Here is a 72,089-nt window from a genome sequence, read left to right as displayed (position 1 = left end):
TCATCTTCATACCAGCATATACCCTGTACAAAAACAACAAATAAAACACTCCAAAAAAGACCAGCAAAGCCCTGCTCAAAACAATCCAAACCTTGCATCAATATAGTCATAACACATACCTGCAATCAAAAAGGCTAATAACAGTTATCCTGAATTGTTTGAAATGGATCCAAATTTCCCCCCAAAACATCCCTCATTTCACTTTATAAAGAGGCTGCTATCACTGTAGAAAAGGGGGAGAGCCACCAAAGATAATATACAAAAACCTCTGCAGAATTCATCCCTCAATCTTACCCAACGCTCATGTAACAATCCCTCAAAACCAACCAAATTCCTTCAACGTTCTTCAAAACAAACCCCTGTTCAAAACCCTTCCACTCAACAAAATCCTCATTCAACTTACGACATAACCTTCAAACGCAACAACAAGCCACACACACAGAGACGACATACTCTCACGCTGAACGCACACGCAACAACAGCCACGCACAAATCCAAACAACAATCAACACAACGCACAGCAACAAGAACAACAACTTGCACTAAGCATCAGAGAAGAAGAAAGAGACAGAGGTATACCTGGATCGCTGCTTCCATTTTCGTTTCCATATTGTTGTTTTTCTTATTTGTCTACATCTTGCTGTAATATTTGTAATCATGAGAATATATGAAATTGGGGCTTAGGGTCATGTTGGGATTTAGGGTTGTTATTGTCTGTGTATGAACATACTGAATCATGATGATTGAGAGTGACACCGAGAGAGCCATAGCGAAAGCCGAGATCGAGTGAGGGAGAGAGTTTCGTTCTTTTGTTGTTGTTATTAGAGATCGAGTCTGCGAGAGACGAAAATGATTGCAAGACCGAAATCGGAGAGATGAGATTCGTTGTTCCATCGAGAGATAACTGAGTGAGAGCGTTATTGTTGATGTTTTCACAGCGATTGAGAGGTAACCGAGAGTTTCTGGAAATATAAGAGAGTGAGGGAATCGTGAGTTTTGTGAGGGAAGAGGAGAAGGTTCCACGTTTTCAGAAGAAAAAGGGGCTGGTCGTTTGATTGGTTTCTCTTAGGGTTTTCTAACTCATTTGGTTCAGGTGGATAGGGATCCGGGTCAAATTTGACCCAGTTCGGCCCACTCTTCATGTTTTTACTGGGCTATACCCTCTCCAGTTTATACACCACCCCTAGGCCCATTAAATTTCTTTTATATAAAAAAAACATGCATATTCTTCTTTTGTTAATTAGTTAATTAATTGTTTTTATTAGTTAATCATTTTAATTAAACTTTGACTATATTGTTAATTAATTAATGATGTTAGTTAATTTTTAATTAATTTAATTAATAAATTAAATAAATTTTAATTGATTAATTAAACTCTATTATGATAAAAATCAATTCATTTTCATAAAATAATTTTCACTCAATAAAACTTCTCGATCCAATGTAGAGCCCATTTCATATTCCCACAAAAAAAAAAGCTTTAAAAAACTCTTTATTTTATTATTCGCCAAAGCGCGAAGTCCTTTCATTGCCCAAGTGCAAATTTCACCCAAGTGTGATTCTCATTTCAAAAATGTCTTTTCCGCCCAAGTGCGATTAGACCCATTTCATAAACCCTAAAACGCTTGATCCAACGTCAAGTTGTTAACACAAAAGTTTCTTCATTAATAAAACCAAAGTGATCAAGTGACAAGAAGTGCACACCTCTTGAATACCTTGATCCTTTGAATCAAAACACATTAATAAAACCAAAGTGATCAAGTGACAAGAAGTGCACACCTCTTGAATACCTTGATCCTTTGAATCAAAACACATTAATAAAATCAAAGTGATCAAGTGACAAGAAGTGCACACCTCTTGAATACCTTGATCCTTTGAATCAAAACACATTAATAAAATCAAAGTGATCAAGTGACAAGAAGTGCACATCTCTTGAATACCTTGATCCTTTGAATCAAAACACATTAATAAAATCAAAGTGATCGAGATCCTTTGAATCAAAACACATTAATAAAATCAAAGTGATCAAGTGACAAGAAGTGCACACCTCTTGAATACCTTGATCCTTTGAATCAAAACACATTAATAAAATCAAAGTGATCAAGTGACAAGAAGTGCACACCTCTTGAATACCTTGATCCTTTGAATCAAAACACATTAATAAAATCAAAGTGATCAAGTGACAAGAAGTGCACACCTCTTGAATACCTTGATCCTTTGAATCAAAACACATTAATAAAATCAAAGTGATCAAGTGACAAGAAGTGCACACCTCATGAATACCTTGATCTTTTGAATCAAAACACTTTAACCAAACCAAGAGGTTAAGTGACAAGGGGTGGACACCTCTTGAATACCTTGATCTTTTGAATCAAAACACTTTAACCAAACCAAGAGGTTAAGTGACAAGGGGTGGACACCTCTTGAATACCTTGATCTTTTGAATTAAAATACATTAATAAACTTGGACAACAAGTGACAATGGGACTCGCTCTTGTTGAATACCTTGGGTAAAGGACGCGCTGGGTGAACACCTTGCTCAAATACTTTACTAAACGTCCGCAAACATCCATCCTAAAATAAATCAACAAACTCGTAGTTCTTCCGAACTACATTCGCTCTGATTCTTCCATTGAAGATATGTAGGCACAAGACTCAATTGTCTTGGCGAGCACACTAAATAAAAAATATAATTTCATAGCCCCGAACTACGATTGCTCTGACTTTCCCCATTGGGAATACGTAGGCACAAGACACAAACGTCTTGGCGAGCATAATAATAAAAAATCTTTTCTTTTTTCTCAATAATAAGAACCTAAAAAACATGTTCTTTCTCTTAATGAAATAAACGTAGACTTAAGCTAACACTCGATTACAAAACAACTAAATGGGTCCCATCGAGTACGATGGAGGTAAGGGGTGCTAATACCTTCCCCTTGCTTAACCGACTCCCGAACCCAAATTTGGTTACAAAGACCATCTTTATCCATTTCATATCATTTGTGGGTTTTATCAATATTTCCCCATTCCCATTGGAATAAATAAAATTTGGTGGCGACTCTGTTTGTTACAATTTCGTGGCGATCATTTTTTGACCCGCGACACAATTCACAACACTGCAGAAAGGGAATCAACGATAAGCTCTTGGAGGATACTTGATCTGGCTCAAGATCAAAGGGAAGAAGATACAAAGAATCAACATATTCGATTTATCGTTATTGCTTTGTTATCTTCTTTGTATAAACTCTTTTCAATCATAATGAAAGACATCCCAATTCCCGTTTGGAATTGGGGGCAGATGTAGTCGTAGCGAGGACGGTCGAAGAACTGCCGGAACAAATATCGTGTTCGTTATCGCTTTTATCTTTTCGTTACGTTGTGCTTAATTCTGGTTATAATCGCAAATTGATTAACGTATCAAAGTGTTAAACTTGTGTGATAAGATTCTGCATAAACATCACAAGTCACCACACATTGATTCATAACTCAATTTAGTCATTATACACCAAGTGTTTGATATATTGCTTTCTTCATTGATCAAGTCATTGAAAACAAGTTTATCCAAGTAAACACTTAAACGATTTACCACATTATAACTTGTTGGTTCTCTAATAGTTTTCATCATCACATCATAATCAGTTTGTGGTTTAAAACATATATGATCCTTCCCGTAGCGGTTCGGAATAGACGCGAGTCGATCCCTAAACGCTCTCGCCATATTTTTTAAGGAAATCCGAATAAATTCTAAAGTATCTATTCACCCCCCCCCCTCTTTAGATACGTAAGCCTAGCGTCTAACAAGTGGCATCAAGAGCTCGGTTTATTCCTTGCTTCGAGAAACACTTATTGGACAAATGGCTTCTGGACCTAAAGGGGCTCACAATAGAGCTTCAGTTTTCAACGGTGAAAACTATGGCAATTGGAAGGATTGTATGTGTGTTCATATCAACTCCATTGATAGGAACATTTGGACAGCCATCGTTAATGGTCCTTTTGAATTTACTATGACCAATGCGGCAGGTGCTGTCATTCCTAAACCAGAAACTAGTTGGAATGTTGATGATGAAAAGAAGTACGGATACGGTTGGAAAGAGAGAAATATTCTTATCTCAGCTCTAGGAGTTGATGAATACTATCACGTTTCCCATTGTAAAACTGCTAAGGCCATGTGGGACACATTGAAAGTTGCACATGAGGGCACGGATGATGTCAAACTAGCTAGAATCAACACGTTAACTCAAAAGTTTGAACTCTTTCATATGGAAAGTGGTGAATCCATTGGAAATATGCAAAAGAGATTCGTACATCTTATAAATCGTTTAAATTCCCTTGATAGACCTGTTTCCAATGCAAATGCTACTAACAAAGTTTTAAGATGTTTGAATAGGGAATGGCAACCCAAGGTTACAGCTATAAAGGAAGCAAATGATTTAAATACCTTAGACATCACCACTCTCTTTGGTAAACTTGAAGAACATGAGCAACACCTTAAATGCCTTGACATGCATGAGAAAAAAGGTAAAGAAAGATAAGAACATGGAGAAAGAGGTAGAGAAAAAGTCAATAGCTCTAAAGGCTTCAAGCTCCAAGACCTCAAAGCAAGAGCAAGAGGATAGTGATACAAGTGATGAGGAAGACTCGGATGATGAGGAAATGGGACTGTTTGTGCGAAGGTACAACAAATACATAAGGAAAAATGGAGCAAAACACTCCGACAAAAGTTTGATTAACTATAGGAAGCAATTCAACAAGTCCAAACAAGATGATAACAACAAAGGAAAATCCAAAGGTCCTTGTTTCAATTGCGGCAAAGTTGGTCATTACAAACCGGATTGTCCATATCTCAAGAAGGAGAAAGACAAGAATCAAAGCAAAGGTCACAACAAGCCTAGAAGAGCTTATATAGCATGGGAAAGTGATTCCTCAAGTGAAGACTCATCAAGCGTTGAAGAAGAATCTGCAAACTTATGTCTTATGGCTCATCAACACAAGAAAAAGAAACGTGTAAGTCATCTTAAACCTGAACTTGTAGATAAGGTATCTCATGCTCAATTAAAATTAGCTTTTGAAGAACTACATAGAGATGCAATTGAGGCTTTCAAACTTTTGGCCTCAAATAAGAAAAAAAATTCATATCTTGAATCGAAAGTTGAGAAGACCGAAAAGAATATGGAAGCCTTAAAACAATCTATGTTAGATATTCAAAAGAATAAAATTGAGGAAGATCCTCCATCATGGTTTGATTGTGAGACATGTCACATTTGGAAAAAATAAGTAAGAGATCTAAAGGCCAAATTAGATAAGGCTCTACAACCAAAAGTGACTTTTGCGGTTGATCCTAATAAGTTCAAAAGATCGTATACTCCTTTATATAACAAATACACTTTTGTACCAAAAGTATCAACTAGCAAAACAGCATATTCTCATCATATTACTTGTCACTATTGTTGCAAAAGAGCACACACCCTTGAAAAATGCAAATTTAGGAGGATTCTAGTTCCTAAAGGAGTATTTCAATGGTTGCCTAAGTGCAACAATTTATGTACTCACTACCAAGGACCCAATGAAAATTGGGGACCTTCCACTCTAAATTAATTTTGCAGGAAAAGTGTCTTGACATTGCCGAAAGGTTGAGGTTCTTTGATAGCGGATGTTCAAGACACATGACGGGAGACATATCACTTTTTGTTGAGTTTCATGCAAAGAAAAAGGGGTATGTCACCTATGGGGACAACAATCGGGGAGCTATACTTGGTAAAGGAAGTGTAGGTAACCCATCTACCACAACTATATCTGATGTTTTACTAGTAGAAGGTCTTAAACATAATCTCTTAAGTATTAGTCAATTGTGCGACAAAGATTTCAAAGTAACTTTCACAAATTATGGTTGTACAATTGAACATATTAAGAAAAGAGACATTGTGTTTAATGGCACAAGAGTAAACAACATCTATATGCTAAACTTGGATGAAGTGTCTAAGTTAAATGCCAAGTGTCTTATTGCTATAGGAGAAGACTCATGGCTTTGGCATAGACGCCTTGCTCACATAAACTTTGACTTACTAAATAAGGTTGTCACAAAGGATTTAGTAATCGGCTTATCAAAAATAAAGTTTTCAAAAGATCATCTATGTGATGCATGTCAAAAGGGGAAAAAAACAAAAGTGTCTTTTAAATTAAAAAATGTGGTTTCAACATCACGACCCCTTGAACTTTTTCACATGGATCTCTTTGGCCCTTCAAGGACTAAAAGCATAGGTGGAAACATCTATGGTTTTGTCATTGTCGATGATTACTCTAGATTTTGTTGGACAATCTTCCTACCTAGTAAGGATCAAACATTTCCAGCATTTACTCAATTTGCAAGGTTATGTCAAAACAAAATGAACACTAAAATAATTGCAATCCGTAGTGACCACGGTGGAGAATTTGAAAATTATCATTTTGAAAAATAATGTGATAAACATGGAACGTAAAAATGGGATGGTCGAACGTAAAAATCGTGTTCTAGAAGAGTTGGCAAGAACAATGCTCAATGAAGGAAATCTACCCAAATATTTATGGGCGGATGCTATTAGCACCGCATGTTATGTTTTGAATAGGATACTAATTCGTCCTATACTAAACAAAACACCATATGAACTATTAAAGGGTAGAAAACCAAATGTGTCACACCTCCACGTATTCGGTTGCAAATGTTTTGTGTTAAACAACGGTAAAGATAACCTTGGTAAATTTGATGCTAAAGCGGACGAAGGCATATTTCTTGGTTACTCTCAATCTAGTAAAGCATATAGGATTTACAACAAAAGACTACTTATAGTTGAAGAGTCAGTTCATGTGTCCTTTGATGAATCTTACACAAAATGTGTCGAGAAAGGTATCTCTTTTGATAGTACAGGCCCATCTACTGAAGATATTGTCAAAGAAAAGGAAGAAGAAAGTGATATTATCAAAGAGGAAGATGCTAAGGAAGAGAAAGATGAATCTCATGATAGCGTCGAAAAAGAAAACATCTCAAGCAACGAAGAACTTCCAAAGGCCTGGACAAACGTAAAAGATCATCCAATTGACAACATATTAGGTGACATCTCAAAGGGCGTTACAACACGCTCCAAGATAAGTAACTTTTGTCATCATTTTGCTTTTGTTTCACAAGTTGAGCCGAAAAACGCAAAAGACGCATTACTTGATGAGCATTGGCTAATGGCCATGCAAGAAGAATTAAACCAGTTTAAAAGGAATGATGTATGGGACCTTGTCCGTCATCCGGGAGAACATCAAGTAATTGGCACTAGGTGGGTTTTTCGTAACAAACTTGATGAAAACGGAGTTATTACTAGAAACAAAGCTAGGTTGGTAGCTCAAGGCTACAATCAAGAGGAAGGTATTGATTATGAGGAGACGTATGCTCCCGTAGCACGTCTTGAGGCAATTCGCCTCTTACTTGCTTATGCTTGCTCAAAAGACTTTAAGCTTTTCCAAATGGATGTTAAAAGTGCTTTTCTAAATGGTTACATTAATGAAGAGGTCTAGGTAGCTCAACCACCCGGTTTTGAAAATTACAAGTATCCAACATATGTTTACAAGTTGAAACGTGCTTTATACGGTCTCAAACAAGCCCCTAGGGCTTGGTATGAGCGTTTAAGCAAATTTCTACTTAGTCAAGGATACTCTAGGGGTAAAGTTGATATTACTCTCTTCATTAAGAAAAAAGAAAAGGATATACTTCTGGTTCAAGTTTATGTAGATGATATAATATTTGGGTCAACTAATGCAAAACTTGTCAAAGAATTTTCTAAGCTTATGCAGAATGAATTTTAGATGAGCCTCATGGGGGAATTGAATTTCTTCCTTGGTCTACAAATCAAGCAGCTTAGTCATGGAACTTTCGTTAGCCAAACTAAATATTGCATAGAGTTGCTAAAGAGATTTGGAATGAGTGAGGCAAAGGAGATTGACACACCTATGGAAACAAATGGTAACCTAGACAAGGATGAAAATGGTAAAGAGGTTGATGTGAAATTGTACCGAGGCATGATAGGCTCACTATTGTATCTCACAGCCTCAAGATCGGACTTATGTTTAGTGTATGTATGTGTGGAAGATACCAATCATGCCCAAAGGAATCATATCTAAAGGCCGTAAAAAGAATTCTACAATATCTCCGTGGAACTACCACATATGGTATATGATATCCTAAGGGAAATGAATGCTACTTGGTGGGATTCTCCGACTCCGACTTTGCTGGATGCAAATCTGACAGAAAAAGCACCAGTGGCACATGTCATCTATTCTCAAATTCATTGATAAGTTGGCACAGCAAGAAACAAGTATCAGTCGCGTTATCTACAGCTGAAGCAGAATACGTACCTGCAGGAAGTTGCTGTGCACAGATATTATGCTCAAACAGCAGCTTATTGATTTTGGCATCAAGCTTAACCGAATACCTATCATGTGTGACAACAGAAGCGCCATCAACTTAAGCAAGAATCTTGTTCTACATTCACGAACCAAGCATATCGAAATAAGGCGTCACTTCTTAAGAGATCATGTAGAAAAAGGGGAAGTTGTGTTTGAACATGTTGAGAGCAAGAAACAATTAGCGGACATCTTTACTAAACCTCTTGCAACCGAGCCTTTTGTCAACATTCACAGAGAATTAGGGATATTGGATATCTCTAATTTGAGCTAAATGTGGTTATGACTATCTAATTATTTTCTAGTCTATCTATTGTTTATGATTATTTTAACATTCCTTTTTAGTGTGAAGGTAGTACGCAACCGTTCAAGGATCGTGCTACAAGGATCAAAGGAACATACTATCTCTCATATCATGATGACAAGTTATCTGAAAATCGAAAAAGCGGTAACATGTTTGTTGTTCACTTCCAAAAATATTATTGATTCTGTAATATGCAATCAATTAACATGATTATATTGATTATCATGAGCATAATGTGTCAAGTTTAAGAATCAAAATAATCAACATTACATATGATAGATTCAGCATACATACTCAATTCCTGACAAATTGTTGCAAATTCATGCATTTTGAAACATTTTGAGTCGACCCAAACTACCTTTACGTCGACCTATTGATGAAGTTTTTTTAAAAAGAAGAAAATACTGCCAGTTACATCGACCTACCAACCTATAGGTCGACCTAATTTGCCTTAAATCAAAAAATGAAGCCACTGCTCCATTTAGGTCGACGCAGAATCCTCTTTGGGTCGATGTACTGACATTTTATTTCCCAAATTGGGCTTTTTGAGTCGACCCGGCCCATGCATTACATATCATCATTCTCTCATATTACATGTTCCTCTTCCTCAAATCTCTCTCACCATACGGCAACCCTAAATCCCTCTTCCACCAAATCTCTCAAATTCATCTCAAACTCTCAATTTCTTCACCAAATTCATCTCAACAATGCCTCCCAAGTCAAGAAAAGGAAAAGAAGTCGCGTCCGAATCCGCATCTCGACCGGTAAGTGCTCTCGCTCTTGTTCATCCAGATTGTAAGGCTGATTTTGAGAAATGGCATATGAAAAGGAAAATTATTAAGCAGTATGTGTACAACCCTAAGGTAGCCGACTGTATGAACATTCCTGAAATTACTAGTCTAGTTCAACATCAAAATATTCATCCACTGTTGGAGTGTGATACCCCATATAATGAGGATATTGTTCGTGCTTTCAATACGGGTTTACAAAAGGGTGATGGATGTTACTTTTGGTTTAAGATGGGCTCCCGCTCACACTATGTTAATGAACAAGTGTGGGTGAGTATTTTTGGTCTTACCTTAACAGGTGATGAGTTTCGTATAGAGGATGGTGATTTTCCCTCAAATTATGATCATATGGCTTACATGCGATCAATTCTCAAGGACCCAATTGTTCTTCACAAGCCAAACGAAACCATAACTGCAGGGCATCTAAAGAGAAATCCTAATCTTCTAAACTGGATTATCTCCCGTATCATTCGACCACGGCCGGGTGGATACTCTAGGATTGAAAGGAGTGAGATAGTGTTGATGTATTTGCTGGAAAATAAGACTCGTGTTCACTGGCCATACTTTCTAGCCACCAAATTCTATGAGGTCAAGCAGAAAACCACTGCTCTATGCTATGGATCTATAATTCAGAAAATTGTGAACCACTTCGGTATGACAATTGATGGGATGACATACACCAGGATCAAACATCCTCAAGAATTCTCTCAAACCACTTTGACTCTTATGGGCTATCATTGGGATCCAAATAGGAAAGCATACTACCTCATACAAAAGGGGACTGTAAAAATCATCTACAACTATGATGATCCTACTGAATTTGGTCCACAAGGAGGAAATGAAGAGGAAGAACATGAATTTGACATGCCTATTGATGATGATCATGTCATGGAAGATGTTCCTCAAGATGTCGACTCAAATTGGCAATATGTACCACCTCAAGAAGAGGAAATTCCTTGGGGGTATACAGCTCCGCCGCAACCGGATCAATCTAATATCATCTCCATGCTAGAAAATATGCAGCTTCTTCAACAACAACACTTTGATGCACAACAGCTACAGTTTCAGAATATGCAACAAGTTCAACAAGAGCGCTACAATGAGCAACAACTTCAGTATGAAAATCTGCATCGCTTAGCTCAAGAGCACAAAAGTGACTTTGAAACCTTTGCCTCAAATCTCACTGAAAGACAAAATAGGTTTGAGGAATCGGCGAACAATCAGCATGCCAACCTGAGCCAAAACTTCAACATCCTCAACAGAATTGTCCTTGAACTGCTTGAGCAAGTTGAAGAGGATCGTCCGCAAGGTTTTCAAAGAGGAAGAGGTGGTTGTTATCACGGGAGAGGAAGACGTTAGGAGAGCATTGCATTCCATTAGTTCATAGCACTGCATATCATATCATATTAATATCTTATGCTTATCTTATCTTGACTTTTTCGGTGTTTTTGTAATTGTGACAAACTTTCACTTTGACCGTTATTATTACTCTGCTTTCTTAGTATATTCTTGTTATCCTGTTATTATTATTCCGTGTGCTTGCTCCTATTACCTTCCTTGTTTCATTTTTGATGTTGTCAAAGGGGGAGTATATGAGAGTATGAGAGTACGGGGGAGCTTACGCATTAAAGTACGGCGGAGCTTATGTCAGATTACATCATTTCAACCAATGTTTGCCATCATCAAAAAGGGGGAGTATGTAAGTGCAAGCATATACTCATCAAGAGTTTTTTATTCATGGAAAACAACGTCATTGAACAAATATCAAGCTACAAGTGAATGATATAAGGAAAAGCAAGATTTTGGCACTCTAAGACATATTAGGTCAACTCAACACAAGTCTAGGTCGACCTAGAATGCTTCAACATGATGTGGAAGAAAAATGTTCCAGTTAGGTCGACCCACCATGCCCTTAGGTCGACGCAAACTGAAGTAAATAAAAAGGCTTCATTTCTGCTCACTTTAGGTCGACTCAACCAATTGCCTAGGTCGACCTAAATTGAAGAAAAGTCACAAGAACCAAAATCAGATGTTGTTAGGTCGACCCAGTGTCTCAATAGGTCGACTCAATTGAAGAGAAGGGTTAATTTGCTAAATATGTTCCATTTAGGTCGACCCAAGTAACTGAGTAGGTCGACCTATCACCCCAAAACTTCCCAAATTTTTGTGTTTGCCTCAACCAACTTTGCTAGCACCTATATATATCTTTATCCGCTAATTATTCAAGTCAACACCATTAACTGAAAGATACACAAAGTCTTCTCATCTTCTATATTATTCTCAACTCCAACACAATTACACACAACAATTCTTGTGGTGAGGGTTTGTGATCAAGATTGATAACGTCCATGGAAAGGAATTGAAGATTCCTAGTGGGTGAAGATTTGTGGGGTTTTTGGTGAATAAAATCTGCGGATTTTGTCCTCCAAGATTGGTGAATTTTTGGGGTTTTTGTCAAGAGGCTTCATCAACGATTCAACTGAGTGTGGAAGTTGAAGAACAAGGTTTCGAGCAATTCACAACACTGCAGAAAGGGATCAACGATAAGCTCTTGAAGGATACTTGATCTGGCTCAAGATCAAGGGGAAGAAGATACAAAGAATCAACATATTCGGTTTATCGTTATTGCTTTGTTATCTTCTTTGTATAAACTATTTTCAATCATAATGAAATACATCCCAATTCCCGTTTGGAATTGGGGGCAGATGTAGTCGTAGCGAGGACGGTCGAAGAAATGCCTTAACAAATATCGTGTTCGTTATCGCTTTTATCTTTTTGTTACGTTGTGCTTAATTCTGGTTATAATCGCAAATTGATTAACGTATCAAAGTGTTAAAATTGTGTGATAAGATTCCGCATAAACATCACAAGTCACCACACATTAATTCATAACTCAATTTAGTCATTATACACCAAGTGTTTGATATATTGCTTTCTTCGTTAATCAAGTCATTGAAAACAAGTTTATCCAAGTAAACACTTAAACGATTTATCACATTATAACTTGTTAATTCTCTAATAGTTTTCATCATCACATCATAATCAGTTTGTGGTTTAAAACATATCTGATCCTTCCCGTAGCGGTTCGGAATAGACGCGAGTCGATCCCTAAACGCTCTCGCCATATTTTTTAAGAAAATCCAAATAAATTCTGAAGTATCTATTCACCCCCCGCCCCCTCTAGATACGTAAGCCTAGCGTTTAACATCTCTTGGGACATTTTTTCGCAAGGGGTGACCCCTGAAACACTTTTAGCATCATAAGAATCTGAGGGTTCATAGATATTAAACTTTGATTCTATTGGGAACAAGAAACATAAACTAGAGACTTTTTAATTCATATTAAAATTAACATCTTAAATTAGATATGATTCAAAATATTAACTCACCTTAAATATTATATTGGTTATTTGCAAAGGACTGACAAAGGATAACGTGATAGGGGAATGACGTAACACGTTGCCCTAAAATCTTCTTGATCACCTGTTTACTAGATTGAATGCCCATCATTTAAATATCATACTCATTTCTTAAATACATCGCCCACTCCTTAGATAAATCCTGGTACATGAGAACGTGGGAAGTGACATACCTCATTCCACAATAGTGCAAAGAAGGAATTATAGGGGAATTAATCATGTTTTCCTGAATAATATGGAATTAATAGTACATTTTTCACCCTCTTAGAAGTGGTTACTACTTTGAGGTCTAGGCTCAAGGATTTGTATAAATATCTCAACCATGCAATTCAGATGACCAACCTCATTTAGCAGATACCACACATGGAGCTTCTCACCTCCATGTATGAGTTAGATCTAAGCCTCAAAAAAATACTAAAAGCCTCTAAAAACCCTTAATTACTATGGGTTGTCTGTTGCTTGAAATAATATTGTGTCACATGCAAGTATACATGTATATATTTGATTGCAGCAAGTGATAAAATAAGAGTATCGTACCCACAGGGAAAGATATAATTACTTAGATTGATTTTGTAGTTAAATATATTTGAGTTCTCAAGCATGAGCAGAGAGAAATAATTAGTGATTTGTAATGCTTAGTGTATTCCTAAAGTAAAGCAGATAATGTGAACAGAGAGGTGAAAATATATCAAGAGTTAATGAGTTAAGCTATGATCCATTAATATTGTAGAAGTAATTATGTGAGCTGATGTGCAGTGTCGTGACATGTGAGGTCAATGTGATCATGTGGTGTATTTCTACAACATCAAAGTATGCATATGAAGGGCAAGGGAACAAATCTCTAAGCTTTACTTGTAACCCAAGTATACGTCTGTTTGTTTTCTGATAATCCCTAATGATTGTATCTCCTTATATCTAAGAAAACTAAGAAAGTGAATATCTCTATCCTACTCATTCAACCATTTTTATTAAGGAAACAACTTGTTGTTGGATCTCTCACAACAACAAGATGTAATCTACTCCTAAGTTGATCAGGCAAAGAATTAAACTTAAAACAGGTTAACATATAATAAAACAAGACACTCAACCACACATCATATCACATAAAAAACAACTTAATAATAATTTCTCATAACTCAACTACAAAAGGTTTAGCTCATACTGAGCTGAGTACAAACTACAAAAAATGGTTCTCAAGAGGAACATCTTTAAACACATTATGGAAAAGATATGTAAACCTAAGAGAGACTTGAGAACTTCTTGAGACGGATAATCTTCAAGAGATAACTCCAGTCGCTCCAGGATTCAGCAATTGGTACATGATTGGGTGAGAATAAAAAAATCTTTATACTTTCCACTATTCCTTACAATTATAACTTTTGTATTTGTCTTGGAATTGCTGAACTCTTTCTCATTTTCATCAAGGTCCTATATATAGACTTGAGCTATGTTTTGTGTTGCATCTTATCTGACACATGGCTTAGAGTTGGCTGTTGTTGTGTTTGTGTTGAAACTTTGGAGGCATTATTTGTTTGGATCGAGATTTGATGTGTTCAGTGATCACAAGAGTTTGAAGTATTTGTTTGATCTGAAAGAGTTCAATATGAGGCGTTGAGTAAGAAATCTTTGCATATGTCGATGTTGATTGTACGAGAGTTGGATTTGCTTGAGCAATTTAAAGATTTAAGTTTATTTTGTGAAGAGACTTCTTCTGGAGTTAAGCTTGGTATGTTGAAGCTTACTAGTGGCATACTTGATGAGATTCGAGAAGGTCAGAAATCTGATTTTTGTGTTTGGTTGATCGATTCACGTTGTTTATCAAGATAGAGGTGGTGATTTCGGATTGAAGAGAACAGTATCATGAGATGTCATGATAGAGTTTGTGTTCCTGATGTATCATATTTGAAGAAGAGGATTCTTGAGGAAGGACATCATAATGGATTGAGTATTCATCCTGGAGCTACTAAGATGTATCAAGATTTGAGAAAATTGTTTTGGTGGCAAGGTATAAAGAAAGAGATTGTGGAATTTGTGTATTCCTGTTTGATATGTCAAAAGTTGAAGATTGAACATCAGAAACCGTCTGGTTTGGTGCAACCGTTATCCATTCCTGAGTGGAAATGGGATAGCATTTCTATGAATTTTGTGTCTAGTTTTCCGAAGACACCGAGTAACTGTGATGTTGTTTGGGTTATTATGGATAAATTGATGAAATATACTCACTTTATTCCGATGATAATGGATTATCCGATGGAGAGGCTTGCAAAGTTGTACATTGAGAGGATTGTCAATTTGCATGGTATTCCGTCTAGCATTGTATATGATAGAGATCCGAGGTTTACTCGAGATTTTGGGAAGATTTGAAAAGTGCTTTGGGTACTAAGTTACGTTTGAGTTCGGCTTATCATCCCCAAACAGATGGTCAGATTATGAGGACGATTCAGCCGCTTGAGGATCTTTTGAGAGCTTGTGTTTTGGAACAAGGAGGTGTTCAGGAAAGTTATTTGCTTTTGATTAAGTTTACTTATAATAACAGTTTTCATTCAAGTATTGGAATAACACCGTTTAAGGCTTTGTATGGTAGAAGGTGTATGACGCCTTTGTGTTGGTACGAGTCGGGAGAAAGTGTTTTGATTGGACCTGAGATAGTTCAGCAGACTACGGATAAGATTAAGATGATTCAAGAGAAGATGAAGGATTTTTAGAGTCGTCAGAAGAGTTAGCATGATAAGAGGAGGAAAGCACTTGAGTTTGAGGTTGGAGATCATGTGTTTCTTAGAGTTACTCTGATAATGGGTGTTGGTCGAGCATTGAAGTCGCGTAAGTTGACACCGCATTTTATCGGTCCTTATGAGATATTGTAGAGAGTAGGTGAAGTGGTTTATCATATTGCTATGCCACCTTCGCTTGCTAATCTCTATTATGTGTTCCATGTGTCTCAGTTGAGGAGGTACATAGTGGATCCTTCGCATGTAGTACAAGTAGATGATGTGAAAGTGAGGGATAACCTTACTGTGGAGACATTACCTATGAGGATAGAGGATCGGGAGTTGAAGCAACTTCGTGGAAAAGAGATTGCTTTGGTGAAGGTCGTTTGTGGAGGACCAGCATATGGGAATGTGACTTGGGAACTCAAGAGTAAGATGAGGAAGTCGTATCCTGATTTGTTCGTTTGAGGTATATTTTCTAGGACGAAAATATTTGAAGTGGGGGAGAGTTGTAACATCCCGTTTTAAGTATTTATTATTTTATGAGATATTTTATTATTTAATTATTTTATTAATTATTATGTGGTATGATAATTGATTAAATATGTGTTTTGTGATATTTGTGTTTTGGGTTAGTAAGTGTGAGAATAGCATTATTAATTAATTGGGTCTTGGTGATCGGTTAGTATGAAAATGAGTTAATCCCATTTATTTAATAAGAGTTAGTAAGGGTTAACTAAAACTAATGAGAATTAGAAAGATAGTAAGAAATAAGGAAAGAAAAAAAGAGAAGAAAAGAGGAAAAGGAGAGAAGAAGAGAAACCTAAAAAAGCTCTAAACTTAAGGTAAGGGTGGATTTTCCTTGAGTTATGGGTTTGTATAATGATGTATGATGGGTAGTGACATAAAATTAGAGGTTTATTCTTCTTTTCATAGATTTCACATGTTAGTTTGGTGAAATGATGAAATTGATTTTTAAAACCATGTTCTTATGTTACTATATGATGCTATATGTTAGAAACATGTTATAATGTTATAATATATTGAACCCATGAGTAAATGTTGTTTGGATGAGTTTTGGAGTGGAAAATTCGTGTGGGACAAATTGTTGTTCACAGTAGTTTTCTGGACAGAAGAAATCGCGCTTAGCGCGAAGGACTGGGCTTAGCGCGGCTTGGAACTGTTTTATTTCTTTGCATGAATTGAATGGGGGGTTTGTATGCCTATGATTTATCATTGTTTTCCATAAATTTTAAAAATTTATTTGACATAATTTGGATGGGTTTTGGATGAATTTTTGATGATTACATTTGTGTAATAGAATGTTGTGAATTGATGGTGGTTGAGAATAACATAACTTGGATCTAATTGATACATGTTATTAGGATGTATTTGTGTGATGAATGCTATGAGAATGCACTATATGTGATGAATGATATGTGATGTGTATGTTTGTGCAAAAGGTGTGGAATTCATATGTGATGAATGGTGAGATATATACTTGTATAATTAAGATTGAGAGATGGTCTTAATTGTATATGTTGGTCGATAATTGTACATGGATTCAATCCGTGAGAAAGAGGCAATGTCTGGTGGTTCTGTGGGAGCTATTGACTTGTCTCAAACCTAGAGAATTGGTTTAAAGCTTAGAAGATGTGTTTATTGGTGATTATCTGTCTGAGAGATGGACGCGGAGAATCCGCTAAGGATAACATTAGTATCACATGCATTTGCATTGAGTCGCATTTGAAATCGCATGTATCGATGAGAAGTTGTGTTGGTATGCTTAAGCGTTAATTGCGTGGATTGATATCTTGGTGATAATTGGAAATGATTTGCTAGATTATTTTGAAATCTTTCGAGTCTTGTTGTACGTGTAAACATATGTTATGTATTTATAAAGAGTGGAATACGTGTATGTTGGTAGTGTGATGATTTATTGGGTTGTATGTTGTGTTATACCTCATTTATTATTATATATTTCCTATAATTATATGAATTCTCACCCTTTTGTTGAATTGATGTTTTGTACAACATCGCTCAAATACCGAGGAAGAGAGGTGCTCGTTTGCTTACGAGAATTAGCCGAAGAGCTTTTCTTTCGCTATCATCGCTCCACAAAAGCATATAAAAAATGACTATCAAACTAGTAAGTGAACAACACGCCATCAAAATAGCATCATCCCTAACCTCACTCCCACCACCTCAACGTGTTGTGTGTTCATAAATATTTATATAGCAATCAATCCATACAATTTTTCGTCAAAGAAATTTTTGAAATTTAATTCAACAAAAATTTATATATTATAACCATGAACTTAATTCTCCAGATTGTAACTGTCTGGAAAAAAAGTATCTTTATTTCAATTATTGCCATTATAATTCTTAAAGCAAGCATTTCAAAATTTATTAACAGAGAGAATTCTATAGTTTCAATACTTGCATTAAAATCACTTGGAATAAAATATTTTATGAAAAATAACATACAAAAAATATAACAAAAAATAATTAAGCTCCAACACAATAGTGAAGTTGAACTACTCTAGAGAAAGAGGTCAATGGAGAGTTAAAAAATAACTCCATTATCAAAGAAGCCTTGTAAACTCATCACGAATGATGTACAAATTAGTTATTTGAAAGCAAAATACATCCCTTAACGACAGACGAGATGGTATAATGTGATCTTTAAAAACAATATTAAAAATCAATAGTGGAAATGAAGAGAAACTCTACAAGTATGAAGCAGCAGAGATATAACACATACCTATTATTAAAATACTTCAATTGTAAGTCTTATAAACCCATCAGAAATGGAGTACTATTAAGTAATTATAACGAAAATTACATCAGCTGCATTCAAAATTGAGTGCGAAATCCCAAAATCGAAATTAAAAAGAGAAACATTAAAAGGTATGAATGTAAAAAGAATATTGAATAGAGAAACAAGATCAATCTTTTCAAGTACGACTTGACACCATACTTCCGGAAAATGGGATATGCCCAGAAAACATATATATACTAACAAACTAGTCTTCTATTTACACAAACCTTTTTCATCACCTAAATATCCTGGCAGGAACAAAGAATTGCGATGACCGTATCCTCAAAATATATGAAATCGGGCGAGAGCAATCGCACGCTCCAAAAATGTAACAAAACATGAAATGCTGGTCATTCGTTAATATTTGTAACCCGAAGAACCTGGTGGAGCAGGCGGTAATCGGTTAGGAGTGCGACGACTACCAGAGTTTGGGCCAGAGTTCATGTCACCATTTTGCGCAGGATCACTATTATGTCGACTGTGACCATTTGATCCAGATCTCATTGAACCACTACGGCCAACAGGACCATTGCTAGCTGCATCAAAGGCAGATCTCCAATCATCACCTGGTTCGCTGCTTCTTGGGCTACTCTCTGCAAAACAAGAACGTAATCTAAGTACACAGAGTGGGGTGGAGGGAAAATAAGAGATAAAACCAAAAGGGAAACTCATCAACAATGAAAGCAAAAATAATTCCAGAATAAATTTAAGATAATCACTTTCTTGAAAAGGAAAATGATACAATAATGAAAATACTAGAGGAAAATCAATCGGGAGAACTTGAGTTCGAATCTAGACTAGAACAGCCAATTGCCATACTATATGAACCTCTTCTGAGCGAACACCGAATTATAAGGGGTCTCTTCCCCTGAGAATCAGAGAGTAAAGACCCATTGCAAAACAGATGATTAAGATAACACAATATTTACAGAAGTGCAAATGGTAACTGCTAAGCTTAATCAAAATAGAAAAGATTGAAATCTCATGCATTCTTAGATTATTATCTTTTATCTATATGCTGCGCATTTGTTTTATCCTAACATAATAATCAATGTGAATACATCAGAATATAAATATTCTACAGAAAATTGTCAGTAAGATTAAAAAAAGTGAGGATCATAATTTTAGATTTGATTCACTAATCAAAGATAATTTTGGGGACTTATATAAGCGGACCATCTAATGCATTAGAATAATGATGATAATGAATCTTCCAATGAATCAGTAAATGAGAATCAAAGCAGCTAACACGGACCTGCATTCCCATTTGACCAATTTGAGGCTGCTGCTGCACGGTTGTCATGTATACTCAGTTGGCGTGTCAGTTTGGAGAGAAGCGAGGACTGTTTCTGGTAACGCTCTCTCCGGCGCTTCACATTTTGATCTTCCAAAAGCAGCTCCTCAATCTTAGCTGTGCTATGACCACTAATAATAGAAGACATAAAAACGTTCACGATAACTTGTATCAAGAAATTTCTCATAATGGAAAAGCATAGCATACAGATGAATTAGCAGCATGCAACTTAAACATTAATACAATGAATCATCAGTATCAAATTCAAATACTATCTAAGGTTATCATTGGTGTTAAAAGCACACATGACACATGCATGGTGCTCATTGGTGTTAAAGGCAATCCATAACTTTTGCACAAGCATTTATTTGTAAATTTGCAAAGTTTAAATTTCCAAAGTTTTTCATTTTCAATTTCTTCGGCCTTTTCTCCACCATTCTTTTTCTCTCTCCTCTCACATCACATTTACATGCAAATTCAACTTGTAGTAAACAACAAAAACTCTTTGGAAAAAGGATATGTCCTGTGAAAGTATGATATAACAGAGAAAACATGGACCATACATAAATGAAGAGTCAATACTTAAAAATTAAACATATTCAAGACAATTGATATGTACACCCTCCGGTCACTATTATAACCAAATTTGAATATTTTGGTACATTTGACAATTAATGTATTTAATCCATATATGGACTAGATACATTAATTTTCAAATGTACCAAAAAAGTCAAAATTTGCTTATAATAGTGACCAGAGGGTGTAAATAACTTCTGCAAAAGAGGTTAATCAATTCAAAACAAAAATCAAGCATATTCAGAAGCTTTTAATAAAAACCCCACATTCAAAGGAAAACTCGGGATAACTGAAAAAACAAGGAAAAAAAGATATAATATAGAGAGAACTGAAATAAATGCAACTAAACAGATTTCTGAACCTGATAGAGCTATATAATTGATTCAACATGTCTTCCTTAGCTTTTTCAACTTGGCAAAGGACAACTGCCTGTCAACCAAACAACCAGTAAATGCATTAAAATAAACATTCTCAAAAAGGAAATTGTTATAACAGAATGTCAAAAACTGAAGCTTACCTTTGGTACATTAGCAGCTAAACTGTTTAATACTGCTTCAACATAGCCACGGACTTCTTGGGACATCCATCGGAGTTCTTCCTCGGGATCAGCAGGTCTTCGAGCCATTGTATCCTGAGATAGTACAAGAAAATAAAATAACCATCAGTCAATAATCATGAATTCAAGATTACCAATTATTCTTTATTATTTAAATTTATTTATCCCTACATTGCAATTCTTTAACTTATTCATACATTCCCATAAGAAACTTTAGGAATGGACCTAAAAAATTAGACTGAACTTTTGCCAATTTTTGTGAGAGCAATCAGCATCTACGACATTTATATGCATAAAAATTTATAAAATTTCACATTTACAAGGAGAGCCACAAAAAAGAACATATTGAAGTATTTCCCATGATATTAACATCTATTACAATTTCTGACACATTTATTTCATGTATTGAGCAAGTTACTGGCTGTAGTCAAAATTAAAAATTAGTCTCAAAAGTTGAGGAACATAAAAATAATTATTTACTCAGTGGCACATATATATAGCAAGAAAGCTCTTTCGCAAAGGAGTCACAAAAGTCAAATGACCAATTTTGAACCCATGATAGAAGAGATAATAATGTGTGTCAAAACTAACAATAAAAGGGGGATAAAAAACTGATACACTGCAGTCATGACTTCATTCGAGTTGTATCAACTAAACTCATACCAAAAATTATTTTTCTTTACTGAACTGGTCGAGTTAAATGACTCAGCATATTAATTACACTGATATATACATTACAATCTTCTATTTACATAATAATAAAGCTGAAAATCTTAACAAACCCCATATTTAAAAATATAAAAAAAAATGGCCCTAATAAAGACCCATAAAAAAAGTCAGTTCTAGAAATCATTACAGTGCAAAATATTTCAATAAAATTAAAATATCCTATTCATAAAAATGTGTTAATTGTGGCTTGTTTGGAGAAGTAACTTTATATATAACATATCAGCTAGGGGTGGCAAACGGGCATGCCCGCGTCCGTTTAGCCCGCCCCACAAAAGCCCGCAAATAAACGGGGCGGGGCGGGGCGGGCATAGTTGAAGATGCGGGCCTAAAACCTAGCCCCGCCCCGCAAAAAAGTGAGGGCGGGGCGGGCAAAGCCCGCGGGCATTGCACCTTTTAAGCCTAAAAACATAAAAATTTATGAAAATGCACATGCCCGCAAAAGCCCGCGTTGAAAACGGGGCGGGGCGGGGCGGTCACATTAGAGGGTGAGGGCCTAAAACCTTGGCCCGCCCCGCACTAAAGTGCGGGTAAAACGGGCATGCCCAACGGGCCGGACCCGTTTTGCCACCCCTAATATCAGCCTAACAAAACAACCATAAAAAAAGTTACGCGAGAACAATGGTTTTAAGCCAGCAACTCACCAAGGAACCATCAGAGAGGCTATGCCTCATGGAAGAGCCGCCCTCAGATAAAATCTTTATTTGCCCTCCCTTTGCTTGTATTACATTACTTATCTTTTTTATCCATTCAGTCTTTTCAGTTGCACTCTCGGCCTTTAAAACAACAGCACTGTGAGCTGCAAGAGAGAAAGATATTGTAATTAAAATATTTTCAGAAACTTCTAAAAAAATGGGCGTGTACCAAAAGGAGAACATACCTTTCAAAACAGTTTTATACGGGACTCTACTAGTAATTTTAAATACAAGGTTGACTTTGCTAGAATCTGGTCCATTAGACTTCTTGTCCTTTGAGCTTTTTGGTGCAGGCTCACCTTCATCTGGAACCTCTTCAATGTTGCATTCCTGCATAGTAATTTAAATAGTATTAATATCAAGACTGATATGCTATGTGTATCTGTCTAATTCTAATTCATTGACATGAAAAACCTAAGCCAGTCCACACTGCGACAATGTGAAACATCAGTAAATTACAAGTGAAAACTTGTAATTTTAACACCAGATTTAACAGTGAGAAATGTGAAGGAACAATAACAAATTTACATAGTAAAACATCCAAATTCAAGTATAACACAAAAGTGATTTTACAATTAGATTATACAAGCATTTTCCAAAAGAAAGGAAATTAACTTTGCCTTTTTATATTCTACAGTGAACGGAAGGTGACTCCGTCGCTAAATAATGCAATGACCTCACTTCTAACACAAACTAGGCCTTTGACTTAATTCTGGTTAGGAAAAATGAGATAAAAAGTATTTTCAATTGACCTCACTTCTAACACAAACTAGCCACAGCAAAGGATTTTTAATTTTCATAAGCAGAAAAAGGACAAGTCTATAAATCAAACTAGCCACAAGAAAGGAAAAATGACCTCACTTCTAACACAAACTAGCCACAGCAAAGGATTTTCAATTTTCACAAGCAGAAAAAGGACAAGTCTATAAATCAAACTAGCCACAGCAAAGGAAAAATGACCTCACTTCTAACACAAACTAGCCACAGCAAAGGATTTTTAATTTTCATAAGCAGAAAAAGGACAAGTCTATAAATCAACCTCCCCTCACCCTATAACTATCCTTTCAATTGGCAAGTAAGAAAATCTTCAAACTCCAGCCACAAGTATTTAAGTGTAAAGGAAAAAATAATCCCAACAAAAATTAAAAATGATAGATATGCCCATTATACACATCTTGCTGATTCAGTAGTAATTTAATGAAATCGAAATTTATGTATTTCCATGCTTCATAATCATGCATGTAAATAAAAGCTATAGAATTGTACTTATACCCAAGAAATAAAAAAAATCAAAAGACTAGGCTTTAATATTACTTACAATTGTACTTCATAATAATTAAAAATTACTATTTTCACAAATTGCCTTCAAGTAAAAAAGTAAGCATTTATGATAAAAGCCATGAGAGTTAAATAAATGTAGCCATCATTGAGTGGCAACTAACAAGCTGAGTGTAACATGTACCCATGGCATAGACCTAATCATGAAGTCACCAGTATTCAAACTTAATAAATAAAATAATACTCCCTGTGGTCTTATTTATAAGAAAAAGTTTACTTTTTTGATTCATTGAATAGCCAATGTATATGGTCTATATATGGTACAGATATATATTAGTTATTTAATGTTATCTATAAAGTAAACATTTTCTTATTAATAGGACCAAGCGGAGCAATAAATACCACTCTCCTAAAGGTTCACAAACAACATATAGTGACATTGGATTCGGTGTGTATATCAGTTAAGCCTACCAGAGTAGAGTATCAAAACTTCAAAAATTGAAGGAGAAATAGTACTTCAGTAAGTTCAACAAAATAATTGAATCTTGCCTAAATAAAAATAACAAATCTACAAGGTAACAAAGACTAATATTGCATAAGATTTTATTTCACATATTAATTAACAAAGTCACTGATTATTTTAAAAAGTTCAAATTAACAACAAAAACTACGGAAAAATTTCCAGCACTAGTCCTAGTGTATCTCAAGTGTGTAAAATTAGAAATAAAATATGTAAAAACAATGCATTAGGCAAACACGATCATAATGAAATATGCCAGCAATCACTAAGTTTTTCCAATCAAACAAGAACATTAGGAGTAAGGACACAAATTTTATGTGAGGAAGAAAAGAAAGTTGTTTGTGGTATCATGAATTCCACCATACTTTATGCCCTCAAAATTTATATGCACAAGACACGACTGAAGTTCATAAATGAGCATGCATGAGTAATGAGAGTCGTCCATACCTCTAATGTAATAACACCACGAAAATTCCTTTCCTCTTGTTTCTTTGTGTACCCAAGCTGTGAAGTGAAAGGCCAGTGTCAAAACTAAATATAGCAAATCATATTAAAAGCACATCCAAATAACAAAGATGCAATATAGGTTCAAAAATATATTCAACGGTTGGAAAGAACGGGAATTGTAATAACCCATATTAAAAACACCTATGACTATGATGTGCTTTGGAAAGAAAAAGATAGGTTGTAATCTTTAAGTTATTCTTTTATTAATCTCGTTTGGTGGCGTATGCAAGCAAAACCTTATTAATGGTACCAATTATAAGATATATTAGGGGCATATTAAAATTATCAAAGGATTCATCACAAAAAAAAAAATTTATCATAGGATGTCTTTAACAGTATAATTGGAGCTAGTACTTCCAATTAATCTCATTATACACAGATCCTTATTCTGAATAAACCCCAATAGTTACCAACCTTTCCTGTCTTTCCATTTAGCACAAACCATCGCCTGCTCCAACCATTAGTTTTTGCACTTTTCTTCAACAAAAATCCTGCAAGTAATAAAGAGCCCCGATTTACTTCATTCATAATTTTGAGATATATACTTTTTGGCTAATTACAAATGCAAAATGACACACCATTAGTGCAATACTGCAATTCAAACTATGAATTGCTCCCACACATCCGACATTTAAATAACCAGAAACTGAACAAGCAGTGCTTTAAGAGTTATAATCCTTCAAGGTCATTTAGAACCTTACTTCGGCTATGATGTTTTTAGAAAGAACAGTTAATGGTAATGCAAGTGACATAGATAAAGAACATTATTCATAATTTTCAGCAAAAAACCTACATAAACTTAAAATATATTCACATCCTCAAATGCGGTAATTATTTTACTTATATTCAAGGAGACAACAATAATTAAAGCATTCTCCGCCTAATTGATTTGGCTATATAGATCAAAAGATGCTATAGCATCCTTCATAAATCAATTTGGGGTGCCATTATGTCAAATTTTACAAAGATTTCCTACGCAAAAAATAACAGCTCGACGAAACACTGGAAGGATTGATAATGCATGAAATATCGAATAATAAATTATTGACAAACCTGCTGTAATTTCTCCTTCAGCACCGGCAGTCTTCAAACCAGAGCTTTCTGGACCTTCTTTCTCTGCCTGACCGGACTTGTCCTTTTCCTTATCCTTATCCTCCTTGAGTGATTTCATGCTTCCACCAGTTTGGGGACTAGAGGCCTAAAATAAGTTAACAAAATGCAGTTTAAATCCAACAAATGACTAAAAATAAGATATTAGCAAACAAATAAACAAATAGGTGTTATAGAAACACGGCAGAATCTTCATCACTATTTCGAAGAGAACACCTACCCGATTGAGCATAGATTGCTCTGCATCATGCCCTTTTTTCGAAGATCGACCTTTCAACTCCTCTTCTCGGCGTTGCCTTTCCATCCTAAAAGTAAATAATAGTCACCAGATAAAATAACAGCTTCACAAATATTCTTAGTGAGCATGTAAAAGAAAATAAATACAGCTTGAAAATTTTCCAACCAAGACTTCATGGAGCCAGGACAAGCTAAAAGTATGCTAAATTATTATTATCATTTACCTACACACAACAAAGCAAGACATTCTTCAAATTGACATATTTATCAGAAAATTTCAGCTTCAAGACAGTGTTGTTCCGCCACCGACAACATGCTTCAAGCATAACTTGGTCATAGTGTATTAGAGTTATATCTTAGAATATGAATAATCAGCACTATAGAATAATTAAGTCCAGCCTTAATTTAATAGAATAAGAAAAGTCTTCCTTAATTGTAGAGCTTGAATGATTCAACTCTTGAATGTTCATTTCCTCTTGTATAAATAGAGCATAATGCTCCTTTCCAATTCAACAATAACAGAATCTGTTTCTCTCTTTTCTCTTTTAGCTTTTTCTCTCTTCTCTCTCATATCTCACTCTAATATGGTATCATAGAGCTTCGGTTCTATCCATGGCAGCAATTCCAGTAACTACAGCTCCGGCCACCCCAACATCTATGTCCTTCCAACTCAAAATCACAGAAAAACTTGATGAGAAAAATTTCCTACTTTGGCGCCAACAAGTAGATCCTTTCGTTAACGCGAACAATCTTCAAAACTACCTTTACCTTCGTGACATACCGAATCGATACCTGACTGATGAAGATCGTGCCGCTGCTCGTGAGAACCCTGCGTATCGCACCTGGATTACGCAAGATCAGTGGCTTATGACGTGGCTTCAATCCACGCTTTCACCTTCGATTCTTTCACGTGTTCTTGGATGCGTTCAATCCTACGAGCTCTGGGAACGTATTCTTGCGCATTTTCAAAAGCTTACACGTGCGAAAGCAAGACAACTACGAGCGGAACTCAGATCTACAACACTTGAAGACAAATCTGTTGGTGATTATCTGGTTCGCATCAAAGCTCTTGTTGACGCGCTTGCTTCAGTAGGAGATCCAGTTCCAGATCAGCAACACATTGATGTGATTCTTGAAGGTCTTCCTCAAGACTTTGCCTCTGTTATTTCAGTTATTGAAAGCAAGTTTGATTCAGTAGAACTTGAAGAAGTTGAAGCTCTTCTTCTTGCTCATGAGATGAGATTCAACAAGTATAAGAAACACTCACAAATGGAGGTGGCTGCCTCGGTGAATCTCACTCAAGCCAATTCTCAACCTGAAACTGATAACTCGAATAACAAGAACAATGAACAAGCTGTGAATTCAACCTTTAATCCAACCTATTCAAGAGGAGGCCGTGCAGCTGGCCGTGGTGGTGGACGCGGCCGTGGGAGAGGTAGGTTCAGCAACATTCAATGTCAAGTTTGCTTCAAATATGGTCATCTTGCTGCTAACTGCTATCATAGGTTCAATCAACAATTTCAACCTAACATACCTGCTGATTTTCAAACAATGAACCTACAAAATTTCTATCCGTATCAACCAATTGGTGGACCTCAGTTTGCTCAGCCCATGGTTAACACTCGGTCACGCCCAAGCTATCAACCAAGACTTGCCCCTCTCCCTGTTCCTCAGTCACAGATCACTCCCAATGCTATGATTGCTAACACAACTTCAGTTCCAAGCAGTGCCTGGTTCCCAGACTCAGGAGCTTCTTATCATGTTACCAATGCCTCTCAAAACATACAGCAAACCACACCTTTTGAAGGTCCTGATCAGATCTTCATTGGTAACGGTCAAGGTTTGAACATTCACTCTTCAGGCTCTTCTTATTTTCCTTCTCATTCTAAACCTAACACTCCATTAGCTCTTCATAATTTACTGCTTGTTCCTTCTATTACAAAGAACCTGATAAGTGTCAGCAAATTCTGTCTTGATAATAGAGTTTTCTTTGAGTTTCATGCTGATATGTGCTATGTCAAATCTCAGGCTACCAATGAAATTCTGCTCCAAGGTCGTGTAGGAAGTGATGGCCTGTACCAATTTTCCCATCTTCAGCTTCTTAAGTCTCCTTCAACAAGTCAAGTCTCATGTCTCACCTTAGACTCTAATGCTCATGTTTCAAGATCTGATTCCAGCACTAGTGATAGGGTTTCAGTTTCTAATCAAAATGTATCAGCTAATAACTCATATAATTCTCAACATACTTGGCATTTACGCCTTGGTCATCCAAATTCTAATACTATGAGACTTGTTTTAGCTCAATGTAATATTCCTTATTCTAATAAAGCTGAATCTATCTTTTGTTCTGCCTGCCCTATGGGAAAGGCACATAGGCTGCACTCCCCTCAGTCACAAACTCAATATCACTCTCCTCTTGAATTAATTTTCAGTGACCTATGGGGTCCTGCCCCAGTCAAATCCTCCCAAAACTTTACCTACTACATCACCTTTGTTGATGCATACAGCAGATTTACTTGGATCTATTTGCTCAAAAATAAATCTGAAGCCTTAACTATCTTTAAACAATTCAAAGTCATGGCTGAATTACAATTTGGATTTCCTATTAAATCTGTCCAAACTGATTGGGGTGGTGAATTTCGCCCGTTTACAAAGTTTCTTTCTGATCTTGGCATTATTCATCGCCTAGTTTGCCCTCACACTCATCACCAAAATGGTGTAGTGGAGAGGAAGCATAGACACATTGTTGATCTTGGTTTAACCCTCTTGAGTCATGCCTCTTTACCTCTCAAATTTTGGGATCATGCCTTTTTAACCGCTGTCTACCTAATAAATAGGTTACCAACCATGTCTCTCAATCAACATATACCATATGCTGTCCTTTTCAATCAAAATCCTGACTATAAATTCCTTAAAGTCTTTGGGTGTGCTTGTTTTCCTCTCCTTCGCCCATACAACTCTCAAAAATTTGACTTTAGATCCCACGAGTGCCTTTTTCTAGGGTACTCTACAGCTCACAAAGGTTACAAATGTCTCTCTCCAAGTGGTAGAATATTCATCTCTAAAGATGTTCTTTTCAACGAGTCCAAATTTCCTTACAATGATCTTTTTTCCTCAAATGTTTCTCTCCCCTCATCAACCATTCCATCCTCCTCCTCATCTAAAGTAACCCTTAACACACAAGCTCTCCCTCATGTTTTTCCCGTCCCTACTGCTTCCACTACCTCACACTCCTCTTCTTCTTCTCAATCCAATTCCAGCCCCACACCTACTGTCTCACACTCCTCTTCTTCTTCCCAATCCAATTCCAGCCCCACACCTACTGCCTCTGGGTCAGCAACCCCTATAACACAAACAGCCAGCACTAATCCTACTCCTTCACCCTCTTCAAATGCCAACAATCAGCCTACTACTACCACTTCACTATCCTCCTCCTCTATTTATGCTCCTAGGGATCCTAACCTTCAGCCTCTCCCCACCAATACTCATCCTATGACTACTAGAACTAAATCTGGTGTACCCTTACCTCGTCTAAATCCTTCCATTTTTCTTGTCAATTCTGAGCCTAAGAGTGTTAAAACTGCTCTCCAAGATCCTAAGTGGTTTGCTGCTATGCAAGAGGAGTACGGTGCCTTGATAAGGAACAACACTTGGTCTTTGGTACCACTGCCTGCTAACAGGAAAGCAATAGGCTGCAAGTGGGTTTTTCGTGTAAAGGAAAATGCTGATGGGACAGTAAATAAGTACAAAGCTAGGCTTGTTGCTAAGGGGTTCCATCAAGTCCATGGATTTGACTTTAATGAAACTTTCTCCCCTGTTATTAAACCGGTCACAATTAGAATTATTTTGACTCTTGCTCTAACTTACAATTGGCCTTTGCAGCAGTTGGACATAAACAATGCCTTTTTGAATGGCATTCTTGAAGAGGAGGTCTATATGATGCAACCCCCTGGATTTACTGCCCCTAATTCATCTCTAGTTTGTCACTTGCACAAGGCCTTGTATGGCCTAAAACAAGCCCCGAGGCAATGGTTTGAAAGACTCAAAACCACTCTTTTATCCTTTGGCTTTCTAAACAGCAAGTGTGATACTTCACTTTTCATCTACAAGCATCACAATGCTGTCATCTATATGCTGGTTTATGTTGATGATATAATCATCACAGGAAACTCCCCTCCTCTCATCAAGCAAGTTACTCAACAATTAAATCATGTGTTTGCTCTCAAACAACTTGGTGACTTGGATTATTTTCTGGGCCTTGAGGTGAAGAAATTGTCCAATGGAAATCTCCTTCTCACTCAATCTAAGTACCTAAGGGACTTGCTAATCAAAACTGATATGGAGAATTCCAATCCAGTTGCTACTCCTATGGCATCCTCCACCAAACTCATCAAAACAGGGTCTGCTGCCTTGTCTAATGCCTCCCACTACCGGTCCATTGTAGGGGCCCTGCAGTATGCAACAATTACACGGCCAGAAATCTGCTATGCTGTTAACAAAGTATGTCAATTCATGGCACACCCCTTGGAGTCCCATTGGCTAGCTGTCAAGCGTATTCTGCGCTACCTAAAAGGAACTATCACCTCTGGTTTATTGTTCACTCCTGCCTCCACTGTTCCGTTCTCTCTGCAAGCCTATTGTGATGCTGACTGGGCTGCTGACCCAGATGATAGAAGATCCACCTCTGGGTCAGCTGTGTACTTAGGCCCTAATTTGATCTCTTGGTGGTCCAAAAAGCAAACTGTTGTTGCTCGTTCTAGTGCTGAAGCAGAGTATCGCAGCTTGGCTCACACCACAGCTGAAGTTTTATGGGTTCAAACTTTGCTGGCTGAACTAAAAATTCCCTTGACAACTCCAACCATCTATTGTGACAACCAGAGCACAGTTGCTATGGCTCATAACCCTGTTCTTCATGCAAGAACAAAGCATATGGAAATTGACCTCTTTTTTGTAAGAGAAAAGGTGATTAATAAGTCTCTCACTGTCTGCCACATTCCTGGTGTTGACCAGAAGGCTGACATCCTCACCAAGCCTCTCTCATGTTCAAGATTTATGGAGCTCAGCAGCAAGCTCAACCTGTCTGCCTCAAGTCAGCCTTTGCAGCCACCTTGAGCTTGTGGGGGAGTATTAGAGTTATATCTTAGAATATGAATAATCAGCACTATAGAATAATTAAGTCCAGCCTTAATTTAATAGAATAAGAAAAGTCTTCCTTAATTGTAGAGCTTGAATGATTCAACTCTTGAATGTTCATTTCCTCTTGTATAAATAGAGCATAATGCTCCTTTCCAATTCAACAATAACAGAATCTGTTTCTCTCTTTTCTCTTTTAGCTTTTTCTCTCTTCTCTCTCATATCTCACTCTAATATAGTGGAACAAATATGGGACCTAAGTTTAAGTATGTACTCCCTCCAATCACTATTATAAGCAAATTTGACTTTTTTTTATTCATTCAAAAGCAGATGTATCTAATCTGTATATAAACCAGATACATCAGTTATTGAACGAACCAAAAAAGTCAATTTTGCTTATAATAGTGACAGAAGGGAGTATGTTTCAAGATTAGCTTATTAAATATGCTTCAAGCATTAGGACCCTCATTGAAGACTTTTTCACATTTGTCACAAGATCCTGAATACTCCTAGGGCAGTGTGTTTTTGAAGCAACATTGCTAGACCACTATATTGAGGTATACTCTGCTATAAGTTAGACGAAGAGACAAAATAGGACACTACTAGGACCATGAAAATGACACTATATGGAATAAGCAGAGAGAGAAGCCTAGAGTGTGAAGGGTATATTCGAGAAAGAGAAAAAAAAAAACATAACAGAGAATGAGTTAGTAAAGGAGGGTAGTGCAGGATGAGTTGGTATGACACTAACATTTTGTTGAGAGGGAAATAGTCATGTGAGTTGGTATGCCATACTATTTAAAAACTTTTTGCAGTACAAACTTCTTATTTCAATCTATTTTAAAATAAAATTATTTTTTGGGTTTTTAAACCCTCCCAGCCACATACTATATTCAGTGGTGGCTTCTTTGCTGTCAGTGGTGGCTTCTTTGCTGTGTCGCTGCCATGTCTTCCCTTTTTTTTCTTTTTATTTTCGGGACACCTCCCCCGTATCTGACACGTGTCAAGTGGGTGTCTAACGCGTATCGGACACTGGGATACGCACGACACAAGCAGTGTCTGTGCTTCACAGATTATTACAATCAAAAAATACACAAATTTTACTCTATAGGAAAGAATCAACTGTAACCTTTTTCATAAGCTAACCAAAGTAGCTTCTCCAAATAAGCAAAAATCAGATTATTGTTTTCAGATTCTGAATTTTTTTCAAAAAGAAAAAATGATTTTTAAATGGATTACTAAAAAACTGATTTGGTGCATCTAAAAGTGATTAATGAAAAAATCAAAACAAGTTGAAGTGAGCTGAAAAAGTAATGGGTTTAGGTGGAGTTTCAGTGAAACAGCAACGATTTAGATATGTCCCATATTTTCTGATTTTTTAAGCTCACGTAACGTGGCGGTTATACATTTTGGTAGAAAAAATTAACTCCTATCAAAGAGACAGATAAGTAGAGAACAAATCATTGACCAAACAGGAGGGGATGGAAAATCTATAACTACTCAAAAATACAAGGAGATCCAAATTACCTCCTTTGTACCAAGCGAATGAAGTGTTGGGGTGGCACAAAAGCACGCTCCATATCAACTAGTGCAACCACCATTTTCTTTGATTCATTCTTAAACCCTTCTAGTGCAGTAGTTGCCAGAGCCACAACCTTGAAAAAAATTATAAACAAGGTTATTTGAAAGAAAGAGAAAGTCAACTTTCCCCTGGACATATTCTTTAGAAGAAGAAAACTAAAGAAACATAAGTAATTAAAACATAGACTACCATAGCATACTGGCTTAGGTAGCAAGTAGAAACTGGAAATCAACAACTAAGTACCATACCTCTCTCTTGAAAGGTGGGTATCTTCCTAAACCAGGTGTAGCATTGGCAGCAGATGATACAATATCTATCAGGACACGATGTACCTGGAGGATAGCACAATGAAATTCTTCATCAGCAACAAGAGAAATAGATGGAACAAACAAGAAAAATTGCATAAAATAATCAACTGCCAACATTAACTACATGCTATATCTATATAGGACCTTTGGTATCTGGATAAGAAGAATCTCCTTTGACTAAGGATTTAAAAATTCGAGATCATCTTGTTCTACTTTTACCTTAGTTAGCATGCAAAAAAGGCCTTTTAACTAGCAGAAAATAGAAGTTAAAGTATAGAGTTCAGCAAATGGGCAAAACCATTACCCCAAAACATCTTTTTCTCCCAATTAATGTATTACATTCACTAAACATCTTTATATCCTAGTTAATGTATTACATTCTCAAAATACTCAAGGGATCCTATGTGAAAAACCAAAAATTGTGATTTCACTAAAAATAACATGTTTACTCATAGGACCCAAACCAAAATGGAAAACTAGGGACAAAACTAAACTACTAAGGGAAAATGGAAATAGTATGGAGCTGTGTTCCGTGGAAGATGGTGATCAATGACAGCAGTAAAAGATAAAGTCAATTCTGAGAGAATCAACTCCTCTACTCAGCCCCAGACCAATTGTTAAGTCTTGCATGACTCTCCAAGTCCGTTATGCCTCCTCCGAAACTCCTTCTGATTCCTGAATCAATTCCCATCCACTCCCCATATGGCATGCGTCCCATTCTGTTATATCCTAGTCCATTTTGAGTGAATATTTTCAATTTTTCCATCTGATCCTCCTTACATGTGTGAGTCTAACATTTACACAATACTGACAATAGGGAGAATGAGTGCAGTCAAATGGTCTATGAAGCATGGACACCTCTAAGAGTAGGCGTGTCGCGGTGTCCGACACGCGTCGGTGTCCGACACTTGTATGACACCCGTACGACACGTGTCGGAAAAGTCAAACAAGTGTCGGAAAAGTCAGACAAGTGTCCCCTAAAAAATGGTTTTTTACTTTGCTTCAACACTCTTTTAATAAGTGTCGACACTCGTATGACACTCATACCACATGTCCGACAACTCGGACAAATGTTTCAAACAAAAATTTGTGTTTTTTCTTTGCTTCAACACACATTTATATATTTTTTGGACAAATTTCACACACATCTAAAAGGGTTAAAAACATGTATTGAAACAATGTTATCAATAAAGAATTAAAGACATTAATTTTGATCAATATATGGATAAATGAAACTCAAATATTAGCTTATATGTGGCGGTGTCGGTGTCCTATGTTTTCAACATTATCGGTGTCGGAGTGTCCGTGTCGTGTCGTGTCCCGGTGTCCGTGTCAGAGTCTATGCTTCATAGCAAATGGTAGCATCGGGACAATTTTTCCGCTGATGCACGTTCAATGTTGTTCACACCGCAATTTTGAAAAGCTAATAAGAGTAGCTTCTACACACTGTGGACTCAAACGTGAGTTTTGACCGTGAAACCCAAAGTTTCCAAACATAGGCTTAATTATTTGACAAATCAAATGAAACAATGAAGTGAAGACTACAAGGTTTTATGAAAAAATTACAAACATTTAAAACCTGTGTGAAGAAAGCAAAACATAATTCAAATTCTGTCTGCATACAGAAAATAAATACCTCATCAACACACAGACGTGATGGCTCTTTCGCAAGCTCTAGAACACCTTTGATTAATGATCTTAATCCCTTTTCAGGGGAAATGAGATATGGTTGATACCCATCAGCTTCTAACACAATCTGATAATAGACAAAACAGTCAGCGAGAGTAACAAGACCCAATAAAACTCAACAAGATAATGCATAATGCCCTCAGCAGATCAGTAGTTGAAAACTTACCCTCTTTACATTGTTGATATCAAAATGCCTATCTAACGGCAATTGCTTCATTCTATCAGGGAATCTCCCCTCAAAGCTGGCAACAATTTTCCAACCAGTTCCCTGCCAGATAAAACTAAAGTAATTCAAGGGAAGAAAAAAAGTTTCACGTAACAAATGTAAAATCAAGTAACCAATAGCAGTGTGAAAAACAATTTGCCACTAAATGCTGAAATATCAAAATAAGTCACTAGACCAATTATTAATAAGACTTTCTAATTGATTCCACTATTTGTTCGCTGTGACCTATAATTAAATTATCTTTTTTGGCAATTGTTAGAAGGACTGGCTTTATACTAGTTCTTTAGACTATTCTCTCCATTGAGTATTTGTTATTTGTTTTTCAAAAATAAAGAAAAAAGTATGTTATTTGTTAAGAGACTTGAGTCTGTACTAGTTCACAATTCTAAGATTTTGCTACGGTTGTTAGATAGCATGTAAAAACATTTTCTGGTGGAACCATAGTGGGATCTCAAAGTAAGATCACAAAATTCATGCAACTTCAAGTGACCTTGTAGAAGCTACTTTCATGGTTATATTGTGACCCAGGTCCTCCTAAACCCACGTTTTTGGCCGATTTTTCTGCCTTAAATTAGAAAGCTCGTGGCATTGGTGATATTTGGATCCTTGACTCTCTCTCTTTCTCTGTTCAGAAGTTGTATCTCTGTGGACATGGTCTGTTCATATTTGTGAATCAGCTGGCAGTCTGCATCTCTGTTGTCTATGTTTTGTCTTTGAAAATGGCTTCAGTACACGGTTATTGAGGAGCAAGCCGCTCTTATTGATAAGTATTATGTGTCTGACTAGTTATTGAATAGCTTGGGATGTTATGAAACTTATCAAATTTCAGTTGAGTTTGCTTTGATGTTGTCATTCATAATTTTTTCATGTTCCAAATGCACGTGCAAAGCACAAATTTTTTCGTAAAAATTTATTTTGTTAGGATTGTATGATCCAATGTTTTATAATCTTGAAAACCTTCTCTCGGTCCTAGGTAGGATATCAATATTGATAACTTTAGAATTTTAAGGAAGTTTGGAACAATCATAGTAATCGACCAACTATTACTTTTTGTTTGTTGGTAATTATATCCTTGTTGCTAAATGAAAACCATAAATGTGCATCTCTCCATATTGTTTCCCCTCTCATTTGCGCATTTCAATATCACAATTTTTCAAATGTTTTTTTCTAATGAAAAGCAACCCTATAACTGAAAACTAGGATAAATAAAAATAAGCTATTATAATGATATGATACTCAGGAAATAAGAAATAACACTCCCACCAATAAATGATAACAAAATTAACTAAAATTCAATTAACCAATAAAGCAACAAAATATAAACTATGTCATAATTAACTAAAATTCAATTAAAATATAAGACTACGACAACATACCTCGCCGGTGGTAAGGTGCTGTAGGAACCTATCTTCAAACTCACGACAAAGTTCCAAGGCTATAGCACGAGTACCCTCTGCAGTGGTTACCATTGACTCACCAAGCCTTGCCAATTCATCCTGAATTACCTGAGACTTCCCTTGTAACCTGTACAATATATCAATTAAGATTTATATAATCCACTTTCTATCAATCAATCACTAAAGTGTTGTATATGAATGTATATTACTGCCTTATTTTGACATTGTCTATACTTGCTTGACTTCCCCATGGACTTTTGAGTTCTAACAGTTATCACTAAATCTTCTAAAAAATAGCAAAAATACCAGAGGCGGAAAAAAAAAGAAATATGAAATGCAAGCCAGATAATCAAAATGAACGCCATATAAAAAATTGTACATTAATTAAGACACTGCTGTAACAAGAATAAAACAACCAAACCATCCTTCCTTTTAAAGTAACCAGAGCTTTAACAGAAAAAAATTGTTTATATCACAGAGCATTTAGTATTAAGCCAAAATGTTGCAGATAATAATGACTTAACATAAAATTCAAGAAATAGAACCACTGATTTATTGCCCAGTAATGGGCTACCCACTACAAACAAGAACCAGGAAAAACAATTATACTGGAAATCAATATGTTGTATTGTGCAACATGAAAATTACCCAGAAAGAAGGTTAGGCACACGCAGCTTCATACGATTCTGAATCTGCTGTGCCAAAGCATCCACCAAAGCTATCCTTCCAAGCTTACTTTGAGGGGCTCCTGTCAATATGGACTTGAGGCTTTCACTCTCTGCTTTCCATGCAGTTTCTAAAGAATTTTCAGAACCAGCAGACCCAGACTGTGCCGTAGCTATCGAAACGGATTGCCCGATTAATGCAACCCAAGGGATGTCTGCTGCTCTTGCAGGACCCTTATTGAGTAGAAGTGCTTGAACTGCAGCTATTGCTTTTTGGTCTGTTGCAGCTTGATCTATTTTACTAATAACACCGACAGTTCTGGTACCTATAAAAAATTGCTTCAGCTTTATTAGTTAGTTAGTTCACAACAACAAACAAAGGGGGAAAGGAACTGAACAAGTCCTGAAGAGAAAAGTTTAACATGTTTTACACAAAAGCGTCAATAAAAAAGAAAAATAGGAATAGTCTTCTACCTTCTCCATCGTATTCCTTTGCCAGTCTTAGGGCACGGGAGGAAGCAATTTCAGGTGCTTGAGCTGCAGGTACAATAACTACCAAAATGGCATCATTACGCTCACCATAATCGCTAACCTATGCAAAGGCCAAAGGAAATATTGTCATAATTCCAGAACCATTCAATGATGATGACATCAAAAAAATAGAAACAAGAAAAAGGATAAGTAAATGAAGTCCAATACTTACTGTTGATTCATCCATGATGCGCTGATCCAGCCCAGGTAAATCAACCAACTTGAGAGGTGGTGCTGGGAGGATAAGATGTTACAAATAATGTTAGAAGAAAAAAATCGGGTGCAGCAGTACCACAAAAGATTACTAAATCAGTCTAATACAAGGAACTAACAGAAATGATCTAGCCTTATAATATAAAGTTATACGTGGCACCAAGAAAATGGTTTTCCGAGAGCTACTGAAATTTCAAGACCGACTATTTTTGACAACACATTCCGATTTCACCAGATGAGTACTATATTATCAAGAAACACAACAATATTGGGAAGGAAACAGTAGTAATTCCAGAAATCTATTACTTTTTTCAAATTTGTACACTTTTATTCCATCTAATTGTCTAAATCAAGGACAGTAAGTTAACTTAAACCAATTATCAATCACTCGTATACAGACCTGTACTCGTGCGTAGCTTCAAAGTTATTTGATCTCGCGCCTTGGCTGAGGAAGCCTTACTCAACCTATCCTGCAAAGAATGTCTTAAAGCACCTGTAGAAAATAAAACGATGATTAATCAATCCAGAAAAAAGAGCAAAACTGCACAGATCAGATCGGACACTTTGATCTGTGTGAATTGGAAAAGATTTAACTAACTAACTTGCTGAAACTTGCTGAGATTTATTGTCAATCTGCAATATAATAGATTTGCTGCTCAACGAAGTATCTCGCTGCAGATCAATGCAAATTGGAGCTCTGGTAGCTCCATTCTCACCAGTAGGCTGAAGAAAACAAACATTCACTGTCACTTTCACTTCGAATTTCACTTCATCAATAGAATTGGGATTATAGAGTTTCAAAACCTAACTTACCAAAACTGGATGTCCAATTAAACTGTTCAGAACCGCTGATTTACCAGCACCCTACGAAATCAAAATCGAAATTGAAATCGAAGTCGCAATATAATAAATTAGAAACTATAATTGCGAAGAAATGAAATGGAGAATACTTACGACGTTGCCGAGAGCAACGACGTTGAGGAAAGTTGACTGTCTTCGAGAACTGGTTGTTTCATCGATATCTTCGTCGGCGAGTACCGCCGACGCTTGACGCATGGAATCAGCAAGCTCTGACAACTCCTCGATCGCCGCCATAGATGATGAAAATCAACGGATCGAAAACCGAAATATAGAGAGAGAAAGTTTTAATACTCGAGTTATGTGCCTGAAAAATAGGGATCGATCGAAACCGAACCCTAAACCAGACCCTAAGCTACGATCTGAAACCAGATCTCTGAGTTTCTCTCTCTAGAGAATTCAGAATTGGACAACTTAACTAGTTTGAATATTGATTTGAAAGGTAACCTCTCTCTCTCTCTAACTCTCTATTCTTCTTCTTTCTCTCTCAGCTTTCAGCGTTTTTGAAACGTTTTGTCTCAGTTCAGTGCTGTGTCTAGTCAGTTTTATTTTATTGTTTTTTATTTTTATTTTATATATATTTTGAATGAATCTACTTTTGTTTCTTCAACTTAGTTTAATTTAATTAAATTTCTAAGATTAAAATTAAATTCACCGTCCAATGTTTGGTCTTACTCGCTAATCGTTGTAGATGCTCAACAGTGATATTAACGAAGCTGCATTACATTTCAACGAAAAAATTGATGTTGATTTGATATTAGGTTACAAACGCGTCTTTGATTTTCAAATTGCAAGGGAGCCAGCCACTTTTGTATCTAATTTATTTCTCTCTTTTCTTAAGAAAAATTAGTCTAATTTTACTTTTAACTTAGTTTACAATTCATTTTAATGAATTTCAAAATCTCATATGGATAAATAATTCTTTTTGTAAGAGGGAAATTGAAAGGTGATGGGTATTTCTTAAAATCAAAACTTTTGAGACTATTTAATTAAAATGATTAGAACATTGTAATCATAATCTTGATTGATGTTTCTCTGTGTCAATATATTCTTAACTTTTTAACTAAAATATCAAAACATTATAATCATAACTATATTTCTCTAGGATAAATGTTGCACATAATGTCCTAACAACCGGTTTGACAAGTTACACAATATCGCCACAATTAACTTGTATAAGAGGATGGGGTAGAAAAGCAATAAATAACACAATTAATTGGTAACTCAGTTCGATGCAACATACACATATGCTGAAGGGTTGGCTTCCAATCCAAGAAATAGAATTCACTAGTAGTAGTTTAGTACAATCAATCTTACAAGCCACAACAACCAATGTGTTGTCTTATGTCTTTTCCTAATACTATCCACTGGCTTTCTATTTAAGTTTCCTCTTAAATAAGAGAACACCTCTCACTTTCTCTAAAACACTACCCGAAGTGTTTGGATTTCAATCGGAAATTTCTGGCACATGCATAACACATGCTAACACAACTGTCTCACATTATATTTTACTTAATTATTCAATTTCTAACCCTCCCCTTTTTATTTTTATTTTCAAACATATAGCATATAACAGTTATCCAAGTCTCCCTCTTGAATCAATGAAATTAACTCAGTCTTCATCAGCATCTGAGTCTGAATCATGTAGATGAACATGATACTTCTTCAAGGATTTCATCTCTGTCACAAATGTTTTCCCTGTTCTGGATGCCCCAGTAGATGTTCCAACATTTTTTGCTATGTTGGAACCAACCTTCTTTGGATCACCGTCCTTATCCTCATTCGACTTCAGCAGATGAACCTTCTTAGCATCATAATCTTTGGAAGATTTGCTCATGGTTTAAACGCAATCTGTGAGGATGGTGAGGTTGTAAAGCCTTTAAATACAAGGAGAGTTACCTATAGTGTAACGAAAACCTTGCTTGTAACGATAGTCCAGTCAATGAAAGTGTTTTTGGAAGAAGATAAAATTATTCTTAGTAATAGTACACCATTCATTATAGGATAGATACACGTTTCTTATCAGTTTTTCTTTCTTCCCAAGCTTTGACTGCTGAAAGATGTTACAACATTTGAAATGACATTCACATGCCCTTGAAAATGGTTTTCTTGAGATTGCACATATCACAAGATAAAGGCATATAGTTGGCAAACCGACCAGATAGCTCCTACCGTAATTCTTCAACAATGCAATTCCAAAATTACCCCTCATGTTCTCAATGTAAATTGCACCTCAAGTTATGATGAAAATACTTCCTGCAACTTCTCAGACATGTCAATCTTAGGAGTGTCAATATTTTCCAGTAGCAAGACTCCTGATACAATGGTGACTTGAACCAAATGCATGTTGATGTAGACAGAGTTAAATCATTGAGTAACTTGACTGCATTAGCTTGTCACGGAACATTGTCATGACATTCAGTTTGACATTGTTCACTTATACTAATCAACCCAATAGGAAATACATCTCCCTTCAGCCAAGTATCTAATCTTAAAGAAATACGAGGATTCAATTAATTTTAATCCAGTGACCAGAATATCCTCCAATAATACAATCTTCATAGACTTCGCCAAAATCTTTTACTTCAAGACTCACAATCATTTAATATCTCCTCTCTGAAACACCCGATGATAACATGCCAAAATAAACTCAAAACAATGAACTCCTTCTTAGAAAAAATCTTGCTTACTTGAGAGCTTTCTTACTCAGTGCTTGCTAGCCTTTTCACAATTTCTGGAGTAACCACTTGCTGAGATGATGCTTCAACATCTGGTTGAACATCACTAAAGGCATTTATCTCAACAAAATAACTCAGAAGCATACCTTGTTCTCTTTTTATAGTAAGAATCTTTGTAGACTTCTCAGATAATATATTTTCCTTTGCCATAGATCACACAAAAGAATATACCTATTTATATCCACCAAGATATTCACCTTGCATTAGACTTGGTCATATCCATTAGAATGGATTATATATCTTTTGTAACAATCTGATGTTGTACCTTCTAGTGTGACATATTGACTTCATCTTCCTTGAACACCAAGTAAGAGAATAAACAACTAAATACTCGTGGTGGCCACAAATAGAAATTATTTTTAAATCATTAAGCACTTCATACATCTCGTTAGAGATAACCCATTCTTCCTTGATGACATACACCTTCAGATCTTGCTCACATAACTGACTTATGTTTAACACAATAGTCATTAGTCCTTCATTAAGAAAATCATTACTAAGACTTAGATACTTCATTCAGTAATCTTCAATCATCCAATGCCCTTAATTCCCTTTTTAGAATTACTAGCACAAATAATAGTTAATAGAATGAGACTAAACAAACCACTAGTTAACACTCTTACTGCATTCAAGTGTCTGGAGCAGCCAAAGTCAAAATACCAATTATCTTAGTTGAAAATCTAAGATAGGTATGAGAAATTAGGAAATTATTACTTCTATAGTTTTAATCACTGCTTGGTTAACCAATGCTGATATTGACCTTAAAGAAGTCAAAGAAAAGATTAACAAATAACCTATTTAAACTCAAATTACCACAGAAGAAATTTCTTCAGTGCAAGTGTCTGCCTATAGCTTGACTAGGCTGATGTTCAGCACAATATTGAGACATTTAGACAACATCATTTACTCAACTTTCCATTGATGAGAACAACCATTTGTCACCTGAGTTTTTCTTGCTAATAATAGCTTGAACACTCACTTCTTTCTAGGCTTCCAATAATCTCTCCACTTGAGAAATTTCCTTCAACTGACATGTATTATCCTCACATGCTTGATTAAGATACCAAGTATGGAAGTTGATCGAGTTACTTCATTATGTAGATTATATGTGGTAAACATACCTTCCTTCTCTTAGACCATAAGATAAGAATTAGTCACCTCTTGTTTTCTTCATGGTTGACAACCTTTTTCGTTCCAGTTGCATAAATCTTTGAACAAACAGTTATCTTGTCAAGAAAACATTTTAAATACAAGAATCCTTATTACAAGTCCATCTTGCAGTCAAACTAGTAACATCCTTGATAAATAGAAAGTCAGGAGCACATCCCTCATTTAAGCCAAAAAATAAATAAACCATACAATTGTTCTTTGAGATAGGTAGGGCATCTTGCTCCATAAAGACTCCAAGGTCTTTACACTCACTTTATAGAATATTTTGACATTAATTGGATTTCACCTCCAGCTCCAACTTCACCTTAAGTATCATAGATATATTTGATGTCAAAATAGATGTTCAAGACATTTGTCTAGACATTTAGTCAATTCTCCTAAAAAACATAACTGGTTGGATTACCTTCCAAGGAACATAATAGCTATAATAAACCCTTCCTTTTAGAACAGAACACAAGCTCATTCAGAGTTGAAAACAAAAATAATTCTCTTGTTTTTCTTCAATAGCTTGTCACTTTCGCGTCAAACCTTTTGATTAGATACCAGAGTACTTCTTCTTGATCAACCTCGCATCTGAACTCTTTTCTTCCAAAAACACTTAGATGTGCCTTTATGAGTGGACTTGAGAGATTCCCAAGTATCTTTGGCCACAATACAAGTGATAAAGAGTCTATAACACAAAACACTTCAAGGTTAGACAAACCCACTTCAGACTCATTCCTTTTGTCTTATTAACACTGGATTCTTCCAACCTGACAAACTTTAAAATTCTACTGGCCATTGATTTCCATAATGTTACCACCCTAACTTTCCAAAAGACAAATAGGACCAATAAAATATCTCCATGAAGCTCACCCAATAAATACACAGGGTGCCTGCTCTTATGCCAATTAAAATTTCTGGTACAGGCACAACACATGCTAACACAGTTGTCTTACATGATGTCAAGACAGATGTTACAACATCTAGAAACAGACCAGACATATCATACTGAAATTGATACTTAATTAAAATTGCAGAATGATAAATAACACATAGAAATGTTAACCCAGTTCGGTGCGACATCACCTACTATAAGAGGTTACCAAGCCTGAAAGGAAATTTACTATTAGCAGTATTAGTTTAAAGCCTAAACAGTCTCAGTTTATAACTTTTCACCTAATCACTACCAGTGCAACTTCTACCTAAAATTTGACATCTAGATATGGGAAATTGTCATCCCGTTTCCTAAATCACCTTAGTGATATCCAACAGTCTCAATCCTAGTGACTGCATAAAAAACAATCCAAATTAGAAGATTACACTTCAAATACAAAATACTTGGTTTTATTTAAAAGCTTCAACCAATAACAATACTCAACTATATGCTAAAAATCTCTAAGAGTGAGAAGGGGGTGATCAAGCCCTTTCCTATACACCCACAAAAGATAACAAGTATTCACATAACAATTATAATAATAACAAAAACATATATATAACAAATATAAGCTTAACCCTCTTAGAGATAATATAGTATCCCCAGTGAAGTCGCCACTTTTCTATAGCGGTGAAAAATTGAGACCGAGGCCACTAGATTGACCCAACTCGTATTTTAGTGAAAGTAGCCACCGCGCTTTATTGTTTCCAAATAAAATGGAAAAAAGAGTGAAATAAAACCCAAGGAAGTTTTTAAAATCAAAACTAACAAAATAAACAGAGATTTTAGGTTCGGGGGTTGGTTATGCAAGGGGAAGGTACCCTCACATATGTAGTACTCTACATAAACCTCTTTGAAAATATATATTATTATTATTGTTGTTTATGTGTTTTGTTTAAATAGAGTGGGATGGTGGGAACATAAATTTTAAAAGTGTGTTCGTCAAGACATCACATCTTATGCCTACATACCTTTTAAGTGCAATAGGGAAGTCAGAGCATTTGTAATTCCCCTTAAAAGAAAAATAAAAGAGCCAAGTGGAAAAATCTTTTTAGGTGTGTCATACCCCAAAATTTGCCTTCCATATTCCATTTACAATGATTCAAAGTTCAAGATTCAAACCCCAAAGCTTTGCTCAAACAATCCCAAGATCTACAGTCAACTGATCCAATCCTGAAGGTCAACTACAATCAAAGCATGATTCAAACCTATGATCATTGGTCAAACATCGGGTATAGAGGTGCATAACCATCATTTGATCAAAGATTAATCATGATTCCATTAATAGAAACTCAGAGATGAACAAATACAAAAAAGGTTCAAATTAGAGTTTCTTAGGAGAAAGTCAACCCAACTTTGACTGGGCATAACTTTCACATGGAACATCAAAAATTCCCCACTCAAAGCCTATTTTGAAGGAAATTGGATTCTCTACAACTTTGTCTCTCACAAGCCAGGGCTAGAAATGATTCATTTGAGAGATACAGTGCAAAAGATTACAGGTCATTTTCAGGCATCCTCCAAAAGCAGCTTTTTGTCAAAGAGGATATGATCAAGATAAAAGCTCCAAATGAAAAATATATTCCAAAGTGGCTTGTAGAGGACTCCTTGAGGTTTCCAAAAAGTATTAGAACTCCCTCATAGCTTGAAAATTGAGTGAGATATGCTTGATCAAAGTTGGGTGATTTTGGAGGACTAAATGTGAAAAAAGAAGGTTCAAATTGAGAAAACTTTGCAAATGGGCCTATGGTTTTTTGATGCAATCTTGATCCACGAGTCATTAGCAGGCCCAAAATCATTTTCCACGAAATTTAGCATTATATTTGATTTAATATGATTTTTTATTTCATTTTAATGAATTAATTAAGATAAAAATCAAATATTTTGGTAAAAAATATATTTTGATGATTTCCAATCACCATTTATGACAAAATATATTGCAATTTTCGTGACTAAATGATTGGAAGGAGATTGATACAATTTTGGCCAAAATAAGAAACTTATCATTCAAGAATCAAATCAAATTTCCAAATATTGGCAAGAGGGGATTCAAAGATCTTTGGGCTATAATTTGTGACCTAACTCGTTGCCTATAAGTACCTAATGCATACCACATGAATAAGGGTTACAAATTCTGTCCTGAAAGAGATTTGCAAGAACACAAAAAAGGCTTCAAAAACTCAAAATCGTTTTCAAAGAATTCGTGGCTCTTAGCAAGAATTAAAGGTTGCAAAAGACTCATTGGAGGATTCTGTGGGGATCACTACGCTACAACAACAATCCCGGAATTACCTCCGATTGGCCAAGGTAAGTCATTCTAAAGCTTGGATCGATTAGCATAATATACGCATATTTATGTTGTTTTGAGTGTGTATTTGGTTTTGTCTGACTGCCATGAACGTTTCTGGAGTATTTACAAGGTTCTCGTGTCTTCTAGCGTGATCGGCCATTGGAGGCCGATTGGAGCTTTAGGTTTGAATTTAGGGCTTTCTCATAGGGGTAAAATTAGGGCTAAATAATAGCATGGCTGGATTCGCAAGATGAGGACGAAGGGGGTGAATAGGTCGCGAAATGTTTATGAGCCTGTATATTCTATTCGCTATTTTCTCCATGGGCATAGGCTACGAAATAATTCGTAGCAAAATGGCAGCTACTGCTTCACAAGTCTACAGGTTCTGGGGAAGAAGAAGGGTATGTGGCAACACGCCATTGGCAGGTTTGAATTACGCGCGCTTTCCATTTAGGAGCGTTAGATGCGATTATCATGAAACGAGCGCGTTGGTTAGACACAATAGGTGTGTAGCACAGTTGGTGAGAGGTGCGTGTGTGGGTCCTCAGGGTCCAGGGTTCGATCCCTGGCCCTTACACATTATTTTTTCTTAATTATTCAACTCTGGATGCTGTGCGCACAGTACCATAGGCCCTATCGTGAGCCCTCACAATCCAACCCCTGGCTCTCCATTTAACCTAATCTAATGCCCATAAATTGCTCCCTATACCATGCACCATGCTAACAACCACATCAAATCCCAATCCTATTAAACTACAATAATTTTTAATTAACTATTTATTTTAATTAATCTCTTTAAATATATTTATTTATATAATAATAATTATTTTCATAATAAATTATTATATGATATTTATATTAAAAGTTTCAATTTGTTGTTCGTGCCGATTAAATCGATTAATCGCTATGGGCAACAATAATTTTAATTAAAATGCTATTTAATTAAAATACAAATTAAATTATATTCGATTAAATGGTTGCAACTATCTTATTAGTTGTGATGATTAATCCTTTCTCTTTTTTCCCGACTTCAAATTTGTTATTCTTTTTAATCGAATCAATCGATTACGAGGGGTAACGATGCACATTAATTATTAAAAATTATTAAAAGATATTCTAATTCGTTATTAGTAATAATCAAATCAATTGATTAAAATTGGTAACGGTGCAACTTCAAATCTGTTAACTATGGCGATCGAATCTATTGATCGTTGCGGTTAATAGTGCTAAATCAAATCAGGGTTGTACGCCCAAACTTCAAAACACTTTCCAAACATCTTTCAAACTTCAATTTCAAAATACGGATTTTTATCCTCATTCAATACAACTTCAAATACATTCAATTCAAATTCTAAGGCGTACAATCCTGTGCCCGAACTACGTTGACTCTGATTCTCCATAAGGAGATACGTAGGCACTTGGATAACCAAGGCGAGTCCCCCTTCCTCTAAATTCTAATCCTGTCCATATAATTAGCCTTATAATTACTCTCTGTCACCTTTCTTCATAAACCTTGCCATAAACCTTTATCTTTGAATGTTAGCCTTTAGGAAAGGGTTGAGGGTGCCTAACACCTTCCCTCGACCTGAATATAGTATCTTACCCTGATCTCTATACTGCGTAGGGTTTCCTATTCGCCCTTCAGAATAGGTGGCGGCTCTCTAAGTTATAATTTTTAGGGCAGGTTGCTACAAGGTGTTGAGCTTTATCAATACTCAACGGGTTTTTACAATGCTAAGCTTTAACAATACTTCCCAAGTTTTAAAAGGAGACAAGCTTTACCAATACAATGCAAAAATGGTAATTTAAAAGAGTGGTGGTTGAACTTAATCAATACAAAACCAAGGTTGATTTTAAAAAGGTTGAGCTTAAACAATACAAAACCATTTTTTAAAACAAGGTACAAGTGATGAGGTTTAACAATACTTAACAAAGTAAAAAAGGAGGAAAAAAGAGCAAGTACCTTGACAATTTTAGTCAATATTATTGTCATTCCTTTGGATTTTTAGCATCAATGAGGAACTAAACATCTCAAACAAGCATCAAGGGTGAGTATCTCAAGTGGTGCGTGAGATATGTTATGTGTAACATGGATATAAAGCAAGGTGAGTTAAGATATCAAGGTAAATAAACTCAAGTGTAAAAGGGTTGCGAATAAAAGGGATGACATACCTAAAAGTCAATCATATCATGCATGTATGAATATGATGTGATGATGGATAGATATCTCATGCATGTGGGGTTAGTAGACAATATATACATATATATATATATATATATATATATATATATATATATATATATATATATATATATATATGTATATATATACAAGGATAAAAACATAACGAAAGTATAAAGTATAAAGATGTAAATCAACAAGCATGTATGTACAAGTGGATAAACAAGGGAAGATCATGGCAATTAAGTTGTATTAACATGGTATGTGCATTAAAATCAAAAGATCAGGGGATCTTGAAATTAGGGTTTTAAGTTTATGCACTAAACCTAATTATTTAGAAGTTTAAGCAAACCCTAAATGGAAAACTATGGGGATCATGATATGAACTTCAAAGGAAGCTAAGTTGAACCCTAAATTAGTCACACAAGTTTAATCAAAATATTTTGGTGAAGAAAATATTTGAAAAGATTTGATTTAAAGTTCTTTTAAAAGGCATAAAAACCTCATTTTTTGTTTAATTAAAATGGGGTCAAATAAATAATATTTTTGGGGTTTTAAAATTTATTCACAAAATATATCACATGATTGAGGAGTGTATAAAAAATCAGCTCAAAAGGAGTAAATTTGCTTATAAAAACAATTGAGAGAAAATGGGGAAAAAATAATTAAAATTTTTTAAAGTTGACTTCAGGAAATCGATTCCCCTGTTTGAGGAAATCGATTTCCTCTTAAAAAAAAACCAGTTCTCAGCTTTCCAACCAGCATCTTCTCCAAAACTCAAACTTTCAAAAATGGTAACTCTCTCATTTCTCCACCAAATACAAAGTGTAAAGATCAAAGTTGCTTAGAATTTCATGAGGATTTAAGAAATGTGCATATGACAAATTAATATTGGTTGTAGTCCACGAATTTTTGACAATACCCAAAAAACCTAATTTTTTTCAAAGTTAAATTAAATGACAATCAAGCTCAACCAATGCCTATTTTCATAGAGCTTTTATTCATGGCAATTAAAAAAACAGAATAGTATCAAGAAATGTTTAAAATGATGCTCAAATGATGTAGTTCAAAAATGCAAAAAGCTTACCAATTGGAGAAAGTTCAATGTCCCTTCTATTACTTCCAGAAGCAAAGTGATGATCGAAAAAAGTTCCTCGGACCTTCCTAAAGCTGGTGGAACAGTTGGTTTGCTTTGAGGAAGCCTAAAACCTTCTGCTCACTTCAAGTTGCAAGTGATGAAACTTGAAAACGGAGGATGATGATTGAGGTGTTACAACTGCAAACTTTTCTATAACTTCTATATGATATATATGAAGCGTTTGAATTGTTAGTTTGTAAAGAACTTGAGAGAAACTCAAAATTTGCAAGTTTGTGCAAAGTGAAAAAAAATGGAGTTTTTAAGTGAGATAGTGAATTTGAGAATTGTTGTGTGTTTGAAACAAGAGGTAAGGCCTTCTATTTATAGGGACGATTTGTGGTTTGTGGAGGGAAATTTTTTATCAAAACGGGCTTCCCAACTCATGTACTTTGTTTACTTCTTAGTGAAGAAAGCTTGAAGGTTATGGTTACAATGGCTTTAGCATGCTTTAATCAAGAACAATAAGGAGACTCCTTTACTCTTAGATGGTTAATTGTTGGTTTTGTGATGCTTTAAAATCATAAGCAACAAGTTATGGACTTAAGACTTGAAGTTTTGTGATTAAAGTCACTTTTCCAAAATGGCAATGGCGCCTTTAGTGCAAAAATAGAATGATTATTTGGTTAATGATCAAAACACTTGGACAATGCATTAAATCCTTGTGTAAACGTATGACTATAGGTAGATTTAGAAGCATATGGACCTGCAACACAAGATTATGCAACTTTGGTTGGGTTTGTAACTTGGTTTGGACATGGAAAATGACCTTAAGAACATCTTCATGGTGCCATCTTTATAAATTCGAACCTCCTAGCTCACAAATGCTATGGAGGAGTTGTTTTCTTTTTTGGAAAGCCCTAAAAATCCTCTACAACTTTGGTGTTTGGAGTTTTCCCGAATTCACAAGGGATGTTGATGGAAAATGGCCTCAAAGTTGGTTACTTTTTGGAAGTAAATATGTCTTGTAAAATTTTTGTAAGTGTTTGAAAAAAGTTAACAACTTCATGGCCTCATAACTTGAAATCCTTTCATTTGTGGAAAAATATTCATATAGACAAAGTTGTAGATCGTGAGTCGTGACTTCCTCTTCAATGCAGGCTTTGGAGCACAAAAAATAGTTATTTATTGAAGAACTTACGGACTTTCAAAGTTAATCATAAAACATGTGATTTCTTCATGAAAAAGTCAAAACCCTAATTTTGACTTTGATTCCTTGGTTGATTTTATTGATTTTTCTTTATCAAATGACTTCAATAATCTCATATTCATTATTTTGATCCTGAAAAGTCCATGGTTGACAAAATTTCTCAAAAGTCAAAGGTGATCTTAAATAGTTGACTTTTTTCCAAATGAATTGCATTCTTCCAAGTATCAATTGAATCAAGCTCTTCTAGCCAAATGAATGTTATGAGTGGATTATGATGAGGCATTGGAGATCCTTAAATCATGTTTTGAGCCATAAGACTTTACTATGACTAAAAGTCAACTTTCCAGAGAATCAGGTCAAAAAACCTAATTGTGTACCTGATGAACAAAAAAGTTATTGACCTTGATTTGAACCATACTTGAGTTTGGATATTTGTAAGGGAAATCACTTCAGTATATGAGAAAGCTTGAGCCACCTTATGATCCACAAAAATCTAATTTGTCTGAGCTCTTTGATTAGTCACATATCTTGTGAAACAAGCAACAAGCAAACACAATCCTTTTTTGTATATTTTAGTTAGTAAGTGATGCATGAATGATGGTAATGAAGTGAGATCTTTGGGTAAAAATTGGGGTATGACATTAGTCATGCAAAATTAATTTGTTAGAACATACACAACTAAATCAGGAGAAAAACCACCATAATCAGCATAAAAAAATGCCCACCAAACTGAATTGAAACAAAACATCTGCAATCTAGCCTTCAATTCGTGTGTAGAAGGCTTCACACCCCAACAAATTCAGGTCAAAAGCTAATTCAAGTTGTCCTTATCTGACTCAAAACCACTTGATTCCATTAGCTCTACGACAGTAGATTCTATCTATCTTATATTCTCAGGTTTCAAGTTCTTGATCGTAATCTTCTTAATGCATAATGTTCCACCATAAGGTTTAACTATGGTGATGTTATTCCTAACATCTCCAGCTTTCTTGACCTTATTTATCTAAGACTCTAGCATATCACTAACATCCTTAGGAACCTCAATTTCTTTCACATGTAAGCTCTCACTTGATTAGTTGGATGAATCTCCTGAATATTGATTCATGTTGAGCATTTGAGCTTGAAGAATCAGACATAAATCTCTAATTTGAGAGCATGTTAAGGCAAGATGTTTGTTTATCTTCCTTGTAATTGCAAACCAGTTATACCACACTTGAGATAACAAAAGAACCTGCCTTATGTTTTGTGCTAAAGTAGTCTTAGATGAGAGAAACACTTTTTCTCTTTTTGCACAACTCCGTAGCATTAATTGACATAAACCTCTATAGATGCAAATACCAAGGACCCTCCTTAGTTTTTCAAATTAATTTGCATCCAACACTTTAGTGAAGATGCCACAAACCAATGTCATACATATTGTCTCGCATTGTGCTTCTTCAATATTTGCTTTATCCAAATTAATTTCAAACTATTGCTTTTTGTTGCACTGAATTCAGCTTCATTAGAAGATACGATTGTAACAACATGCTTTAAAATTTACGTTTAAACGAGTCGCCACCCACTATCTGTTTTATGGGAAAGTGGGAAACCCTTAAAAAAAGAGATTTGGGTAAATAGGTAAATTAGGCAAAGGGAAGGTGTTAGGCACCCTTTGCATCCCTTGTACTCAGTGGGACCCATTTAGCCTTTAAGTTTTTAAAAAGAGGTTTTTGACAATTGTTGACTAATAAATAAAAAATTATAAAAAAAAGAAAGAGGCCTCATATCAGGGGTTTAACCACCGGTCAAAAATAAACATTTTTAAAAACGGGGACCTCATATGAAATCATTGGCCCCAAAAGCATAGGAATTTTGATAAAAGGTTTAAAGCTTATTTGCGTAAAAAAAGAAAAGGTTTGTTGGTCGTTGTCTGTTAAGTCAACGTGGTTAGGATTTGTTCAAGACAAATCCTAGGACAAACCTTCAAGAGGGAGGAGAGAAGCGTAGAAAAAAAGAGTTTGAAGAAAGTATTTAAGAAATTGTATGTGAATGTAAAAAGAATCCTCCTCAACTCTGAAAAATAGAGGACTATTTATAGATTGAAAAATTAGGTTAAACTGCTATAAAAGAAAATTATTCAAACAAAAGAAAGCCCAAAAATTATATCTTGACCAACAAGTTTAAGAATTTGGACTTATTTGTTACCAGATGCAAGATATACTTGAAAATGATTTGATTTGAAAAGATTTAATTTATTTTTTAGGATTTTTGACTATTTGTTGAATAAAATAATGATTTTAATGAAAAAACAAATTTTAAAAAATGCATTAATTCAAAATACGAAAATTAAAATTAAAATAATAAAAAAATACAATTTTGTGATTTTTGAAAATAATTTAAAACGGAAAGAAAATTAGTAACAAATAAAAGAAAAAATATCCAAAGTGTATCATGTGAGATTTGAACTCATGACCTTGTACTTGCAAGCTTTTACTTCATACCAATTATGCTATATTACCTATTAGAAATAAAAAGCTAATTAAAAGGATATGAAGGTAAGCAAATATTCGCTATTTAAAAATACAAATAATTTTAAATTAAATAATTATATATTTTTAACAGACAAAATAAAAATAAATATAAAACTCAAAATATTGTTGTAAATAAACAAAAGAAATTTAAAACCCAATATGTTAGTTGTAAATAAACCAAAGAATTTTAAAACCCGAAATGCTAGTGTAAATAAACCAATTTTTTTTATAAAATCCAAGTTTTAAGATTATATGACTTTTTGAAACGGGGTGAACAAATTTGGGGTATGACAACGATCACATTGATTTATTCCTTATTGATGAGGTTCTTCTTGTTTGTCACACAAACTTTCTCCAATAGTTCTATAACTTGTTCAAATGTCAAAACTTCTTTGGACAAAAAATATTGAAATTCTAGTATAGCAGATTCCAGGTGTCGTATAGGATGTCGCGACATTGAATTTGTCTTAAACAATACAGCAAGGGATACATCATTCAAAATAGTACTGAAAAGTAAACAGCACACCAAAATTGTTAACTCAATTTGGTGTACAACAACACCTATTATGGGAGCTAGCAAGGAAGGAAGGAAATTTGTAACACCCTTCTAAACCCCACAAAAATTATAACATAAATCAGAGTAAATTAATCATGCTTCTCAAAACAAGGGTGTCACACATAATTCAAAAACCACAAACACCTGTCATGCTCAATAACACTTAATTAAAATTCATGCTTTTCATACACTTTCACATAGTATGTAGCAGCAGAATCAATTTCATTCATAATGAATATAATAATAAATCTCATGCTCTCCACACAATTCACACAATTCTACAATTTCACATAACCATAATGTGACTCAATGCAAGACAATGCAATACTCATGCATGTGGTACCAATCACCTGTTATATTTTTTTCAGTTTTTACATTTAAACCGGGTCCGTCCTCTAGACCAATAACACACAAAAACCTGCCCTCTAAGCTTCAAACCCCATCTCCAGGTTTGGGACAAGTCAATAGCTTCCACGAAACTATCAAATATTGCCTTTTGACAACAATGACGCATGTGCAAATATCACAATCATATGCAATTAAGACTGTCCTCTAATCTTAATATCCATGCATATCTTCAATAATCCATCACATTTGAATTACCACACAATTGCACATACAAACACATATTCATGAATTATTCACATACAATCCATATTCATAATATTCATGCACTAAAACATTATCACAATACACAACAAGTAATCCACAATTACAATGCAATCCAATATTTTTATAAGTTGAAAACATCTCAACAAAGATTGTTATTAATTTATTCTATACTCCTAACTCATAAAAGTTATAAATTTTTTTATAATTATAACCAAACATAATTCCCAACGAACTCTAAACAATTCTACAACAATCTGTATGACTCTAAAGTGCTCCAAAAGTACTCTATTGACAACTCTTACCTATAACTCTTATCTATAAGGGTAACTTTTATGAACTTATTTGGCTAATGGTCAGACTCAAGTAATAATAAAACAACTCTAATAAGTCAAATACCTTTAATTTTAATGGTTATCAGATTTTACTCTAACTAACTCGAAAACAACTTTGACAACCCCATTGACAACTCTAACAGGATTGAAAGTAATTTTAGTTAGCCAAATAATCCAAATATTCCTCTCTAACTCAAAACTCCTAAAAATATTTATCAATAATATTAAACTAATTTATCTCAGTTGCACCAAAATAGGTCTTCAGTCAAATCTTCCTAATTTATCTCCATAATTAGAACGTCCAAATATCTTTGATTCTGACTTGAATCTTCCAAACCTATAAACTGGTGCCACATAGGACTTCATAATATTTCCAAAATATTTTGCAACTGCCAAATCATAACAGAATCTGTTATTTCAGTTGCATCAGTCCGCGATGTCGAATGACCCTGCTTAGGACATCTTGTCTGACATGTTGCTCCAGTTGTTGAGACATATCAACGCAACATGTTTCTTCATCAGATAAGAGTCCTTGCTTAATAGGTTCATGTTAGCAAGTAAACACATGCTACCTATCCTATAGCTGCTATATTTGTTTTACAAAAATTAATGCCAATCCCAAACGTAGAGAACTTACAATCTCCCCCTTTGACAAATTTTGCCTAAAACAAATACATAAAAATTAGGGTTAATAGTCATTTACCCCCTGTAATATAGGCGTGTTTTGATTTACCCCCTTTAAAAAAATTTAAAACTTCTTTGAAATATTAAAATTTTAAGTCGTTTACCCTTCAGATTGAAAAATTACCCCCTATAAAAGTTTTTTTTATTTACCACCCTGGTTTTTACACGTTTAGGGGGGTGCCCCAAAATTACAGGGGGTTTTTTAAAAAAAATTAAAGGGGGGTGAATCAAAACACGCCTATATTACAGGGGGTAAATTACTACTAACCCTAAAAATTAAAATCCAAATAACAACAATAAACAAAAATTACAAAGACTTAAAACTCAGAGTCTTCAATCCTCATCAACTACTGATTACAACAACATAACCTCTGTCTTGAAGTCAGGACATCTTGTTCGACATTTTTTTCTCAACAGCTCCAAACTCAACACCAAAGAACAACAACCTCAGGATAAGGAGTAGAAAGTCCTAAAGTCATTTGGTTTGCATGAGGAAGAAGATACCTTGCACTTCCCTCAACCCAAGAACCTTTTCTTTCACAGAGAGATAAATCTTCCTCTCAAGTGGTGGCATAAGAGAACCATGGAGAATAAGACAACACCTTAGCATATTCGTTCTCCCCCTTTTTAGCCATAAATTGACAAAGAAGGCATTCACATGGCTAGAACCAACCATGCCTTGTCAAGATCACTGATAACTACATCTAATAGCCTTATGTCACGACAAGTTGTCTCACATCACAACCTCATAAGAGGTATAAAAACTCCACGAGCTTGAACAACACACAAGCTTCAAAAGAATATGCACCCTTGCAACAACAATCCATAGACAATTAAATTTACTCCCCCTGTCATGGATAACTAGTGCTTCTGCTGATCATAACCACTTCAACACTAGATGAAAGCACATGAAAGACTTCATACTTTCATAATTAAATAATTGTGATATTTTAATTTAATTAGATTATTATTTGAATTAAAATAAATAAAATAACAAAGGGTTTTAGAAAAATAGTAAGAATATTTGTATATGGAGATTGGAGGGTGAGAGAAGAAATTGGGGTAATAGGTTAATATAAATAGATAATTAGAAGAGAATTTTTGTCAGTACGTGCAAAAATTGGAAAAGAGACCGAGAGAGACAAATATATAAGAGAAACTTTGAAAGCCATGAAAAATCCCAAAAGGTCAAAGGTTTGCATTGATTAGCAAATTTCAAGGTATGCGGAGAAATTATTAGCATATGGGTGTTTAGACAATCAGATAGTGAGGGATCTTTACCCTCGTATATTCTTTTTCTCCTTTTGTGTTAGTGATTGTATGTTTGTGGCCAAAAATGGTTTGGGCAAAATCCTTTGAGGCACCGATTGATGGGTTTCACTTATTCTTATAAATATGATATAAAATTGTATAAATTGTGATTACTTGGATCCATGTCAATGCCTTGTTGTTGTATAATAATCTATGGTTTTACCCTTAGGGGCAACATTTTAATAATTGAATTATGGTATATAATTGTATGTGGATGTGGATATGTATTTTTAGAGATGTTGGGATTGATAGGGTAGAAAATTTGATAAACCGTAAAATTTAGAAAAATTCCAATTTGGTGAAAATTGAAAAATTCGAGAAAATCGGGGGAGAAGCCGTGCGGCGGAGCCACGACGACGGAGGAGCCGCGCCTAATAGGTGGCGACGCAATGGCAGCAACGGGTGCTCGATGCAACAGCCCGAGGTCGTGGTCAGCAGCACCGGGCGTGTGACTCTTCGCCATGATGTCGCAGTTGGTTGTGCTAGAAAGTGCGCGCGGCGAGGTGCCGCAGCAACGCATCGTGATTACGCGCAACACGGGAGACCGCGACTCAACGGCAACCGCGGCGCAACGAGCAAGACGTGCGGGTCGCGGGCGAGCCGCAGTTTGGTGACAAGTTCGGTGGGCGATTCGGCGGCAACTGTTTGGGCGGGCAACGGGTAGGCGTTTTCGTGTTCGCTTTCGAGTTCGGCGAGTTTCGAGCAATTTTGAGTTTAGTGACTTTACGCTACCTTTTGATGAGTTTAGAGTAATATATTTATTTTTGTAACTTTAACATGAGTTGTTAGAGTTGTCATAGAGTTGTCAGAGTTTGTTTTGAGTCGTTTAGAGTCATATTTTTATTTGTTTAAAGTTCTTTGACATGTTTCGAGTTGGAGTTGAAGGTATTGGACTCTTTAGAGTTGTCAAAGCTATTTTTGAAATGTTTAGAGTTGTTTTAGAGTTTTCCTGTGAACTCTGACATGTTTTGAATTGACTCTATTAATTCTCTAAAAATTGTGAAATTATTATTATTACCTTGTTGGTTGCCTTACACGAGTAATAATGTGTTTAGTTAATTGATTAGTAATATTGAGTTTATATATTAATAATTTTTTATCCATTGATAAGTATTTATGAATATTATATGATTATGTGATCGAGTCATAACTGTATACTATGGTGAGTTTAGTAGTTTAGAGAGAACTATAAAGTTGGCCTTACATTGGCAAAATTGTGGGTTCAAAGAGGAACCTTGTTGAGTATAATTTGTGAATGTTATTTGTTGTTGAGTATGGGATGTGAATGATATTTTTTGTTGAATATGAATTTGTGAATGTTATTGTTGTGATTCGTGCATTCATGTATATCGAAGATAGGTATGACTTCAGTCTAACAAGGTCACAATTCAGTGAGAAATCAATGACGGTCATAGGTTCATAGAGGAACCAAGTTCATAGAGGAACTTTAAACATGGATAACTCAATAACACACCCCTGATATCCAAAAATTTGGTACCACATGCATTTGGAGGAGAATTACATGGCATTTCATATTTGCATTGTAATTGTTTATGGGTAAGAATTAATTTGTGTATTTGATGTTAATGTTATTGGAAATTGTCCTTGTTATCTATAATATAAGAAAGTTCTATCTTTTTGAACTTTCTATGTGGTGCTGCCAAGTGGCTTAGTCTCACAGCAGAATTTGTTTCTTCTTGATGCGCCATGTGTAATTTTGATGATTAATGAACGTATGTTGTTCCATATTCCACCATTGATGTCTCATATAATTGGCATTAAGTTCGGTTTGTCCATGCAGCTTCTATGCTTAATGAGGACTTTATATGCTTCTTTCCATTCAGCTTCAGCATCGGTTATGGTTATGTAATGAAGAGTGGAATGAAGAGTTTGTAACTCCTACATGGTTTGGTTATTTATGGTATTGGTTGGCTACACTTTTCTGCAGTATCATACCAGTGTTCAATATGGCAAGACCATTAGCAAAAATATGTGACATCAATGACAGCAAAGAACTTTGGAAAGTTTCTGTTCGTGTGCACCACAAATGGACAGTTGTTTCGAACAAGAGGGAGCATTTTGAGATGATTTTTGTTGATGTATCGGTAATGAAGTGAATTGTTCGGTTGTTTTTACATATATTGTTTCTGGTTTGTTGTATGTTTGATTTTAATGTTTTTTCCAGGGTGGTGACATACATGTTGTTGTTCCTGCACCGCATGTATCTCTTTTTTCTGAAAAAATGGTCTTGGATCATAGTTACACTGTTTCCAATTTTAAGGTTCAGGCTAATGTTGCGGCTTTCAGACCTTCGTCTCATAAGTTTATGTTGAAGTTTACTGCTGGCACTACGGTTACGGATGATAACAACGCTGAAATACCTCCAAAGCCGTTGGTGTTTACTAAATTTACTGATATAATAAACGGCAACTTTAACAAGGATGTGCTAATAGGTAGAATATTTTATCTCTATTCTGTTTGACTGGATTTGTTTTTTATGTGTTGTTTCATTTTAAGGTTTTTTTGGCTGTATGTGTTTTAGATGTCATTGGTATGGTGGAAAGTATTGGGTATTCACAGACCACATCAGGTGCCCGGAAGCAGCAGATTAACATGATGCTGCGTGACGGGGGGTTTGTTTTCATATTTATTGTATAATTTATCAAACATATCTTATGTGACTATGTAGATGACATGGTTTGTATTATTTCTTCAGTGAGAATACTATCAATTGCACGCTTTGGGAATCCTATGCTGAACAATTCATGAAGTTCAAGCAGGAGCGCGGAGATGATTTTGGTCCTATTTTTGTCATGATTCAATATGCTAAAGTCAAGGCACAGGGTTAGTAATTGATCAAGTTTGGTGTTAGATATCCTTGTATTTTGATACAGATGGTTATGTAACATTCTATTTGAATAGGTAAGTTTCCACTGTCCGTGACAAACACGTTTAATGTTACCGTCCTTGGTCTGAATACTGATTTACTGCCGATGAAAGAGTTTATAGAAAGGTATGCTCCCTGGATTTGCTTTTGTGTGGTTTTAATTTTTATGCAATGTGATTGTTACATTACTGTCTTCCTTTGACAGTTTTCCGAAGGATTCCATGATTACGTTGTCTGGCCAGGAGGGTTCCAATTCACAGCTTTCAGCACAAAACTCTGAAAATCAACAGATGACTCCTGTACAGAAATTGCTTTCAAAGGCTGTTGTAATGCCTAATGGGGATCAGGGGTGGCCCGGAGCACGGGCTCGTGGGGCGGGAGCCCAGGGCCCCATAATTTTAAGGGCACCAATTTTTTTTTCTTACCCCTATATATATTAAAAGAGAATTTTATATTATAAAAATACTTGCTAGAAATTTTAAAAAAAACTAATGGTTAACAAATTATAGGGGCACTACAAAGTTAAAATTAATAAAAGAATATAATTTCTCATAAATAAATATAAAGAAGAATAAAATCAATTAATTCCTCTAAAATAATAGCAATTAATTTATTCATAATTTTAGCAACTACAAAATTTAATTGAGGCACTAAACTTAAAATAATGATATAGAAAATATTTTATATTATTGATCCCAAAATTAAGAGTGAAGCACTACTTCAACTAGCTGAACAAGATAATGATCTCAAAATTAAGAGTGAAGCTGAATCTATAGCAACTCATGGAATTAGAAACTTTGAATTTTTAGTAGCTATGATTATTTGGTAGCTGAATCTTGAGTCTGCTGAAGAGTCTTTTCGAAATCATGATTTCTTATATATATATTGTAGATCAAACAATAGGCTCACTCGATAGAAGATTTAAGCAGTATAGCACATATGAAAATATTTTTTTTGGATTTTTGTTTAGTATTGAAAGACTTAGATCATTAATAATTTTGTTTGAAGAACCGAAACTTGTTAGAGAAGTGTCAATAGTTAAATCAAAATTAAACTATATAATATGAGTTCTTTAAAGACTTTTGATTGCTTTCCTAATGCATGCATATATTATAGAGGAATATTGACTACCCCTATCAGTGTTGCATCTGCTGGAATAAGTTTTTCTAAATTAAAATTATTAAAGTCTTATTTGAGATCTACTATATCACAAGATAGATTAAATAGTCCTGCCTTAATTTCAATTGAAAATAATTTTTTGAAGAACCTTGATTATGAACAAATTATTAACGATTTTGCAACAAAAAATACTAAGAGGATGATATTAAATAATGTTAAAAGCTTGGTCAATTTTTTTATAGGAAAAAAAGACGGGACCAAGAAGAAGAAGAATAAGTCTCTTTATAGTAGTTTATGTTTTGATGTAGTATAAACATTGATTCAAAGATCCATATTTCTATTCTTTTTGGACGATGTCAAATGAAAATGTGTTTTTTATCTAATTATTTCTTTTATCTTTATGTATTTATTGTTTAAAAAAATTATAGGGGCACCACTCTTTTGATTCGCCCAAGGCACCAAAATTCAAAGAACCGGCCCTGATGGGGATATTATAAAACTCAGAACTGTATGTTCGGAAGTTGTTGGCCGTTTATTCTGATTTAGTATATATTTCCATTTTTCCGTTGCATTTGACAGTGTATCGTATTATCTTTTGGTTCCATAATTGCATATTACATTTTGTGCGACTGTGGGAGAAACTAAAATGCTGGTTGCCTCTCCGTATGGCTGGTATTATCGTGGTTGTCATGCTTGCTCATGTATTGCGCGTGGTGACAGAGCTCCGTTTGAGTGTGAGGCTGGACATTTCACTGAGGCAGAGATTTTTAGGTTAACATCCTTGTCACATGTTTTATGTTATTTCATTAATATGTGTGATTGTCAAGGTACTAAACATGACCTTTTTGAGTGCTCTATGTATACTGCGAATGTAGGTATAAGATTGAGATTGAGGTTACTCATGCCGGGAATAGCTGTAACTTTTTATTTTGGGACCGAGAGTGTGAGTTACTTTTGGGATTGTCTGCTTCTCAGCTGCGTCATACAATGATTAAGGTATTTCCGTTTACATACCGTTGGAAAAACATAGACAATTATGCCAGAGTTAACTGATCTTTGTCTTGCAATCTCCTAAAGGCTGGCATTCATGATCCCTTGGAATTCCCACTGGCATTGGATCAGATGTTGGATTGCAAGATGGCTTTCAAAGTTAAGTGGCAACCACGTTGGAAGAATGCCTCTGTCGTTATGCTATTGAAGAATGACCCTTTTGTGAAAGAGCTTGCTGATCAGTTTGACCCAGATGAGGTATTTGAATTTAATCTTTGCATGTGTTATGCAAATTAAAATCATTGTAAACTGACTTTGCGCATATTATGATTTTGTACTATGTTTCGAATGATTTGTAGATGAAACAGCCTGCTGTCGAAGCAATGACCACTGTTCGATCCGAACCTAATTTTGTCTTCGTAAGGACGTTTACTGTACTCAAATGTACTCCACTTTTAATGTACTGTTGAATATTAATTGTGTCATGTTTGTTCACTTATGTAACAGGATCTTTATGTGAGTTCAACGCACAGCACAAATCCACTTACTCCTACTGGAAAAAGACACTTTCCAAGCGCATCAAGCGAGTCAACAACCTCGGATGCCACGTGTAATGGAGAACTTTCATCAAACAAGTTAAAGAAAATTATAAAAATAGAGAAGATAGATTAGTAGTTCCTGCATAATTTTAAGTATGTTTGGGTGTGTTTTTGTTTTATTTCCTTTCCACTTTATTTGTTTTTTGTTTTATCTCACTTATGTATCATAAACAAATCAGACTTGTAAGTCTGATTCTGTTATCTTAATATAAGACTTTTCTGTTTTTCCTTAATCATCTATTCAACTGCTATGAACTTGCCTTTTTACTGAGAAGTTCACACAACTAGCATGCACCGACAAAATGCTCTGTTGAATGTTATAAATAATCAAAATTAATATAGCTGCGCATATGACATTGTATGTATTCTCTTCAAATTGTTGACATTTATCTGAGCACCTGTTGCAATTGGATTGAATGGGATCACCTACTGAGTTAAATAAAGGTACACATGAGAGTTAGAAATATGTTAATGTCCATTCATGTTCTCATTAATAAGGACTGTTATAATAGGTAATATAAAGATTGTGCATAACATTTTGAAATTATAATGACAAGACCTTCCATTTGCATTGTATAAAGTATATAGCAGATAATGCTTCACTTATTGCCTCATCCCAATCAACTTTCCAACATACCCCATTAATATTATATCTGTTTGTTTCATAACAGCTGTTATCACAAGAGTAATGTGAATCCATACAGTTTTATATTGTAGATTTCATACAGTTTAATATTGTAATTGGAATTGATATTGTTACTTCCAGGAGGTAACAATATATATGTGTAATAATATTTCAGTTCAACGATAATGTTGCAGACATATGTTGCAGAAATATGTTGCAGACATGTTACGACAGACAAAGCTTATAATATGGGATGAGCCACCAATGGCGCATAAGTATGCAATAGAATCGCTTGACAGAACTTTGAAAGATGTTATGAGTGCAAACAAAAATTCAACTGATGTATTTGGTGGAAAGGTTGTTGTTTTCGGTAGCGATTTCAGACAGATTTTACCTGTCGTCCCTAGAGGCAGATATTGTACAATGTGCCATAAATGCATCTTACATATGGCATTCAGTTGAGGTATTAACATTGACAAGAAACATGGCCATTCAAACTGAATAGGAGACAGTTCCCTATTATAGTTTCCTATTCTATGACCATCAACAAATCACAGGGACAGTCATTGGATAACGTTGGTTTGTACTTACCAAAAGATGTATTCACACATGGCCAGATTTATGACGCATTGTCGAGAGTAACAACAAAAAAGGGAATCAAAATACTGATACATGATGAAGAAAAGAAATTCAGGGGGAAAACTACAAATGTTGTGTATAAAGAGGTTTTTAACAATGTCTAAGTTTTAAAAATTAATCACGGTAAATCTGTAACAGCAGTAATATATATTACTAACAGCATATTAGTAATGCAAGTAACAGCAGTAATATATATTACTAACAGCATATTAGTAATGCAAGTAACAGAAGTAATATATTTATAGCATAATATCTAAATACCAAAATCATATATATTAATATAAAGGTGGAGCTAAGTCCACCAGGGAATTACAAAATGTTTAATAGATAGATACTTATAACAAACTTTTACATCATTTTTCAATTTTTCAACATTGTTACAAGTATCTCCTTGCTGACGGGATCCTTAATGCTGAAACCCATAGAGTCTCCATCAAGCAGGCACCTTTCCTTGGCAAATTTGTACCAACCACGCCCTAAGAACATCTGACCCTTTTCGGTATGATGAACTTCACATTCATACCTGACTTCTCTTTCCCAGTCAACCAAATCTACAAACCTTGCTCCATTGAGCCAGCGACTTGCCACAATATGCTCAGGAATTTCCTGCAATATTAATATAAAACAACATTACATTATCCCATTAACTGATAGGGAAAGACAATAAGCTTAAAACGAATAATAACTTACAAGAAGACATGACTGAGCCATCTTCCCATTAGCCACATCTTGCTTCCAGATACAATATCGTAACTTAGCAGGCTGATATGCATGGCAACTAACATCCTCACCATCCGGTTCATGGCATCTGAAACATAATAGAAACAAACAACATGGTGAATAAATAAATGTGTTATCAAACATTCTAAATTCAAGCATAAAAACGTATACTCAACATAAGCTAATTCAAACATACACAGAGTTATCACAAGTGACAGCTTTCTCCATAGCCATTTGGTTCACCGAGTTTTCTTCACCTGCATGCAACCATATATAACTTTTAAATTCAAAATGTAACAGAACAACCATTCAAATGATATGTTTACCTTTACCTCTCATTGCTTGATCAACACTTCCTTCCATCTTTTCAGAAGTTCGCGACTTACACTATTGGTTGCAGAGTAATGATAACTGCTTCAGTTTTTAGTGCTTTCAAACTTCCTACACATTACTTATATAACACTCTAAATGGACTCTTCACATACCTGCAACTTTTCCACAGTCCAATAGAATTCAATGCAATTGTTCAATTAGTCTTCTTTGCATTTACATCACTTCAAAACAGTTTTCATTTTATTTATATTCCTCACAAAAAACATTAACTGCCCATAACCCAATTGATCTTTCACATCCCAATATAATATAACACATTACAGCTATTTTATAACCATTTAATATTACCATACTACTCTTTAACATATACTCCTATTAAATTGGATTTTCAACTATTCATAAGTCCATTGTTGTATGTTCACCATTTAGATTTAATAGCCTACCATTTACAAGACCCATACCCCTACTTATACCAACAATAATGAAATTAGGAACCCTATTCTGATCAATTTTAATAGAAATCCTGTTCAATACTTATAATAAGCAATACTTAATTTAAAAACAGATTGGTAATCAATTTTGCATATAAAACCATGGCAGATTAAAACCAAATTTGATAATATTTAATTTAAAACCATACATAGTACCATAATTGTTAATCTTTGTTCACATCCACCATTACAACAAAAAAACAAAATGATAATTCCCATACAAACCAAACTGCCAACAAACAGTCCTATACATCCACCACAAACATTGCCTAACCAACAACTCTATCAACGATCACCACTGCGCTCCACTGTAACCATAATATCTAACACTGGCGGGTAATAAATCACAAAGTGCACTTTATCTCCTTCTTTCAATTCAGCTGCCCTTACATAATCAAACCATTCTCCATACAAATATGTTTCATTTTTTTTTTGGCCTCTTCTTCACATTGCACTCATATGGGTACCCGTTGTCCACATCATTGAGGGTAATCTCTGCCATTCCAGCAAGTCCACATTTGTCTACTATTTTTGCAGGAATATGCTGCACTCATTGACAAACAATATCAGTTACATTACTTCTGTGTATAACACCATTGTGCCAACAACTATAGACTTTGAACACTGCTTACCATAACATTTGAGCAAAACTTCTTTACATCATGAACTTCACGAGTCCAATATGCTTCTTCCAGCTCCTCCTGTATAGGACTCATTTCCCTGAAATTAACACCACATTTACAACAAAATTCCAACACAACAACATCAGTATACCTATAACTATAATATATTCCCTATCACTTATAAATAAACTTTACCTCTCACTATCAGAAGATATCATTATGTATTCATTCAAATCAGCAGTATCTGATAATCGCACAGAACTTCCTATCCCATCTCCATCATTCCTTCAACACAATAACATACAAACTATTCATTAAACTAAGTTGTAACACATTTTTCGGGAAACACATTCAATTTCGTGGAGGTTAAATGGAATTCAATGCAAAAAATAAAATAAAACTATAAGATTACCGTTTATTTTCGACAACACTGGCAGCCTCTTCGACAAGAGTCAATCTTTCATGTTGTTTCTTCTATTCCTCCATAACATCCTCATTCTCATGTGACCCACTCTGTATCCTCTCAACTGTGAGCCGCTCCCATGGTGTTTGCAACTCCAACCGATCGAGTGAACTAAAATCAAAACAACATTGTGACCTCTAAATGGATGAATATCTTCTAATAAACTCTGCAAACAACATAAACAGTAACACATGCACATACCTCATTCGAAGAGAATACCTTCTTGGTTGTGACATTTTGTTCTTCAAACGTATCACCGGACCCTGCGTTTCTTACAGCAACAATGCCAAACACAGACTTAAGAAGACACAACCTTTGATTGCCAACACGTTGAAGAGTTATGAAATCCAACGTTATGTAACAATAACAATAATAGGATTCTTTTGTGGGCCTATTAACATATTAGGTCTAACAATTAAATTAGGTATTATGCACCAAGCCTAACCATCTAAGGCCCAATAAACTTTAATGTCCTATTAACTTACATATATTAACAAACTATAAGGCCCAACATATATTTTTAACCTATTTAAATTATTTTACCTTATTATATTAACTTACACATATATATTCATTTTCTCTATTTTATTTAAGTGCCCTAAAACCCAATGCGCAAGACCGACGGGTACCCGTGGTATGCATAATCCAAATATATTCAAATAAATATTTATCAAAACATCAAAAATATTTACAAAAATTTAAGGTAGACAAATAACTATTAGTTGACCCAAATGACATGGCACCAACACGTACCCGTGCGCATGCACGGGTATCGCACTAGTTTTACACAACGATAACATCTATGAATTTATTCTCACTCCTGTTTGTTTTTTGGTGGTATTTTGAACTCTTGTATTATAAATAATTAGGTAAAGATTAAATTGTTGTTTGAACTGGAGGATGACATTGAGGCCACTTCATTTATTTATTGTTTTTTGTGTTATTTAGTTTTGTTGATGCTATAATCTGTAACACTGTGTGTTGGGATGTTTTATCATTGTTTTGAGTTACTATTTGAATTATTTAATTAATCAAGTACTATTTTTTTGAGGTTGCTTGAAGTAATGTTTATTGTTGAATTATGCTGTTGTTTTATGTTTTATTTGGAAAAAGGATATTGTTGAGCATGTGTAACATTGGTTTTGGAGAAATAGTTGTTGATCTTTAATAAATAAAGAGTTTCTGGATTTAGGGTGTTACATAATTGGTATCAAAGCAAGTTGGTTCACTCGGCCTAGGTTGTGAACGAGTTTGGATACTATATGCGACATGTGTGTGAACACTGTCGATACTTGTTTTTGGTATATGTTGTTTTATTTATTAATTACAATTAGTTTATTTGTATTGGTTAATTGTGCAGAAAGAAATGACTGGAAGGAATGACTGTGTGATTGACGATGCTTTGGAAGCAATGACTCATCTGATGAGACAAATGAACGCGGATTTGCAGGCTCAGCAAAATCAACATGGAGTAGTTGATGATTTTCTTGGGTTAAGAAAATTTTAGAGGAACAACCTGCCTACATTTAAGGGAAGGTATGATCCTGAGGGTGCTCACACTTGGATCCAAGAGATCGAGAAGATCTCTAAGGTTATAGCATGCACTGATGAACATAAGGTGTTGTTTTGGGCACACATGTTATCTGAAAGAGGTTGAGTATTGGAGGGAGAATACTTGTCAGAGGACGAAAGTTGCAAATACTGCGATTACTAAGGTGAATTTCAAAACAAAGTATCTAGCTAAATATTTTCCAACTGATGTTCGTAGTAGGAAAGAGATTGAGTTCTTTCAACTGAAGCAAGTCAATATGATGGTAGCTGATTATGCAACTAAGTTTGAAGAGTTTGTCAGATTTGTCCTCATTATAATTATTTGAAAGCCAAAGGTTCTAATTGCGTGAAGTTCGAGAGTGACTTATTGTTGGCCAGAAATTTTCGACCAAAGCATGAATAAAGGCGCAAGAGTTTTGAAATCAAAAGGCTAAGAGAAAGAATGAATAGTCGAAATGGAAGGTGTCGAAGAGTATTTGGTTTGGAAAGATTAGTTAGGCTAGTCGAAAGTTGCAGGAAAATTATTTGGGGACTTAATAAATTTTCAACTTGTTTGATTTCGAATGAGGATGAAACTAAGGTATGACATCAAATCTTCGACATCTCCACTTGAAAGGTATGAAAAAGTTCATATCCAGTGAAGCTGTCAGAGGCATTCCCAGATTGAAGATTGATGAAGAAAAGATATGTGGTGAATGTCAAATTGGGAAACAAACAAAGATGTCCCATAAGAAGCTTTAACATCTGACTACCACTTCTAAGGTTCTTGAGTTACTTCACATGGACTTAATGGGACCTATACAGGTTGAAAGTCTTGGAGGAAAGAAGTATGCCTATGTTGTTGTGGATGATTTCTCTATATTCACTTGGGTGAGCTTCATCAGAGAAAAGTCTGATGTCTTTGAAGTTTTTAAAGATTTGTGTCAAAAACTTCAAAGAGAGAAAAGGTGCAATGTGGTCAGAATCATAAGTGACTGTGGGAATGAATTTGAGAATAGAAAATTTGAAGAGTTATGTTTTACTGAAGGAATAAGTAATGGGTTCTTAACACCTATCATTCCTCAACAGGATGGGTTGGTGGAATGCAAAAATAGGACTATTTAAGAGTGTGCAAGGGTCATGTTTCGTGCTAAGAAACTCCCATACTATTTTTGGGCTGAAGCCATGAACACTGCATGTTATATCCACAATAGAGTAACTATCAGATTTGGAACTTCAGTTACTCTCTATGAATTATGGAAAGGGAAGAAGCCAACGATGAAATATTTTCATGTGTTTGGGAGTAAATTCTAAAATTTGGCTGACCGTGATCAAAGGAGGAAAATGGATCCTAAATGTGATGAGTGAATATTTATGGGATACTCTATCAACAGTAGAGCATAGAGAATATTTAATACAACAAAGGTGATGATGGAGTTAATAAATGCGGTGATTGATGACTCATCAAAATTTGATGAAGTCACAAATTATGTTGGAACATTCCTCCCTATGGATGAGTCTAAAACATCTACTCCTGTTGAGAATGTTGAAACATCCATTCCTCTTGATATTAATGTTGCTGACTCTAGTGATAATGCAGAATCTGCAGACACTGAGAAAGTTGATAAAGGGTCCTCTATGAGGATTCAGAAAGATCATCCTAAGGAGCTAATCATATGAGATCTGGATAAAAGGGTAACCATCAGGTCAAGAGAAGTTGTGTCAAACCCTTGCTTTGTGTCGAAAGTTGAACCAAAGAACGTCAAGGAAGCTTTGACTAATGAGTTCTGGATTAATATTATGCAAGAGGAGCTTGAGCAGTTCAGAAGGAATGAGGTTTGGTACTTAGTACCAAGACCTGAAGCAACTAATGTCATTTGGACAAAATGGGTGTACAAGAACAAGTTAGATGAACAAGGGGTTGTTACTAGAAATAAAGTCATACTTGTTGTTCAAGGATACACTCAGATTGAAGGGGTGGACTTTGATGAAACATTTGCTTCTGTAACTCATGTGGAATCTATCAGATTACTATTTTGGGTGGCATGTATCTTGCAGTTCAAGCTAATTCAAATGGATGTGAAGTGTGCGTGGTTCGATTCCTGCGGGAGGCAAAAACAATATTTCCTGGGCAGCCGGTAAGCGGACCTAGAGGGGAGTATTGATTTAGCTGGTGACATGCTCGGTTGGCCGACACGGTTGATGCGTGTAGCGGATATAGGGGTGTTACAGAATACATTTGATCCTGGAATTTCAGTGCAACTTACTGGTGTTGGCCCAGGTTGTGTTTAGCATTGTACCTATATGCTAATGTTTTATGTGTGTTTTTTTGTTACTTACAAACCTTGCTTTGTCCTATTATGGCTAAAAAGAGGGAGTAATATTGTGTGTGGGATTTTACACTAACCACTGACTGATGGGAGAGTTTTTCTTCTTCCTGGTGCGTTGCTGATCAATTGCTGTTATTGAGGGGGAGATCCTTTACAGGTTGAAGATGATCTGGATTAGCATGCATGTAGGGATGTCAGACATATTATTTTGACATCATACTGGCTGGTTGGGAAAGTACATCTTAGGGTTTGTGCAAAAGTACATCTTGTCCAAAAGATTGATATTAATAGCAAGCATCAAACCTATTATTTTATATGAACTCACATTGTAATTTGTGTTAGGGTTTGTGCGGTCTTATCTATTGTAAGCCATTATAATATCACTTTGATATAAGAGTTTGGTGTTTCCACCGAGTTGTAAGTTCTGCGTTCAGTCATAAGCTTTTAAGCATTGGATGAGTGTGTTTTAGAAGGCTGTCTTCTAATATTTATAATTGTTTTGAGGGGGATTTGAGGAGGGCCTAATACCTGGATGAATCTTAGGTAGAATTTAGCACGAGTAGTGATTAAGTGAGAACTTAGTAAATCGGAAGTTGTTTGCATAGTACTTTGAATTGATACTATCATAGTGGATTTATCCCTGGGGTGGTAGCCCCTAGAGTAGGTATTGTTGATACCGAACTGGGTGAACAATTACTTGTATTTTTAAAAGTTTTTGTACTGCACTTTGATACCTTGTCATTGTGTGTGTTTGGAAAACAGTGTCTCGACATCCTTTAGGACATCTTAAATCTGAACCCCAAAATTTCACGTGTTAAATATTTCCTTTGATACCCGTCTGTATCACACGACACTCATCCATGTTAATCTTTCTTCTGAAACCCATCTGTATCATCCAACACTCGTCCATGTTAATCTTTCTTTTTGGTACTCGTTTGTTTCGTCCATCACTCGTCCAGCTCATATTCATTATCTCTACCCCGAAATAATCGTATACTAATTCTTGTTACTTTCTTTGGATACTCGTTTGTATCTTCTAACACTCGTCCGTGTTAATATTTTTTTAGGACTCGTTTGTCTATGATAATCTCTCTTTTTATAGTCGTCTGTATCCTCCAACACACATTCGTGTTAATTGTTATTTTAACACTTGTCTGTGTTAATCTTCCTTTTGATACTCGTCTGTATCATCCAACACTCGTATGTGTTAGATCTTTCCGTGATACTCGTCCGTATCTTCAATCGATACCCGTCCTTATCATTCCCATACACTCGTCCATGTTAATCTTCTCTTTGATACCCGTTTGTATCTTCTTTCGATACTCGTCTGTATTGGCATTTCAAAATACTCGTCCATATTGATCTCTCTTTAATAACCGTTTGTATCTCATATCGATTATCGTTCGTATTGATTCAAACACTTGTTCATGTTAACCTTTCTAAATCTCTTTCTATTAGTCCCCAACACTCGTCCATGTTAACCAATCTTTCCCAAAAAATATCTCCTATTGACATTGTTACCCCATTACAAGTTATCACCATTCAACCACAATTACTTACCAACCGTTTCACCAGAAAACAAATTTTTCTTTCTTTAGCAGGTATCCCAAGAAATAAAAAAATTAATAATAACTCATGCCATATTCTCTTCAGGATAAATTTTAGGTCTTAATATTTAATCTTCTTCCAACGTGAATGTTTGAAAGGTTGGCGCCAATCTCACCTTCGGGTTTATGACGATTAAATAGGGGTAGCTGTCATACCCCAAATTTGTCCTACCCTCTCAATTTTATCTGGCTTAGGCTTTTCCTTCATGTACATACCTTCCATTAAGGCACCTAACACATCATGCATCATTAATCAATAAATTGGCATTGGGATCAAAGATCTTGGTAATTAGATTTTCTCTATTAATTTAAGGTTTTCCCCTTCATTCAATATCATCAAGCTACAATAATATATTCATCCATATTTTTCAAGAACATCAAGTGTTTAGGAATTCATCAAAGAGTCTGTGTTAGAGAGAAAATAGTGACTTCTAAACTGTACGCATGCGTTCCAGTTTAATTTCAAAGCAATTTACCTTTTTAATTTTAAGTCTTGCATTCTACTTTTCAAATTGTCCTTACTTTTGTCTACTTTACTTGTATTTCTCAATCTTGCCCATTTTTACATTCAATTCAAATAATAAAACCATTTGAAACTTAGCACTATGCTCTAGGATTTTGTAGCCGATCATGCAAGTTAACTTTAATAAGAGGCTAGGGATTATTTTCTAGAAATATGTGCAAACACTTACTTACTGAGATCAAGCAATTCATTGGTTATCAACAGATCCGTCATTTCTTAGTGATGGTGAACAAATGCAGAATCTATGATGAAGATAACAAAGTCAGATCTGCCCACTATAAGAGTACTAGTGAGAAGAAGAATAAAAGTCATAATCGCCTAAGAGACTCAACTTAAAGTCTCGCTTGAGGGACTCAACCTAAAGTCTCGCTTGAGGGACTCAACCTAAAGTTCGACTTAGGGATTAAATTTAAAGTATCGCTTGACAAACTTAACTTAAAATCTCATCTGAATGACTCTAAGT

At 35.3% G+C, this 72,089-nt stretch overlaps 3 protein-coding genes across 3 annotated transcripts; 2 read left to right on the top strand and 1 right to left on the bottom strand.

Annotated features, from left to right (window-relative positions):
- Positions 1 to 18,552: 18,552 nt before the first annotated feature.
- LOC131601598 (dynamin-2B-like) lies at positions 18,553 to 39,085 on the bottom strand. Its single transcript, XM_058873458.1, has 22 exons — positions 38,658 to 39,085; positions 38,517 to 38,567; positions 38,306 to 38,426; positions 38,104 to 38,196; positions 37,663 to 37,724; positions 37,434 to 37,551; positions 36,943 to 37,285; positions 36,274 to 36,421; positions 34,838 to 34,939; positions 34,619 to 34,738; positions 32,923 to 33,006; positions 32,620 to 32,747; positions 25,943 to 26,027; positions 25,666 to 25,810; positions 25,027 to 25,103; positions 24,553 to 24,609; positions 22,493 to 22,637; positions 22,257 to 22,411; positions 20,848 to 20,961; positions 20,692 to 20,759; positions 19,716 to 19,885; positions 18,553 to 19,053 (listed from the first exon to the last, which is right to left on the bottom strand). The coding sequence occupies exons 1-22, from the start codon at positions 38,796 to 38,798 to the stop codon at positions 18,818 to 18,820; spliced, it is 2,763 nt and encodes a 920-aa protein (XP_058729441.1). The 5' UTR covers positions 38,799 to 39,085; the 3' UTR covers positions 18,553 to 18,817.
- An 18,919-nt stretch (positions 39,086 to 58,004) lies between these two features.
- Positions 58,005 to 58,820, top strand: LOC131606555 (uncharacterized). Its single transcript, XM_058878761.1, has 3 exons — positions 58,005 to 58,252; positions 58,333 to 58,600; positions 58,690 to 58,820. The coding sequence occupies exons 1-3, from the start codon at positions 58,115 to 58,117 to the stop codon at positions 58,803 to 58,805; spliced, it is 522 nt and encodes a 173-aa protein (XP_058734744.1). The 5' UTR covers positions 58,005 to 58,114; the 3' UTR covers positions 58,806 to 58,820.
- A 92-nt stretch (positions 58,821 to 58,912) lies between these two features.
- LOC131604555 (uncharacterized) lies at positions 58,913 to 62,829 on the top strand. Its single transcript, XM_058876987.1, has 10 exons — positions 58,913 to 58,991; positions 59,070 to 59,160; positions 59,240 to 59,403; positions 60,792 to 60,924; positions 61,029 to 61,149; positions 61,231 to 61,401; positions 61,503 to 61,562; positions 61,651 to 61,778; positions 62,509 to 62,511; positions 62,562 to 62,829. Exons 1-10 carry the CDS (start codon positions 58,913 to 58,915, stop codon positions 62,827 to 62,829), a joined length of 1,218 nt encoding a protein of 405 aa, XP_058732970.1.
- The last annotated feature ends 9,260 nt before the right edge of the window (positions 62,830 to 72,089 follow it).

The sequence above is a fragment of the Vicia villosa genome, linkage group LG5 (assembly GCF_029867415.1).
Source record: "Vicia villosa cultivar HV-30 ecotype Madison, WI linkage group LG5, Vvil1.0, whole genome shotgun sequence".
Taxonomy (NCBI): domain Eukaryota; kingdom Viridiplantae; phylum Streptophyta; class Magnoliopsida; order Fabales; family Fabaceae; genus Vicia; species Vicia villosa.
This window is presented reverse-complemented; position numbering and strand designations above follow the sequence as displayed.

Excerpts from the sequence above, each read along its gene's own strand:
- LOC131601598 (XM_058873458.1), bottom strand. The coding sequence starts at position 38,798 with ATGGCGGCGATCGAGGAGTTGTCAGAGCTTGCTGATTCCATGCGTCAA. Across the intron at positions 25,104-25,665 it reads TGAAGGAGAAATTACAGCAG|GATTTTTGTTGAAGAAAAGT; the intron begins GTTTGTCAATAA and ends TATTACTTGCAG. Across the intron at positions 22,638-24,552 it reads GTGGTGTTATTACATTAGAG|GAATGCAACATTGAAGAGGT; the intron begins GTATGGACGACT and ends ATTACTATGCAG.
- LOC131606555 (XM_058878761.1), top strand. The coding sequence starts at position 58,115 with ATGGCAAGACCATTAGCAAAAATATGTGACATCAATGACAGCAAAGAA. Across the intron at positions 58,253-58,332 it reads TGATTTTTGTTGATGTATCG|GGTGGTGACATACATGTTGT; the intron begins GTAATGAAGTGA and ends TGTTTTTTCCAG. Across the intron at positions 58,601-58,689 it reads TAACAAGGATGTGCTAATAG|ATGTCATTGGTATGGTGGAA; the intron begins GTAGAATATTTT and ends TATGTGTTTTAG.
- LOC131604555 (XM_058876987.1), top strand. The coding sequence starts at position 58,913 with ATGAAGTTCAAGCAGGAGCGCGGAGATGATTTTGGTCCTATTTTTGTC. Across the intron at positions 58,992-59,069 it reads TGCTAAAGTCAAGGCACAGG|GTAAGTTTCCACTGTCCGTG; the intron begins GTTAGTAATTGA and ends CTATTTGAATAG. Across the intron at positions 60,925-61,028 it reads ACTGAGGCAGAGATTTTTAG|GTATAAGATTGAGATTGAGG; the intron begins GTTAACATCCTT and ends CTGCGAATGTAG.